Source organism: Festucalex cinctus, chromosome 1 (genome assembly GCF_051991245.1).
Source record: "Festucalex cinctus isolate MCC-2025b chromosome 1, RoL_Fcin_1.0, whole genome shotgun sequence".
NCBI classification, from domain to species: domain Eukaryota; kingdom Metazoa; phylum Chordata; class Actinopteri; order Syngnathiformes; family Syngnathidae; genus Festucalex; species Festucalex cinctus.
Genome location: NC_135411.1, coordinates 43,880,574 through 43,952,662, shown reverse-complemented (window position 1 = coordinate 43,952,662; position 72,089 = coordinate 43,880,574). Strand labels below are relative to the sequence as shown.

Genomic DNA, 72,089 nt, shown 5'->3' with positions numbered 1-72,089 from the left:
CAGCGAGCATCACATCTGTTCCATTTCCATCAAATCAAATAAACTTTATTCATACGTGACCCTCTGGCAAAAGGGTCCACATGTGCCAAAAATCTAAATTGAGATATTGATATATTCTAATTCTACACTTAAAATGATATAAAATGCATGGATGTACCTCAAAAATTGACAAAGTTAAAACAATTTTAATGTTGGAAGGTAGAAATCCCTAGTTTTGAGAAAAAGGGGTTTAGGTTTTGGTACTTGCATCTTTCAAATACCTTAGGAAAAAGATATGAATCAGAAATTTTCAGGAACTATTAAAATATCAATGGAAAGTCAATTCCAATATCAGGCAAGGCCATCATCCGAGATTTTAACCCTTTAAATGTTTTGGAAGTTTGACCTCTCATTCATTCATAATCATGCACATTCTGTTTAGCCACGCTGCTTTCATCATGTTGTGGTGGGGGCGGGGCACGCGAAACGCAAAGGCTTCTCCAGTTATTGAACGCAATCGACGACGCCGTTCCAAAATTAGAAACAGCGTCGCGTAACCTCCGTTGAATGAGTTGCCATTGACGCTCGCAAATATCTTGCATCCAATAATGCCGCAGATATACTGAGCAGTAATGCAGCACGTTGGAATTTCATGTTGTCCTCTATTTCCTGGTTTTGTTATGCGTTCAGCCATCGTCATTTTCATCCAAACGGGAGCACAGATAGTGACGCGGGTCGACGTGATTGCGCAATATAGTCCACTTGCAAAAAGCACAGTGTGAATATGAACCGCATCAAACGAAAAAAAATAAAGTCCGCTTTTGGTCTGGACCAAGCAAGCGGACTATCAGACTTTTCTGGTCTGAATACACCCTTTAAAAAAAAAAAAATCAATAGTCTCTGTGGACCTTATGCCCTCCGACATTGGTGAGGACCATAGTGGTCGAATACAGCCTCACTGTGTGTTTTGGTCGTCACCCTTTGGACCTCAGGATCCGCGAGAGTTGATACGATCAAAGCAGGTCAGATAAATAAATTGGCGCAAGACCATTAAGACATTTAAAGACTAATAAAAGCACGTTAAAATCAATCATGAAACACATAGGGGGGCCAGTGCAGCAATTTTAAAACTGGTGTAATGTGCTCCCACCCTCAGCTCCCCGTCAGCCCACGTGCGGCTGAAATCTGAAGTAGTTGTGAGCTTGACATATTATTTCTGGGAAGACCAGAGGGCAGGGCATTACAATATAATCTAAATGACAAGAAATAAAAGCATCCATAAGCACCTCTGTGTTGGCTTGCGAGAGAAACGGGCGGAGTCTGGAAATATTCTGAAGATGGTAAAAACTGAAATGTGTGACGACAGTCAGCACCAACGGAACACTGTAATTCATTTGTCCATGGTCTCTGAAACTGAATGAAATGAAAACAGTAGCATCTCCCATCTGGCTTTGAGTGAGATGCAGACAACACCCTCAGTTGATTCAATTGAAGAAGAATTGAGACCACGCCAGCTGTGTGGCCATTAGACTACTAATGGTCGCAGAAGTTTAGTATTGTGCTTTTTTTTGTTTGGTTGTTTTTCTTCTAAAATGCTACTCTATATACAGTACAGGGATTCACATAAGCGATGCACAGGTGCTCTTGCACACTAAAAATATGAAATTGGGTACCATATGCAAGTCTGTCACTGCACATTTCCGTACTAAGCATTTAGCTTTTTTCTTTTTCTTTTCAAGAGCACAGGAGTGTATAGAGTTCTAGGTGTTGCCTGGGTGGAAGAAAGAGGAAGCGACACACTTTTTAAATATATAGAGTCGCTTATGTTACAAACACAAACACATAACTGTTAACCTCGCCACCCCACCCTCATGAGCTGTGTCGCAGTTAACAGCGAGCGCTCCTTTGAGGGAGACCAAATTACCCAATGACAAGACATTATTTATCTGTGGTAGTGTGCAGGTTACTGACGGTATAATGCAATGGAATGCTATTTATATAGTGATTTTTTAGCTATAGTGTCCAAAGGGCTTTACAAAGCCTCACATTCGCAAACGAATGGTCTGCTGCTACCACATCCACTGGGAGAAAATCGGGGTTCAGTGTCTTGCTCAAGGACACTTTGACGTGGTCACCAGGGGTGAGGATCGAACCCACAACCTCACGGATGGGAGTTGATCACTCTACCATTGAGCCATGCCGCCCTTTCAATGAAGGCCAAATAAATCCATCAATCCATCCATGCGTTATCTGCCTGTTGTGTAAATCCATTTGAGTGTCATAAAAAAGTAGATTTTTAAAGTAGGAATTATTATATGATCCATTTGGCATGTGTGTGTTCCAACCAGAAACTGTTTTCTGATCATGTGTATTTTGTTAGGTCTATTTAATTCAGTAACATATGTATTACCTTATACAATGAGAATACAGCTAAAGAACATTTATCAAGCTATTGATATAGGTCACGTGATGTCTGTTAATAATTTACTAATTCATTATTAATTAACAATAAATCATAGAATTGCTCCTGCCAGTGAGGTGTGGGTCGGACAAAAATAAGCCCCAAGCAACAAGCTCTGGCGATACTTTGAGAATCAGACCAAAATTATTCCGTGCACCCCTGACTACATAAAACTGTGAAAGACAGGGATGCATAGCACCTGCAAAGCAATCATTGATTAGTAATTATTTGAATTTTAAATTGGAAGCTAAATTTTAAAATTATTATATAGGCTTTTTTTCATAAGTTTTTTTTTTTCTGTTCTCTCCACAATCTGTCTTCTCTGTTGTAGACTGAGGTCAGGTAAAGATTGTATACAAGTTCTTCCAGAACAAAACTCATTCAAGCATGTTTCGATTACCCTTGCTTTGTGCACTGGGGCACAATCATACTGGAACAGAAAAACACCATCCCCAAAATGTTACGACAAAGTCAAAGCACGCAAATGCACACAAAGTATTGGCAGAAATTATGAGTTTAGTCAAACTCCTGATTACCTGATTACCGCATTTTTTGCACTATAAGTCGGTCCAGAGTTTAATATGCACCTGTCACCACAGACATATAGATGAATGGACTTGAATACATTGATTTCTCTGCGGTGTTTTCACATTATTTTCTGTCTCCACATCAAAAATGCCACAGTATGTCGTGTATGTTTGTACCAATAAGTCAGGGACAAAAGCTACATGTACATTTCATTTCTAAGTATTATCTGAAGAGTGCCACTCAAAGACTCATCTGCATCATGTTTTCAGAGCCATCAACAATAAAATGAAAACAAAGACCATCAGGAAAAAAAATTGCTGCAGAATCTAAACCTAACCTCCGTGAGTCAAGATTCACCATACTAAGATAATGTAGTCTGAATGGTCGATGCACTCAGTGAAGTTCTCTCTTTGAGAGACTTTCACTACTCACGCTCATATTGGGAGGCGCCTAGCGTAAAACACGGACTGATAACAGTGTTGTCAGCAAAAAATATAACAGAAAATGTCAATAACAGTGGCAACGTAAGATGGCTGCCCTCTGGCTTCAGCCGCAAGGGGCCAATTGTCAGTCCATTTATATTCTGTATATGTCTGTGTATACGTCAGACATTAGTTGCCATTTGTCCTTTTTCTTCCTCCATTTCCTTTTCTACTTTTTTTTTGGGTGGCTGGCAAACACTTTTTTACTACACGATTAGCGAATAGCGATTTTGAGTACCAATCCATCTCAGTCCCACCCATCTAATCTGAGGATGTGCTGATTGTGATTATAAATATAATTTTAGTGCTCAAAGTTAAATATCCACACCCCCCTTGTGAAATGATACAAATATTAGGTATAAATGGTGTCCTGACACTTTGACACCATGACCTCAGAACAAACCCCTCATTCTTTTGGATCACTTTTTTTTTTTTTTGCATCCCTATGTCCAGCCTCCCAGCGCAACAAGTTGTCATTGTCTCAACTTCCAAAACACGCACACACACAATGGACAGCAGCCAGTTTGAGGGAATGCAGTAGTGTAAGCAGGGAACTGTAATCCATTGTTTCAGGGAAATGGCACAGTAGTGGAGACCAATTTTCCATTTTTTTTTCCACTCCACTAGTATTCTTCTGCTAAGAATGAATTAATTGCTCACAAACCATTTCATTATTCTAACATCTAAAGGATCTAGTCATGAATAGGCAGTTCCTAACCTTCACAACACTCTCAGTGTATTAGTCTCTAATAATTCAGTGGACCGTTGGAACAGTTTCATAATCTAAAATATTCAGTGGCCTGAATTTAGAGCTCTTTGTTGTCTCTCTTCCATTCTGCACAGGTTTGTCCAGTGCAATTAACATAGATTTTTTTACAAAACTACTGTGTATTTGTGTGCTAACATCTAGAAAGACCAGCTTGGACCAAAATGTGATAGGCAAGAAAGGTAAGGATTAGCATGCATGGTTGGTTTACATTTACATACCAATCCTACCTCAGTCATATGGGAGGCCAAAAGTGTCAAAATTGAATAAATAAAAAGGCCTTTTTGAAATAACTATCCTTTTGATAAATAACAGACAATTATGTAAAATGGACATTAAATTTTAAAATGAGGTGTTAGTATTATTATGAAAAATGTTATACTATTCTTTAATATTTAACAAATATTTTATTTTGATTAAATATTTCATAATGATTTTAACAACGTCATACTTTTTAAAAATAATGACATTTAATCTATTTTCAAGGTTTTATAAGATAAGAAAACGTTGTTTTACAAAGTCCGTTTTTATTTCACAATGTCTTTTTCCACAATGGTCTTCTTTTACATAGTGGTGTTTTACAGCCGAATGACTTGATCTGTCAATCAAAGTCAGTGGGTGGGACCACCCGTGTGAGCCGAGATCGCCGTGACGCCTACCCCGTAGCCTGACGCAGAAGTTTAACAAGGCCTTTACGTTATGATCCGATTCTAAACGATTTGCTACTTCCTGGAGTACTTCTGAAAGTGACTTATCTTCCGTATCCATGCTTTAGCAAGCCTGTGACCGCCGCGGCTCCTCATCAGGCGCTAAACTCTCCATGCGTGAATTGATACTGCAAGTGCTGCTGCTCATGTCTGTATAAGGGACTCAGCCAATCACGTAACTGGCTCCGCCTCATGTCATTTGATTGACAGGTCAAATCATTCGGCTGTAAAACGCCATTATGTAAAAGAAGACCATTTTGGAAAAAGACATTATGAAATAAAAACTGACTTTGTAAAACAACGTTTTCTTATCTTATAAAACCTTGAAAATAAATTAAATGTCATTATTTTTAAAAAGTATGACGTTGTTAAAATAATCATTATGAAATATTTAACCAAAATAAAATATTTGTTAAATATTAAAGAATAGCATAACACTTTTCATAATAATACTAACACCTCATTTTAAAATTTAATGGCCATATTACATAATTGCCTGTTATTTATCAAAAGGATAGTTATTTCAAAAAGGCCTTTTTATTTATTCAATTTTGACACTTTTGGCCTTCCATACAGTCAACGTGCGTCAGATAACCTTTGACATAAATTATATTGGGAAAAAAAATGGAGATCGACAATGTGAAATAATGTATCCATGCAGCTAGTTGGGCAATCCTATATTGTCTAACTTCAAAAATACTCTTAGCTTGGCAAATACGGTACTTGTGATGGGCTCAGTTTTCAAGTTAGGCTGCAGGCAGCAAATGAGTATTGATTCAATACAACAGTTTGTGGCCTGAAGAATAACGTCATCAGACTTCCCACTCGCTCCCTGACTACTGTTTATGAGCAACAGGTTTGTGGCATGACTGCCCGGATCCTGAAGGATGCCTCCCACTCTCTCCTCCAGGCAATCGAGAGGCTGCTATCCAGTTACAGGCTACACTTTCAGACCTGTAGGACCTGGAGGAGGAGATCCACATCTGTCCTCCTACTGAACTCCCACAACTTTGACCTCTAGGACCCCATACTTTATGTCCTTCTTTAGTTGTTAACTCACATATTTATGTTGTTGTTGTCGTTGTTGTTATAAACTTGTGTAAATAACTCATTCTATGCTTTAATAAAAAAAAAAGAAAAAAAAAGAATCAAAATCTGAATCTGAGCATGTTGTCAGCTATCACAGAGAGTATCCTTGTTCATCTATGCATAGTGCACAAGTAATATATCATAAAATACTAAATGCTTGTGGGACACATTAAATACATTAGATTAGGTTACTGTGCTATAAATATTTGACTATATCAAGCCTCTTTCAATAGAAGTTCTCTCTAGAGGGTGGTATTATGATGTAACTGGTGGCAAGCAAAAAGCTCTGCATGTCTAACGTGTATGTGTGCATGGTGAGAGAGAGAGAGAGAGAGAGAGAGAGAGAGAGAGAGAGAGAGAGAGAGAGAGAGAGAGAGAGAGAGAGAGAGAGAGAGCAAAAGAGAGAGATGATGATGATGAGGAGTTGTGAGACAGCTGTTGAGCTCTGAGATTAAAAACTATCTCGGTATTCACAATCCCTGGCTTCCAGCATCCGCCACCTCTCCCTCTCTGAACCCACCCGCCTGCTACATAATCATCTCATCCTCCAAAACCCCGTGAGCTCTCACGCAAACTACGCACATACACTCATAAACAAACACATGCATGCAGGCTTTGCAGGAGAACATTTTCTGCTGTGTTATTCAATATAGGGGAGAGGACTAATTTTCTCAATTGCATTCATTTGATTAATTCACAGGCAGCTGTTTGACATCCAATCAAACATTTATTTCAGTATCAAATGAATGAATGACGACCTGCTTCTGTTATGAGTCAAGTAAGTGACACTGTTCCTTGTTACAATTGTCCTCACAATGTCATCATACAGTCACATGGTCATTGTACAGTCAGTGTATTTTGATATGAAGCATATTTGGTCGCATCTTTTATTTAGGGTACACCTAAGTATCCTCAGAGGTCAAAGTCGAATGCGTCAGGCTTGGCACCACCTGTATGAAAGCAGTTACAGGCTAGCCACAGGTTAGTGGGGCTAAGTGATGAGTCATTGTACAACATCCGTGGTCTTAGCTAGTGACGTAACAGCAATGAAAGGAGAGGTTAGTGGCCTCGAGGAGGAACTCTTTCCTGCTTTCATAGGATTATATTTGCTGGAAAAGCAATTGTCACGTCACCAATACTGATTGATGATGGCCCATGTTAATTTGTGTTTAGTTTATGTTGGATAAATCAAGATACATTTTAGTATTCAGAAGATTCTGGAAGATAATATTCAGCCATCAGTTAGTGACCTCAAGCTGAAATGCATTTGGGTTCTACATCAATTCAACGATCCAAAACACACAAGCAAGTCACCACCTGAATGGCTTATGAATCAAAAACAAAATGAAAGTTTTGACCTTGAATCTGATTGAAATGCTGTGGTGTGACCTTAGAAAGGCAGTTAATGCTCCAAATCCTCCTGTGTTGCTGAATTAAAAAACTTCTGGAAGAGTCGGCCAATGTATCTCCCCCGAGATGTAATTGACTCATCGCGATTTAAAGTATTTAAAATAATAACAATAACAATAACAAATGTTTGATTTCAGCTGCTGCTGTTGCTGAGGGTGGCCCAACCAGTTATTACGTTTATGGTGCAATTAATTTTCCACAGAAGGTCAGGTAGTTTTGAATATTATTCTCCTTGATAAATAAAATCACTATTTTAAATCTTAATTGGGTTTTCTTGACCCTGTACTTTACATTTGTTTGACATCTTACAATAAACTTTAAAGTGGGGAAACTATGCAAAAATAAGAAATAAATAAGAACTTGAGATGACACTTTTCCACGGCACCATACTTGAATTTGTTGATTTAGTAGTAGTGTTTTGCTTGAGCCACTTAATTAGATGTTAGCATGAGCTAATGCTAATTTAGCATTGCGTAATGTTTTATGCAGGTTAAAACAGTAAAAGCCGAAAAAGAATTAAACAATTCATAAAGGCTAAAAAAAATTTTAAGCATTTTTTTCTGATCAAAGTATGACTATAGTGACAATAGAGTATGATTGATGTGACACATTATGTCAAAAAAATGTAGCTGTGACAGAAAAAATGGAGACAAACAAAGTTGTTTCTTGACTTCAATAGTGTTTGTTAAAGGTGTTCCTACCTATACAACTCTGCTTTCAGGAAAACACAACAAGTTAGGTGAGTGTCATTTTACTATTTATAATTCATTTATGAGCATGTTTAAGTGTACAATTATTTAAAACCTTTTATTCACAATAAATCATCTACATTATTAATTGGTTTTAGAGCTCAATGAAGAAAATATAGAAAAGTCACCAAATAAAATTGTTTAATTTAATAATACAGTAATTCCTGCTGAGATGTGGAATTATCATTTTATGATGAGTTGACATGTTCACTCCTCATACAATGATATAAAAAAAACTAGGGATGGGCGAGTACCGATACCAGGTATCGGTATCGGGCCGATACCAGCCTTTTTTCAAGTACTCGAGTACTCGTGACGCAGACGAGTACAAGCGACCGATGGCGGAGGGGGAAGACGTTAAGTGAGTCCTCCTTGCCTGTAACTGGCGCTAGCTTACAGCAGTTTATCACCAAAACTTCACCGGTTTGGAAATACTTCAAAATTGTGAATCTTAAACTAAAAAGAGCATTGTTGTGTTTTATTTTGAGCGTTAAGACTATTGAAGAGTACCTGTGTGTTATGTGCCGTGAGGCAAAGCAAGGCCAGGACCCAGGATGCAGAGTGAGAGACAAAGTCCACAGTTTATTGTTCACAAAAGTATCAACAGAAAATCACCTTGCTCAGGGAAAAAGTTCTAGAAAACAAAGTAGCAACCAAAAATCACCTTGTTCAGGGATGAAGAAACACTAAAGCGCAAAGTAGCAACATAAAACACTAGGGACCAAAGTAGCAACAGAAAGAGCCGTCTTAATAGACCGGTAGAACGAGAAACAAAAAACCACTACAAGCCGGAGACCAGGGACTAGAACACAACAAGGGTGTGGCAGGAGGAGACAAGCAAACGTAGCAGGTATGGCAAGGGAATGTTCCGGCACAGAACCAAAGGAGGGGCTGGTTAAATAGGTTGTTGGCTCATCAGGCTGATGAGCCTCAGGTGTGGGAGCAGGCCTCTGCCTGCGAGGTTGGCGCCGCCTCCTGCCACACTCTGGAACTGCTAGAGAGACAACAGAACCATCACAGTACCCCCCCCCTAAGGAACGCCACCCGGCGTTCGACCAGGCTTTTCAGGGTTACGGGCATAGAACTCACGCAGCAGTTGCGGGTCCAAAATGAGGGCACGTGAGATCCAGGAGCGGTCCTCCGGGCCGTACCCCTCCCAGTCGACGAGATACTGGAACCCCCTGCCCCGCCTGCGGACATCAAGGATGCGATTCACGGTGTATGCAGGGTGTCCATCAACGATCCGGGGAGGAGGTGGCGGTGGGGCGGGTGGCTGGAGGGGGCTATCCACGACCGGTTTCAGGAGAGACACGTGGAAAACGGGGTGGATCCTGAGGGATGACGGGAGCCGGAGTCGGACAGCATTCGGGTTGATGATCTTGTCAATGGGAAAAGGGCCAATGAAGCGTGGAGCCATTTTGCGGGAGTCCACTTGAAGGGGCAGGTCACGTGCGGAAAGCCAGACACGCTGTCCCACTTGGTAGTCGGGGGCTGGGGTTCTCCTCCGGTCAGCCAGGCGTCGGTTGCGCTCCGCTGTCCTGGACAGCGCTGCTCGAGCCTCCCTCCAGACTCGTCTGGCACGGCGGAAGTGGGCATGGATGGACGGGACGGCAACCTCGGACTCCTGGCTGGGAAACAGAGGGGGTTGGTAGCCCGAGGTCACCTTAAATGGGGACATGCCTGTGGCAGTGCTGATCAGCGTGTTATGCGCGTATTCCACCCATGGGAGGTGCGCGGACCAGGAGGCAGGAAGGCGTGAGGCTACGCAGCGCAGAGCTGTTTCCAGGTCTTGATTTGCACGCTCCGTCTGACCGTTGGTTTGGGGGTGGTAGCCGGAGGAGAGACTGGGAGAGATCCCCAGTGCCCGACAGAAAGCCTTCCAGACTTGAGAGGTGAATTGTGGACCCCTGTCCGACACGATGTCTGTGGGGATTCCGTGGAGCCTGAATACATGTTGGACCAATAGGTTAGCAGTCTCCAAGGCGGTGGGGAGTTTTGGGAGGGGGACATAATGAACTGACTTGGAGAATCTGTCGACGATGGTAAGGATTGTGTCATTGCCCTCGGATGGGGGAAGTCCCGTGACGAAATCCACCGCGATATGCGACCATGGCCGAGAGGGGATGGGCAAGGGGCGTAATAGGCCTGCCGGGGCTTGATGAGAAGGTTTATTGCGGGCGCAAACTGAGCATGACGCAACAAAAGCCCGAACATCGGCAGCCATGGTTGGCCACCAGAAGCGCTGTTGGATCAGGGAGAGTGTCCGGTGGATCCCAGGGTGGCAAGCGATTCTTGAGGTATGTCCCCAGAGGAGCACAGGAGTCCTGGCGGCAGGTGGCACGAACAGTTTCCCTGGAGGACATTCATTTGGAACTGGTTGGTTGTCAAGTGCCTCCTGAACTTTCTTCTCCACTCGCCACCGCATCGCCCCGACCACACACTCAGGGGAGAGGATCGTGCTTGAGTCCCTCTCTTCCTCTCCAGAGGCGAACTGCCGGGAGAGGGCGTCAGGTTTCAGGTTTCGGGAGCCGGGGCGGTAGGTGAGGGTGAAGTTGAAGCGTCCGAGGAAGAGAGCCCAACGAGCTTGACGAGAGTTCAGTCGTTTGGCGGTGCGGAGATAGGACAAGTTCTTGTGGTCCGTCCAAACAATGAAGGGATGAGTTGCACCCTCCAGCCAATGCCGCCATTCTTGGAGGGCTAGGACCACTGCCAGGAGTTCGCGGTTGCCCACATCATAGTTGCGCTCCGCCGGGGAAAGCCGGCGGGAGAAGTAAGCACAGGGGTGTAGTTTTTGGTCCGCAGGCAGGCGCTGAGAGAGGACGGCCCCCACTCCTGAATCTGACGCATCCACCTCTACCACAAACTGCTGCTCGGGATCTGGGTGGGCGAGAACAGGGGCATTAACAAAGAGTTCTTTCAGACGGTTAAAAGCACATTGAGCATCGGCAGACCACACGAAGCGAAGTTTGTTTGAGGTCAAACACGTGAGAGGAGCAGCTATACTGCTATAGTTTCGGATAAATCTCCTATAGAAGTTAGCGAATCCAAGGAAACGTTGCAGCTGCTTCCGATTGGTAGGCAGAGGCCAATTTTTAACCGCTTCGATTTTAGAGGGATCGGCCCTGAGCTGCCCCTTTTCTATCACATAGCCCAGGAAATTAACAGTGGAAACATGAAATTCACATTTCTCAACTTTAACATACAGTTTGTTTTCTAGTAACCTCCGCAGGACCTCTCTTACGTGCCCCACATGCTCTTCATGTGATCGAGAAAAGATGAGAATATCGTCTAGATATGCAAAAACATTCTTATCGAGCAGGTCTCTGAGTACATCATTCACAAATGACTGGAATGTTGCTGGAGCGTTTGTGAGCCCAAAGGGCATGACCAAATACTCAAAATGTCCCAAATGGGTATTGAAGGCAGTTTTCCACTCGTCGCCGTCGCGTATCCTTACCAGGTGGTAGGCGTTTCGGAGGTCCAATTTGGTGAACACCATTGCATTGTGGAGAGGGCTGAATGCAGCGTCCAGGAGCGGCAGAGGGTACTTGTTTTTAACTGTGATGGTGTTTAAGCCAGTGTAGTCAATGCAAGGACGCAGAGTTTTATCCTTCTTTTCCACAAAGAAAAACCCTGCGCCTAATGGAGATGAAGACGGTCTTATAAGTCCTGCAGCTAATGAGTCGGTGATGTATTTTTCCATTGCTTCCCGTTCGGGTTTGGTTAAGTTGTATAGTCTGTGTGTTGGGAGTGGAGCCCCAGGGAGCAGTTCTATAACACAGTCATAGGGTCTATGTGGGGGAAGGGAGCACGCCAAGTCCTTTCTGAAAACTGCCTTTAAATCGTGGTATTCACTGGGGACGTTACTTAGGTCAATATCTTTTGAGTAGTGGGGAGAGTTGGGACCCCTGGCAGGTAGGGCTGACTTTAGACAGTGGGCATGGCAATAGTTGCTCCAGTTCCGAATTGTGCCTGTGGACCAGTCTATGTGGGGGTTATGCAGCTTCAACCAGGGAATCCCTAGAATTGCGGTGTTGAGGGGGGAGGAAATCACATAGAACTCAATTACTTCATGATGGTTACTAGAGAGTGTCAGTTTAATGGGTGTGGTTCTGTGTGTAACCCTTTCTAGAAGCCTCCCGTCGACTGCAAGAACTTTCTTGGGGGAGGTCAGTGGAGTCAGGGAAAGATTGTTGTTTTTAACATAGTCAATGTCTATGAAGTTGTCATCGGCTCCGGAGTCTATCAGCACCTGGACAGGTAACGAGCAAAGTGTCGTGTGAATCATACCTGGTACCTGTATTTGGGAGGACGAGGGGGAAGATATTCGGCTCACCAGTGCCTCCCTTCCTACTGGTGAGCCCCAGCTTTTGGCAACTCGGGGCAGCTTGCCAAGAAGTGGCCCCCCTGGCCGCAGTACAGGCACAGTCGGCTCCTCATGCGTCGCTGTCGTTCGACAGGGGTGAGTCGAGCCCTGCCCAACTCCATGGGCTCGTCGCGAGGTGTCGCGCTGGAATGGAGTTCAGGAGCGGTGCTCGGAGATGAGGCGGTGGAGTTCCCCATGACGGTTGAGCTGGACGGTGAGAAAGTTGACGAGCGACAAGCCATGTCCATCTTCCTCTCCCGCCGTCTCTCCCTGAGCCGATTGTCCATCCGTGTTGCTAATGTAATAAGGTCATTTAGTGAGTTACATTCATCCCTTAAAGCCAACTCATCTTTTATCTCCCCAGCGAGCCCCTTTTGAAAAATAGTTTGTAGCTCAGAGTCCCCCCATCCGCTACTGGCTGCCAGAACCTGGAAAGTTAATGCATATTGAGAGACAGAGTGGCTACCTTGACGCAGATCCAGCAACTGGCCAACTGCTTCCTTGCCTCGCACCGGGTGATCAAAAATGCGTTTCATTTCTCCGGTAAACTGTTCATAATCATTTAGCACTGCCGATCCTTGTTCTGTGATTGCCAAGGCCCAAGCGGCCGCTTGTCCTGATAACAGACTCATAATGAAAGCGATTTTTGACTGGGCAGTAGCATAAGTACTGGGTTGCTGGTTAAACACTAATCTACATTGTAGCAAAAACTGAGCACATGTGCCTAAGTCTCCAGAATACCTAGCAGGAATCGGAATAAATGGCTCTCTGGGAGAAGACGGCTGGGAGGCTGGAGGGGTTGCCGCCGATGGAGAGGGCGAGCAACCAGAGGAGCTGGACGACGGCAGTTGGTGACTCATGGCTGCCATCTGCTTGTTCAGCTGGTCCACACTGGTGGTGAGTTGCTGTAGATGGTCCATCACTTGTTGCAGGGTTGATTGGTGTTGTCCCACAAGTGCTCCTTGTGCCGAAAGCGCACTCCTTAAGCGCTCTGACTCTGCTGGGTCCATTATGGCCGGAACATTCTGTTATGTGCCGTGAGGCAAAGCAAGGCCAGGACCCAGGATGCAGAGTGAGAGACAAAGTCCACAGTTTATTGTTCACAAAAGTATCAACAGAAAATCACCTTGCTCAGGGAAAAAGTTCTAGAAAACAAAGTAGCAACCAAAAATCACCTTGTTCAGGGATGAAGAAACACTAAAGCGCAAAGTAGCAACATAAAACACTAGGGACCAAAGTAGCAACAGAAAGAGCCGTCTTAATAGACCGGTAGAACGAGAAACAAAAAACCACTACAAGCCGGAGACCAGGGACTAGAACACAACAAGGGTGTGGCAGGAGGAGACAAGCAAACGTAGCAGGTATGGCAAGGGAATGTTCCGGCACAGAACCAAAGGAGGGGCTGGTTAAATAGGTTGTTGGCTCATCAGGCTGATGAGCCTCAGGTGTGGGAGCAGGCCTCTGCCTGCGAGGTTGGCGCCGCCTCCTGCCACACTCTGGAACTGCTAGAGAGACAACAGAACCATCACAACCTGTGCTGTTTTTTTGTTGTTTTTTTGTCAAAATTAAAGGAAATATATTTGTTTAAAAATATCTTTTAGGGATTTTTTTTATTTGTCAAAATGTACTACTTGTATCGGCAGTTGGTATCGGTGAGTACTGAGGGTCTGAGTATCGGTATCGGTACCGGTCTGAAAAAAAGTGGTATCGAACATCCCTTAAAAAAAACATATTCAATTTAAAAGTGGACTTAGAAGATAATGACCTTAAACTGCAAATGATTTTCTTCTTGCCTTTCTGTCTCCTTGAGTTGTTTGCTGTTGATTCCGATGACAAGTCCTTTTGATTCTGGCATTGAAAACAACAAATGGAAATACAAGGACAAAAGGGACACCACAACTTTTCCCCTTTCAAATTGAGTGCATGAAAAGTCTCATCAAAACCGTGCATGGCCGTCCAGGCAGTCAGTTACCAGAGTGACTCAGCACCTCGTCAATGTGTCCTTCTTGACAGGCACAAGCTCTGACACGCACACGCACACAAATGTCAAAACACACACGCGCACACACCCCCACGCACACACTGTACGCGCATCAAACTGTCAGGAAATTATGAGAATGCTGCAGATATTTCATTCAATCTGCCTGATGACGATTGATTCGGGGTTTTTTTCAAAGTTATGTCAGCAATATGTGTAATATGGATTTTACAATTACAATATGTTTGTTAGGGGTGTTCTAAAAAATCGACACGGCAATACATCGTTGCGGAGGTCATTACAATACACGTATCGATACGCAGGCATCAAATCAATAATGCTCATTAATTTAAATAGGAAGGAACAGCAGCCTCTGCTCACACTAGGCAGCAGGTGCGGGGGAGCAAAAGAGACGGGTTTTGCAGCTTGCATTGTACTTAACAAGCATATCTTTGAAGTTAATTGCCGCCAATCAGTCCGCATGTCACAGGAAGCAGGCGAAAGGGACAGGAGTGCCTTGGGTGTTTAGTTTGCACTGTAGCCTAACTGACATATGACTCTTATAATAAAATGCATGTAAATTAATGTAAAAATATTGGGATACGTTATCACGATACATATCATATCGTGACCCCTGTATCGTGATACGTATCGTATCGTGAGGTTGTTGGCAATACCCAGCTCAAGTGTTTGTAGTTGTACAGTGGGTATGTCAAACTCCTTAGCTGTCAGGATGACAAATTTTTGTAGCTTCCAGTTACAAAAATTTGTCATCCTTGAGTCGTGAATGGCAGTGAACGAGTGAATGGGCTAACAAAATTTCTTCCAGGATTCTGGTCAACTTTTGGTTTTGCTTGGATTTTTAAACATAGGAATTTAGCCTAGCTTGGTCAAACTGTCACCATTACAAACCAACTACTGTACTGACAAGTCCGAACATCTGGGCATTTCTGATATTTCCGAACGTTGGTTGACAATCTCACCATTATCCAAGCTTTTTTGCTCTGTGCTGAACCGACTGTGCCATTCACCTCACATCAGTCAAGCATTGTAACAATGGAACTATACCACGAGAAAGCTAAGCTTGTGTAGTCATCTACACCACTGATCTGAATATATGACTGGATAGCCAATAGGCCAAGACTCTTGAAGTCGCGAGGCTGCCATATTGCTCCTCAAAAGAAACGTTTCTCGGCATACGATCCTATACATTTACAGTATCGAAACTGGAGAACATTTGAGATGGTACTTATCCTGATTTATGGTGTTTTAAATTTGTTTAACGTAAACAAGAGGACTTCAAGAGGACATTTTACAACTTGCCTTAAATTATGTATAAATTATAAGCTTGATGTTTAGAGGAGGAAATTTGTATGTTTTTTTTAATTAAAGAATTGTAATTGTAATTCAACAAAAGATGCCTCTGCCAAATCTAATATTGGGATCTAAGGAACTAAGAAATAAAAGAAAAAGGGTGTATTCAAAGCAGAATACATACATACCGTCCACTTTTTTTTTTTTTTTAACTTGTTAAAAAATAGTGACCACCCCGCCACAAACCCACCGCCTTATACTAACTGCCTACGAGCTGTATATGTCTCATCTGTACATATACCATATAGTTTATACAGTAGTCTCTTGCGAGATGGGAGGAGTAAGATGGCTGTCATGTGACTTCAACGGGTTAACGGGTTGCACAGGCGTGTATGGGCTATCGGCTATCCAGTCATATATTCCGGTCAGTGGGCAAAACAGGACTAGGACTACTAGGACAACATTTCCCATAATTCTTAGATGTGAAAGCAGGAACTAGTTTTAGTTTCCATCAATGCCTTTTGCCTGCTACCGATTAGATGTGGATGCGAATGACAAAGCAATCATGAATTTGGAAGTAAATAAGAAGGAATTTAACAGCTAAATTGCCTTTTAATGGGTTTATGACATGAATCACTATGACAACTGTATGATTGCTATACACATTGCAAAAAATACGACGCCATGATGAGACCTGCGTAATATCAGGTCAAAACAATGAGGTTGGTGGAATCCGCCAGGACGTGGGACCCAAGGCTAAAAAAAACAGGACTCTCCAGGTCAAACCAGGACGTCTGTTTGCTGATATGCACAAAGTGGATTTAAGAAATAAAGACATTTGAGATTATATATACAGTATTTGAAAAAGGAAACCAATTGGTGATTCATACTAATTGTGAAATGTATCAAGTAAAAATATCGTTAACCCGAATGCATGATTATTCTCTAATTTTCAATAGGATATTTAAATAAGTAATTGAAATATTTAACAGCTGCGGCCCAACGTTCAACCTGCCAATACCTATATTGTTATATGTGTATATTTGTACTGTTTAATAAAACTCTTCTCCCTGAGATTACCCTGCAAAAAAATGCTCCTCAAAAATAAGTCATTGAATGGCAAAATTGCTCTTCAATTTTTCATTTTTTTAATATTTTGAACTTGTGTTCAAATGTTATGAAAGCAATGCTGTTATATTTTACATCAATTTCAAGAGAATTCATATAGTTCGTAGTTCAATTGCTTGTGACTCAGTGCAGTGTACATTTAACTTTTGTCGTCTGATAAAAACATGCATTACCTTTCATTTTTAAAAGTTGCTTTGATCCTATTAAATGGTAAATGGGATTTCACTTGTACAGTGCTTTTCCAAGCTAGCCAGAAATGGTTACCAGGTTACCAGTACACCTGTGGTTAAAAATAATACAAATTTTATTAGCAACATTTTCTAAAAAGAAGAAGCAATTTTCTCTTGTCAGGTGTCACCGCAGCAAGTCATTCACTATATTTGGCATAGTATTACAGCAGATGCCCTTCCTGATATAAACTTCCCCAGTCCAATCTTCAACCCATTATGGGTGAAAATACTGAACGCAACCTTGAGTAAAAGCATGGTAACCCATTCTGCTAAAAATTCAGCGCTAGGAAAAATATTAGGAAAACAATCCAGCATGTTTTAGTGTGTATTATATATTCACAAACTAATCAACACCCTTTATTTTTGTAGCTTGGTGATTTATTGTCCAGACAGCAGTCCTTCACATTGCCTGTCCCCGAAACCAGCTATAAAGAATATCTTAGACAGCCAATTATTCTGGTGCCAGGTACATACCCTGTCTCAAGGCTTTGGGGGGCAAGGATTGTGTCTGTAAACCTTGCTGGTTAACCTCGGTCTCTCATGGCAAAATGGAATTGATTAAGCAACCTTGAAGAAGGTTGCACCCTATCGAGTATGGATACTTTGAATTTTGAATATGGTGGGACAATCGAGACTCCCCTCCACCTATCTCATACCGCTGTGAGCTGTAATGGGCTATCAGTTCATTGTGATATAGTTCATTAAGGCACGACAGTCATTTCCACCAATGCTGAAGTAGACTTGACTAAAATTGTTTAATTCTGACTGTACGACAACTTTAGACTTTTGATGTGATTGCATTGTTGACTCACTAGAATCGAAAGATAAACACAGCTCAATGTAGCAAAAGTTGATACTGTATGTATACATTACTCATACTGGATGTATTCATTCACTATTCAAAATCAAAATTATTGAATTAAACTTGTAAACACATTGAATAACAGCAAGTTCAGCCCCTTACAATCACTGATCAGAAAATAAGATAAATGTATGCACATTACAGTAGAGTCAAACTATTTATTGCAGCAAAATGAGTTTTATACTTAAATTAAATAGCACATGTACAGTTGACTATTGCACCTTTCAAACTATTTTCATTTTATTTAATATAAATTTGTGACAATGTTTTATTCTGCTGCCTTGGTTATTTATAGTGCTGTAGCTGTGTGTTTATATTAGAGCTGTCAAACGATTACATTTTTTAATCAGATTAATCACATCTTAAAATTTTGATTAATCACGATTAATCGCTTAATTAAAAGGGCTTTTTATCAACATTTTTTGACCGCCAAATTTAAAATGCACCTCTTATGTGTTAATTTTTTCAGCATTTAATGTTAAATGGACGTCTCATCCTCCCCTTTTCTCTAATCAGTTAATTACTTGCATAATTTAAAGTGCAAAAAAATATGACCCCAATAGTTTGACATGGGCAAATATTTTGAATGTCACACACAAACATTTATGAAATGCTTCCCTTTAAAACATGTTACGTTTATTATTCAAACACAACCTGTGCTACCTTTAACGTAGCCATCCTGTGTCAAGCTAAAGGATCATCTGCGGTCAAAATTAATAGTGTGATTAATCTGCGTTAATACATGATTAATGCGATAATTTTTTTGTGATTAATTAATTAGTTAACGCGTTAACTTTGACAGCACTAGTTCATATATATATATATATATATATATATATATATATATATATATATATATATATATATATATATTAGGGGTGTGAATTTCCTAGTACCTGACGATACGATCCGTATCACGATTCATAGGTCACGATTCGATTCAATGCCAATTAATCCCGATAGGAATTTACAAGTCGATTGTTGCGATTTTTTTTTTTACTCAAATTTAGAAAATACCATTCAGTAAACTTATACATGTACACTGTAAGATTTGTATGAAAATTTATTATTTATTGATCTCAAACTTCAGTTTTATAACTGTGAGCCACTGTATTTAACAAACAGTTTGTAACCTTTTTTCATATTAGAACAGCATTGAATTAAAATGTTAAGGCTTAATGTTCCATTAATATAACATTCTTCCATGCTTAAGGTGTGAAAGTTAGACGTTTTGTTGAATATTTTTTCATCAAAAATGGATGTTAAAAAATCGATTCGGCTGCCTATTGAATCGATTCGAGAATTGCATGCTTTAGTATCGCGATATAGTGCCGAATCGATTTTTTTAACACCCCTAATGTATATATATATATATATATATATATATATATATATATATATATATATATATATATATATATATATATATATATATATATATACATATATATATATATATACATATATATATATATATATATATATATATATATATATATATATATATATATATATATGTATGTATATATAATAAATGATGAGGAATGACACATAATTGTGTTTAATTGTGATCTTCACAGTCCTCTCTCCTGGAGGAAGGTGCCGACTAATTCTAAGGAAAAATGTGAATGAGAATCATCAGGTTTCTCATACTATCACTGTCAGGGAGGACGCACTAAGCGATAATAACTGCACGTTCCGACGATGAGGTTGTACAATCTTGTGTTTTACCAACTGCGAATAGGGATTACAAATTGTCTTTTGAGGACAATACGGCTGTTTGATCTCATGCCAGTTGTATTGCCTGTCCCTGCCTGATACACGGCTGTACTGAATAAGAGGGCACATTTCCCGTATAAAGCAACCTACTAAAACAGACAAAGCTGCTTTTGTCTTGAAAGACTCAGAGATAGACCTACTACTGCCTTTTTATTCGCTTACCAAATACATGACTCAGACTCTATGGATGATGGGCAAAAAACGAGGGCTGTACCAGCTGTACTCTATAACCCCAAACCTAACTGCCTGCCCGCTTGACTGGTAATCTGAGAGGGATTGAATGTAATCTCACCAATCCCCGCAGAACAAATGATATATCATCATGTCAGAAGACATATATTTCAATATCTCTGATTATCTAACTAAGTCATATTAATAGCATGTCTTGTAGCCTTTCTGAAAAAAATAAATTAAAACTGAATCACACTTACTGTACATCCATCCATCCATCCATCCATTTTCTGAACTGCTTGCTCCTCACAATTGCTGACTGTAATTCTGTATTTTTCCACTTTCATCAAAGATCGTATCTCTCAGAACTGTTAACTCAACATTAGCTGTCAAATGACAGTTGGATCTGGACAAATGGACAAAGTTGGACAAATGGATCTCCCCATGCTGGAAACATTTTGAAATTGTATTTTCCTTACTTAAAATGTCCTTCCAGAATCATATAACGCAAAAAAAAAAAAAAAAAAAAACTTGAACTTAGAAATTGCAAAAGCTACTTACAATGTATTACAGTACATCAAGTTCTGTAATGATTTTATATTAACAAACAAACCGCATGTTTAACATAAAATATAGATGAATTGAATAGATAATGATGCTATTATGAATGGCAAATGACTAATTCAAATATTGCATGTGTTTTTGCCAACACTTTGTTTCCGTTGTACATGTAATATGGCGGCATTTAATCCTGAAATTTTACCCCCTGGTTTACCAAACGGTGGTGTGAACAGAATCCGAGAAGAAAGTAGTAAGAAGAAAGATGATCGAAGCACATTATGGATGGCTTGTTTTCACTGTGTTGCACTGTAAATAAAGTGAATGAAAAATGAACTACATGACTGCTTCTCGAAAACAGCACACCGAGCAAACCCAACTGTCTGAATCAGGTGGCCCAGCGAGTGAAACAACAAACTGCAATAACTCTTAGCAGTGGATCTCTCAATTCATCCATCGCGGAAGTACGCAGCTAGCTCCGAGAACTCGTGAATCGCAGGACACGTTGATAATTATCTACACTTCGAAAACACCTTGCAGTCCCGGCTCCACTACCTGCAGCTGCAGTAGCCACAGTCACTTTTGCCGCTTTGAGTCAGTGGGAGGGGGTTGGCAAAAAATGAAATCTTTCTAAGAAAGGGAACTAAAAAAACAAACTGATATTTGTGCACACACTGTTCAAACTAGGGATCATGGGGATCCATGCTAATTGGGAGTTAGCACACACCTGCTACAATTTAAAGTGCCTCTGATTAATCCCAAATAAAGTCCAGTTGATCTTGTCGGCTTTTCCTGACTTTTTTGTTTTTTTTTGCCCTCTATCAGAAGACTGAATGTTTTGTATCACTGATTGCTATTTCAAACTGTTAATAATTCCCGCTAGCCTGACAAAAGCCCCAGTTTCACTTGAAGAAAAACCAACACCATTATAAGTACTGTGCCATTTGGCAATTTAGTGGAATTGTGTTTGTGCTAAACATACCTTCTGTAATGACTGAGGTTCAACCTTGATAACGCTAGACACCTTTTCTACATGTGATTGGGAAATTTCATGTTTGTTTGTTTTTGCAAAATGTATCCAGCCTTGGGCCAGGCTATTCTTTGTTGGATAAGGCCTCTTCTGTCTTGTCACCCTATCAGAGACGTATGTAGAAGATCGGTGATTGTTGTCACATATGCTTAACAGTCAGTACTTGCCATAAATTTCTGCAGCTCCTTAAATATTGCTGTTTGCCTTTTAGCAACATTCCTAACCAGTTTTCTTCTCATCAATTTTATTCAATTTTGATGGGACATCAGTTCTTGGCGACGTCACTATTGTGCCACTTTATTCCTCACTTAACTGCATTCCATGGTATACTTAATGGCTTTGAATTTTCTATATTAAAGAAAAAAGAAGAATAAGCATTTCAAATGTCTCTAAATTCCTCCATAACAAATACATTTGCGGGGGAGAATTTTTTTTAGCTATTCTACTTTCCTTACTGCTTTTCTGATAATCGTTATATTCAGCTGTGCCATTTACATTGTGTTTTTAGGGTAAGTGCCAGGGCACCGTTCAAAACATCTCTTTAAATTGTGGCAGGTGTGGCCTGACTGTTTAGCATGAGTTTGAATGTGGCTGGCTATTTCTGAACACGGCCACATCACTAGTTATGAGGGTGTTCACACTTGTGCAGCCACGTTGTTTATTTCAGTCGTTTATTTCTACTTCCCCACGTGAAAATTGATCATGCATTTGAGAAAATTAAGAAGGAAATGTGACATTACTTTTGTAAATTTCTCCAGCATCAATCCTGTAAATGATGCTCACGCCACAAGATACACTTCCAGTCATTAGACAAGACTATGTCATCGACGGCAATGTCTGCAATCAGATCACTACCCTGTCAACTGGAGAACTGGCCCAATTCTGATATCAACTATAATGTCAGTCTAGAAAGAGAGATGGCTAGACAGACGTGGGCACAGACAGAATAATGTGTAGGCCTATAATCCTCACATAGAGGATACAGCATGTGAGTACATGCCTTTGTGTGTATTGAGGGGCATCCTTGTATAATAACAAGCTCTCGTCCTATGGAACATAGTCCAATTTTTACCGGATAGGCTGCATAGGTTTAAAAAAAAAAAAAATGTTTTATATGAGCAGATCTTTGAGCCTGCCTTTATTAGAAAGACACGTCATAGGAAAGTAGATAAAAATGCAGTTAAAGATCTCTCATTTCGAAATTTAATAGTCAACACATGCACATCACGTGTGCCATTTTATATTGTTTTCTGATAGCTGGTATCCACGTACATCAGAAAATCAGAAGCCTCGCGGCCTCGTCAATTTCAGAATGTGCGTGGATCATCGCGATTGCGGCATCACTGTAACAAAGAGGAACGAATTCACGGATCCCTGCAGGAGACAGACAATACCCCCACTACACGCCCACCATGCTCTTCCATTGTGGATGGGGAAACATCGTATACTACAATTACATATAGCTACTCCGCCATCCAGTGAGCTATAAATAGGCCACGTCCATACTGGTAAAGCACCAGACCTGCATACTGTGTTGCCGTCTATAACACCCGCATTTCATCACTCATTTCAGAGGATGGTGCAGACTCAGAAGCTCTGCATTAAAACGAGGTTTTGCACGCGATGACATACAGTAACAGGACGATATAAAATGAAGATAAAATCACTCACGGTGCAGGTGTGTCTTGTTTTCTCGTAGCGTGTGTGTGTGGCTGTCAGTCAGAGGGGGGTTAAAATATCTCTCCACCTTTCTCTGCTTACAAAAAAGAAAAAGAAAAAAAAACACTTGGAGGACTCAGAAGTCAGTTCCGCCCACAATAGCCCGTTTAACCAATCAGAAGCAGAGAAGAGAAAAGTCATTCGGCACAATCTGCAAACTCACCAGTGGATGCTGTTGCCTTCATTTACCATCGTACAAACGAGAACTTCCCCAAATGTATAGCATCCAGGGGCGCAGATGGGGTTTTTGAACTGGGAGGAGGGGAACCAGGCTTATAAAAATAATAAATAATATAAAATAATAAAACGATAGATGTTAAATAATAATAATAATAGCTTAATACATACATACATACATATACATATATATATATATATATATATATATATATATATATATATATATATATATATATATATATATATATATATATATATATATATATATAATTTACATGTGAGCTATCAGATGTTTGAGCCTTATATCGACCAATAAATGTCCTGGTTCAATTAGAGCTGGTGTTTAAACAGTCATCCTCATCATGCTATTCACATTTTGACATCATGAGACCAAGACGACACCTAACAATGGATCAACAGTATCTTGAGATTGTGGTGCTTCAAACAGGACGTTCTCAGACGAAAGTGGCCACTGAGTTTAGAGTGTCATCAGCAGGTTGCAACAGAGATACAGAGAGACTGGTAGAGTCACAGAAAGAAGCAGACAACCTGCAAGCATACCTGACCACACCACCAGGCACAAGCATCATTGTCTTGCATGGGCCAGGGAGCATTTACGCTGTACGAGGTACACTGTACCCAGTGTGCCTTAGTGCTGTTCTCTGTTGAAAGTCAATTCATGGTGAGCAGAAATGATGGTCGCCAACGAGCACTATGCGCTATGCACCAGCCACTTTCGTCACCAGGCAAGCTTTTGATGGTGGTGGTGTTACAGTGTGGGCAGGTTTGTCCAGTCGGTACAGAAATGGTAAAAATACAAGTTTGTAAACTATCAGACAAAAGTGTAATATAGCTCTTTATTGTAAGCATTTTTTTCTTGTAAATATCAGGGGGTTTTTTTATATTTACTAAACTCATTTTTCCTCTTGCCAGTACTGTAAATATATTACCCATTCAGTGGTCTAGTGGTCGAGTCCTCACACTTGGAGGTTGTGGGTTCAATCCCTAGCAGGGACATATCAAAGACAATGAGAAAATGAATACACATGTATCTTAAGAAAATAGTTCTATTTATTACAGTTTGAAAAAATTTAATATTACTTGATTTTAGTCTAAAAATACTATTTTCAAGACTGTGGTTATGGGCCCAGTATTATTTTCTTATTTTACAAAATCCTACAGGTAATTTTAAGATACTTGACTCATTAAACCATTTTCAGCAGTGAAAAGTTAATATTTTGTCCAGAATTAATTTGATAAATTCATTATTTTTAATGTACAATTAATACCTTTAAAAATTATTTTTTCCTTTTGCTGTCGACAGATGATGACATCACCTGTGCTGAGGAAGTAGTTAACGACCAATCATGGTTCACCTGTTTTCTGGGGTTGGTCAGCAAACTGAGCCATGATAGGTCATTATCTACTTCCTCAGCACAGGTGATGTAATCATCAGTCGACAGCAAGTAGAAAAATAAATTTTTAAAGGTATTAATTGTACATGAAAAATAATGACGTTACCATATTAATAATAGGCAAAATATTAACTTTTTACTGCTGAAAATGGCTAAATGAGTCAAGTATCCTTTTAAGCAAAATTTTCTTGTACTGTTGACAGAAAATTTTGCTTATTTGAAGTAATAATTTTCTTATTTTCCTGTATTTATTTTCTTAAATTTTCTTTCTACTATCCTTTTTGCAGTGTATGCATTAGGTGTGGCAGGCTTCATCTTCAGTGGGGGGCCCTCAAACCTTGGTGGCGGGGTTCCATGCGTTGTGACGTGACATTTGACAATGCGAAGTAACACTCCACTCATTCAAATTTTTGATCCACAGAGTAATCCAATTAAATACAAAACATCAACAGAACACAAGATATTCTGAGTGTGAATGTGTCTGGGCAAAACATTGAAAACTATTACATTCTAAATATTCATTTATCTATCAACCTTTTGCTAAAATTTGCCTTAACTGCGGCTGATAACAGAAGTAATATATTTTAACTGCGTGAGTAACAAAGCCTTTGGTGATCTTTTTTAGGGGTGAATCTTTCTATAGGATTATCTAGGATTACGGAGGTGACATTGTAATCTCTCACGTCACATTCTCTCAACAGGAGGCAACACATTCGCTGGGCAAATGGACACAATATTATTAGTCGTATAGTGTTCATAAAACATCTGCTATCATTCTGCTCATCTTCTGTTTTTGGTATCTCAATTTTCAAGTCATTCCAATTCCATCATGACATTCATCTACCGTATTCTTGCATGTTTCAGTAAAAATATTTGATCAATTTGACAGGGTGATTCAATTAAAATGTTGTTAAGTGTAATTAATTACCAATAACAGATTTTTTTTTACATTTATTCAGATCCTTCACAAATATGTCAAGTATGTCTGCTCAGTTCTGCAACAGTTCTTACTGTTGACGGCAGAGCACTCCCTCCCTCTGAGTGGCCGTTTCTAACCGATTCATCCTGTTGTTGAAAATGTTTGCAGCACATAATCTTTCTGCCGTGTTTCCCATACATTGTAAGTGCAACACCCACAACGGTGATGTCTGTGCCAATTTGATTAGTTGTGAACTTGCTGGCAGTGGAGTTTTTGCTTTGCCTGGAGCATTTGATGTTGTTCAGTGATAATCAACTTTCACTTTTTAAAAGCCGGTAGGATTCCTTTAAAGCTGCCCAGAGAGTAAGACTGGCTCAGCTTCAGACTGATGACGCTAATACTTGTACTTATTAAGGGTGTCACGATTTCGATTTTTTATCGAAATCGATCGAAATTACGTCACGATTTCGAGCATCGAAATAGAAGAGAGGACACTCGATTCGATTGCCCCCCCCCCCCCCCCCCCCCCCCGCCGGCGTGCCGCAAGCCTTCCGCAAGGATAGACCTATTTTCTATTTTTGCCGGACGCCGCAGCGGTAGGCCTCCGGCAAATGGCAAGCTAGCACAAAACACATCGAGCGGGACAGGAAGACAGAGGCAGTTTCAAAATAAATTTCCGGTTACCTTTCAGAAAAAAACACTCGCCAGCTCCTATTTCGCAAGCTTATCAGCAGAACGTGACGTGGGCGTCGCCGGGCCATGTGCTCATTCACGGTTTAGACACCAGCGAACATGGACGCGGAGAGGTTTAATAAATTGGAGGTGGAAAACCACAAAATAATATATGACACGGCACTTCCTTTTTATAAAGACTGTAATGTATTGTGAGTTTGATGTTCGCGATTGCTTGTTGTGCCCGTCTCGCTTGCCGTACTGAGCGGCAGCCGGACGCGGAAGACAGAAATAAAGAGTGGCGCTCGCCTTGAGCACGCACTGACCCGACTCTCGTTATTAATATACTTTACAAGGACAACCAAAAAAAAGATGCTGCATGGAATCTCATAGCAGAAGAAGCACAGACTTTCTGTATGTTTGTCGTTGTGAAATGCCACATGATCGCGCGCGCACGGTCCCGCGAGATACGTTGGGAAGTGGGCGGCGACGGAGCTGCCGGACCGCAGCTGTGCGGAGCCGGTGTGGATTGACAAAAAAATTGACCCGTCCGGAGCACGCAGTCAAGACGCACCGCACCGCAACCGCAGTCAGTGAAAACCCGGGGTTAGCTGACTTCTCCTGCAGTCATGATGGCAAGCGCGGACAGACACAGCAATGGTGCTTCAAGCCGCTCCCGCTTCTCTCGTCACCAGTTTGGAAACATTTTGCGTTCCCGGTGAGTTATGTCGACAACGTTCACGTTGTCGATAAAAAGACCACAGTTTGCAAGATATGCTATGTGCGCGTACTGTACTCGGCCACAGGAAACACGACAAACATGACGGGACATTTACGCAGGCATCACAAAGATTTAGATTTATCAAATTCAACTAGAAGTGGGAAAACAACGGTCCAACCAACTATTTCATCCTCATTTACAGTGAAACTTCCACACACTTCAGCTCGCGCGAAAGCTATAACTAACGCCATAGGTCTATTTATAGCAGCAGACCTGCAGCCTTGGAAAACGCTGGATTCAAACATTTAATTAGTGTACTTGAACCACGCTACAGTATGCCCAGCAACTGTAAATGTTGGGATATAGTTTGTTCAGGCTGTATTTGTTCCATGACTTTGGATACAATATATTTTTTGTTGTTGTTGCACATTATTTTAAGAGGAACGCACAGCACACTGTTGTAACCAAAAACAGTCAATAGATGGCAGGCACCCACTGTGACTTTTTGTTTTTGTTTTTTTATTTTTTATTTTACACTTCAGTAAGAACAAGACGGTTAACTTTATATTGTAAATAAATTCTTTGAATTTGATCATTCCTGCCTAATGTCAATTATCATATATTACATAAATTTACACAAAAATAATATGGAAATTGCATCACCTATATGTAGCCGATCTTTTGAAATAAGATTTACTGTACAATGAATAGAACCAATGATCATAGACTAGCCTTAGCCTACAGAAGCATATGCCTCTGTGTTATAAAGTGGGGGAGCGGAGAAAAAAAAAAAAAAAAAATCGAAAAAAAAATCGAATCGTGACCCCAAAATCGAAATTTAAATCGAATCGTGGAGTTGGCGAATCGTGACACCCCTAGTACTTATGGAACAAAAAGCATGTTTTTGACTCAAAAAGCCAAGGAGGGCCAGCTCTTTTTGAAAGTGGGTGTCTTTATGTACAGCTGGGGTACAAGGCCTCTTGTGATGAGGCCTTGAAGTTTGATTGAAGGTGTCTACGGTCACAATACCATGTCATGGAGGATTGCTTCAAGGGCTTATGATATAGCAGCTTGAATCGGTTGCGTGTAACAATTTTGCATCATTTGCCCTCAGCATTATTGCAAACTGGATCTGCATACATTTACGTTTTTTCCCAACCATTTGCCCGGTTGCTCTCGTTCCTCAGGTACTGTTTTCCCAAATTATGCCCTTCCAAATGCGGAACACTGATTCGTCAAGATTCTACAGCAGCAGAAGGGAATTCCCCTCCAGTGACATAAAAGGCACTTTTGGGGCATATTCACTAAAGGTTTGCGTCGCCTTTGCACGCCGCTAACCAGTAAAAATGGAGCGATCCGGGAGCGCCTAATTCACTAAACACGCGCAGATGGGGAAATCCGTCACTAAGTGCGCTGACAACCAGATTGTGCCACGGTGAGCCGGTGTTATTTGCGCGCATGTAAATTAGGTAATTTGCATACATTTGACGCAAAATATGCCCACCCCAATGCAAATGGAAAGCATGTATAAACCTGCCGCAACCTCGATCCCGGGCTCATGACAGCAGTGCATGCCATTTGCGGCACAGCATGCATGAGAGAGAGAGACAGAGAGAGAGAGAGGGAGAGACAGAGAGAGAGAGAGAGAGAGAGAGAGGGTAGTGGACATTTCTCAGTGTTGGTTTAGGACACATAATATAACCCGGGCTGATCGGCAATGGCGGGGAGGCATTTTACGATCATTTTTACGTACCAGATGCATACTGTACGTCCACGCCAACCTCTGAAAATATATTTTTACAAAACGATCGCACCAATAATTTGTACTTTATGAATGAATGACGTCGTTGTCGTCCTCTCTGCTCTGTACAGCTTAATGGCACACTAAACGCTTCCTCTCGGTCCAACCTCGCTTTCTGATAATGTCATCTTACTATAACAACCATGTTGTTGGCGCACATCCGTTGCCATGTGTGGTAAATCAGGTGCAAATTTGCTCCAAGCTGTCAGTTTTGTGGGCGTGTTTGCGCCGGTATATGATTAGAGCAATATCCTTAGTGAATAGGTGGGTAACTGGGCGCAGACTGCGGGTGCAGTTGTGGTGCAATATTTCGTGCTATTATGGGACGCAGCGCATTCTTCGTGAATATACCCCTTTGTTTCTTTCCATCCCCAACGTTTCCCCTTACTGGTAACGTCTCCATTTTGCCTTTCACTTCAGTGTGATTTCCTTCTGCCTCTCCCTCACTGTTTACCAGGAATGTATTGCAAGCATGGATGCTGGGCATTCTGCTATTCCTGTCATAATAAAGACAAATACAAGTACCGGTAAGTGTTTTAAAAGAATGCAGTCAAGGCTTTCACAGATTGTTAGTCCACCAAGTTCTTTGAAAAATCTTTTATTGCCCTTGGTGACAAATCAGATTCAAGCCCTGATTGACGATATCAGACAGCCGGGCTTCACTCACCCTTCCAACGAAATTTCTATTAGACAGATATGAGATTACTGACATCAGTGGGCTACACTGTTTCAGATGGCTGATACAGGACATTGTGATTGACTGTATTTAACGTTTAGCTGAGGGCAAGGAGAAGTCAAGGAATACCGCCCAGAATCAACAGAAAGAAGAGGGTCTTCAGAGGCCCCAAACACTTGTTTGTTGTCTTAATTACAAGTCTGGAAAATGTGATTGCTATTTAATTAAGAGTTGAGTTCAATAGAGTTAATGTTAGATGCTAAAAATAGTTATATAGAGCTTTATAAAATGCAATGCTCAGAGCGCTTTACAAATCCTCACAATCACCCGTTTGTTCATTCGTTCGTTCGTTCGTTCGTTCGTTCGTTCGTTCGTTCGTTCGTTCGTTCATTCACCCGGTGCCTTGCCCAAGGTCATTTCTACTGAGGACAGACAGAGCCGCCGGGATTTGAATCAGCACACCACATTACCAACTGAGATTCAAGGTAACATGGAAATGGGTCTAAGATTGCATAAAACAGGATTCTGCATGAGGGGCAATGTGGAAAGTGGACACCAAACCCAACATTTCTGTCATAAAAACAAGACGCCACCCAGATTGAAATTCTGAGTAGCATCTTGCTTTGTGGTCTGCCTCCGCGTTACCAAACTTTACAGTGAGTTGTAAAGCATGCATAATGTGTTCGTTTGTTCAGCAGTCTGGCTGTGACTTTGCATTTGGCAGTGAACAGTGAAGTGTTTACATAACATTGCTTTGGCCACAGTTGGCAGCAACTATCAATTAGCCAGGGAGACAAATACCGTATCTTTCAAATCCAGACTAAAAAACAGTGCAGCACTCAAAACCATTGTCAAAAAATAGTCATCTTTGACACCTTTACGAGGAGAGTGTTTTGGGGCTTATAATGTGTTTACATACACAGGTTCATAATTTCTGACACTCTTGACATTTGACAGCATTCAAGAGCATGACTCACAATAAAATTATGTCATAATTACTTGCATAACTATACACTAATTGCATGTGTGTAGTTCCATAATGTACTTGCATGGTGGCATGGTACACCATACAGTACATTATAAAATAGGCCACACAGGACTCAACGCAACTCAACTCAAGACAGATGTTGGAGATCTATGGACCAATCCAGAGGACTTGCCAGTGGACCTCATCCATGTGATGATGACCTAAATAAGGAATGAACCCCTGCAGTGCTGGAGCTTAGTTTAGAGATTGACACAGTAATATGGAGCATGTATCATTTAAAAAAAACAAGTCCCGAACCTCAAAGCATGCATTCTATTGGGAATTGTATTGGAATGCAAATGTCCAAACAGATCATAGAGACAAGAGAATTGGCATGACATTTCTAAGAAATGAAATAATATCGGCATTAATAAAGAGAGTTATTTATGGGGGGATTTTCTGTCAGTCAGTGATGTTGGCTGTCCACCAACCCAGGGGGTGCGGCTGAATGAAAGATTTTTTGGAGGGGAGAGTGGGTAAATTTGTAAGGGGATTTGGAGTTGGGCTGTGCAGGGGGTGTCTGGGTTAGATTGGCGGATGAGACCGGAGTCGGGAATTTGGAATGTTGGAAGAGATTATTTGATCTCATAAAATAGACTGAGGGGATAGATAGGGTAACAGTTTAGTGATCCATGAGCACTAATGCCTTCTGTCTCTCTTAATAATTTCTCAGTTCTGCTTTTAAAGACTAGTTGAAAAATTAGGAAACTAGAAAATCAACTTAACGATTCTATAGAGCCAATGGTGACTTTGCATACGCAGCATTAATTTTCAGTCTGAATTTAAAGAGGGATGAAATAGTACAACAAAGCCAATGGCAAGCATGCAGATGTGCTCTGAGTCTTGTTAGCTGCACAATTAATTAGCAAACAGTGCCAGCTTTAGATAAGCGGGACAACTTGATCGGTGAAGTGGTCGCCTCCAAATTTGGAGGCAAATTTGTGCTTGACTTGATGTGTCCGTTTATGTCTCATATACAGTATGCTAGGTCCACACAGTAATTGACACACACAATTTGGCAGTTTAGTGTAACCTACATGAAGGAAAATTGAATGAATATTGATGGTGTTTTGTGTGTGGGGGGGTTCAGCGTTCTACATTCAGCCACCCCTAACTCTGCCCCTTGTCGTCATGGTAATGAAATCCAAACTCACGCCCACGAGTGTGTGGCAGGGTCCTTTTAAAGAGGAAAATTTCACAAGTTGAGTGTGTAAACATGTAATAATCCCTGATCTTGGGGTATTTTGACAAAAGACTGTCACTGTCAAATGTGAAAGTGTCCTATATGTCTCCTTTGAATCTACTTGATTCATGAAACTTGACACGATACAAATCAAAATCCAATTCTGTGCCACCTTTGTTCAAGATACTGTAGTTGTTAATGTTCTAAAATGCATAATAAATTACATAAGAAAGTCACGTCGCAATTCACAAAAAAATCTCTCTCATCTGGAATATTTTTTTTTAAACGTGAAGACGTTGAATTTATCGGTTTGTGGTCCACTAAAACAACAGTACCTCAAAACAATGCACCCTAAAATAACATGGATAAACACTACCCTCTTCTGGACAAAAAGGGTTTGTGCAACTTTGATTCATGAAGGAAATTCATTGGATTTCATTACCATTTGTACCATCTCACATTGAAAAAAAAGTAATTTGCCAAATTTACAAAATTGATTATTGCACTTCAATAAATTATTGCAAGACTGAAATGATGATGATGATGATGACGATGATGATGATGATGATGATGATGATGATGATGAGGATGAGGATGATGATGATGATGAAGGACATATTGTATAATTTTTCAGGAGTAGAAAATGCAATCCAGACAACCTTACGAATTACTGAGAAACCAAAACATTATGAAAATACTGTTTTCCACTGCTGTCATTACAAGAGAGTAAAACTATGCATTGAAAATCATATTGTATGATTGTGCAAAATTCTTCAAACCCAGTTGAGGCATGGGCCAAGGAAGAAACCATTAAAATTAGGTGATGCCCAAGATAAAATCTAAAGATGGTCTAGGATTTTTGTATAGTAGCAACTATAAATAATAAATACAACCACATAAAAAATACAATTGAAAGTGTTATATAACCAAAAAGCATTTACAAAGATAAAAATGTAAACAACTTATTCTTAAATAAATGTATCCTCGGACACTAATGGGCTTGACCACGGGTTAGAGGAAATTGTAGATTCCTTCCACTATAGCCTCCTACGCTCCATCTGCCATCACTCCATTCATTCTGGTGTCCTGTCGCCAACCATGTTTGCATGACGAAGCCCATGAGTGATACATTGCTTTCAACGCTTTAGATGAACTGAGGCAAGTACTGTAGTGACCAAAGGAGACATAACCCACCTCCTTAAAGGCACATGCCTTAAAACATATAGAGCGACAGGACAAATGTAAAACTGCTAAATGGGCCAGGCCATGCGTGAGTAGATCTGCACTTATCTGAGTGGCGTCACTGCACCCTTAACACAAATGGAGCATTACCAACAGCTTCAAAGAAGTACACAGAAACCAGACAGGACAATAGTTTTAATGGGCTTCGATGTCGTGACTGGTGCATATACACTGTAAAAAGGACTGCAATCAGCACTTTATTGAAAGGACTGTAATAATATTTTCCATTCAAAACAGAATCAAATTATTGATTTGACTGTGAAAAACATTTATTTGAGAGACATCAATTTTGATAAATATACGCCAAAAGACCCCAAATAAAGTTTTTCATTTCTTTCCAATATTTTTTTTTCTTCATGTCCTCCAGTTAGTATATTTAGTTTGAGTCAAATGGACTTGCACATGCACGTTGAAAACGACAGCCCATCAGTACCACCATGGCATTGTACTGTAGCTGTAGCCATTTAAGGCTATGCTATATCGTTGGGCTTTGAGTGAGTGTTTTGAATTTGGTATTTTCAGGGTCAACTTGCAAAAAGCAGTCTTTCATTTGATATTGTTTAATTACAGCTCAGATTGTGTAGGCCTGTTACCACGTGTGTTTGTCGTGGCTCATTTGCATTGGGTTGCGGGTTCAATCCTCAGCCGGGTCATATCAAAAGACAATAAAAATGGGACCCATTTGCCTCCCTTCTTGACACTCAGCATTATGGATTGGAATTGAGGTGTTAGATCACCACGTGATCCCTGAGTGCAATCCCCTGCTACTGCTCCCTCTGTGGATAGGTCAAATACGTAAATTGAGTTTCACCCCACTTAGATGGACGTTGCAATCAGTGTTCCTTGAACTTTGTAAAATGCAAAAAATATTATTTGGTTATACATAAATTAATTAATTGGTTTTAAAGTGAATATATTAATTCAGTTAAAGTAAATAAATCAGTTTAGTTCAGTAACTAAAATGGTAAGAAAATAATTTGAATCAAGGGTGGTCGAGTGGTTAGCACGTCCGCCTCCCAGTTCTGAGGACTCCGGTTTGAGTCCAGGCTCCGGCCTTCCTGGGTGGAGTATGCATGTTCTCCCTGTGCCTGTGTGGGTCTTCTCCGGGTACTCCGGTCTCCTCCCACATTCCAAAGTCATGCATGGCAGGTTAATTGGGCGCTCCGAATTGTCCCAAAGTGTGCTTTTGTGTGAGTGTGGATGGTTGTTCGTCTCTGTGTGCCCTCCGATTGGCTGGCAACCAGTCCAGGGTGTCCTCCCCCTACTTCCCAGAGCCAGCTGAGATAGGTTCCAGCACCCCCTGCGACCCTTGTGAGGAGTAAGCGGTCAAGAAAATGGATGGATGGATAATTTGAATCAAGGCAAACGAAGTTGGTTCAAGAGAAGAATTATTGATTACATCAACATGGAATGATCAGTCACTCAATTTAGTTTCTGTGAAGTCAAATATTTTAGATGTGATAACTGGACATCATTTGTTTTAGTTTAAGCGGGCACTTGGTAGAACATCCTCAGAAAGAGACAGGATGGTAACATTCATTTTCAATCCATTTGACTTACATTCCGTGAATAATTATAAAAAAAAAAAAAAGAATATATATATATATATATATATATATATATATATATAAATGCAGTATTTGGATGTACTGTATAATCTTTGTCCAGCTGCTTATGTTTTAGTTAAGAAATTATCTTAAATTTCCCTTCTAATATATTTAGACGCTAATGGTCAAAACACAGTCCTTCAATTATTTCCTTCTAAACAACACACTTTTGAAAGAAACTCGTATAACCACGGGTGAGCTATTGCACCTGACTTTACGCAAGTGGGAGAACACACCCTGGGACAAGGTGTTCACCGGACAAGTTGGTCAGATGCATTGTTTCCCAAGAAACACAGAAAGACAATGCCCGTGGAAGTTAAACCCGATATTAATCAAATGCTAATTGATTTTAAAGTATGAGTACAGTATGAGTCTCAACTGTGTTCCTGTCATGCCAGAACCTACTGGCCCATTGTTTGCATAACACCCATCCCGCGGAACGGACATTTACATCCATTACCCCTCTGTGTTTATCTCCACAGTTTCTCAGAATAACCTGTCACTCTGCAGCCACTGTTCACCCGTTTCCTCCAATAGCGTGACTCTGCTATATCAGGGGGCGGGAACTCAATTAAAACAGGATAGAAGGAGGAAAACAAGATGTGACTGTGAAGTGGGTTTCACAAAGAACAGGAAACTTAGGGACATGTCAGGGAGAAGTGGGAGAGAGATGGAGAAGCGATAGAAACAGGAGGACCGAGGGGGCGGAAAGAATTGAAGTGAGGTAAGTAAATGTGTTTGAAGAGAGACGAGAACAAAACCAGCAAGAAGCACTACAAATAGGAAGGAAAGTCCAGGCATAAAGGGAGGAAAAAAAGAACATGAAAACATCCCAAAATATTTCTCCTTTGAAATTCATTTATAGACGTGCTTATCATATCATTGGGCAAGCAATTGTCTTGCTGTATGCGTGCACAGATTAAGTGGCGAAAGCTTCGTAATAACAACAAAGCTCAAAGCTATTGGTCTTTTTTGTTACTTGAGTGGACTGACAGACTTTGATCAGTGACATTGAATCAAGCCCTCATACTACATGGCATCCTGGATCTGATCTCCCAGAGAGCTCCATGATTCACGGAACTGTTAAGGCGGCCTATGCTATGTTTTCCATGGACTTTTTTTGTGTTTTTTTTTGTTTTTGTTTTGTTTGTTTTTTTTAAATGTTTGTTTATTTTGTAATATGATATAGGTATTTAATGGAACGTAAGCACTTGACTTGAAGTTTTGCTAATCAGCACAGATTTCTACACCATTACATTACATGGTGTTAGGGGTGTAAAAAAAAATAGATTCGGCAATATATCGCGATACTACAGCACGCAATTCTCGAATCGATTCAATAGGCAGCCGAATCGATATTTTAACATCCATTTTTGATGAAAAAATATTCAACAAAATGTCTAACTTTCACACCTTAAGCATGGAAGAATGTTATATTCATGGAACATTAAGCCTTACTATTTTATTTCAATGCATTACAACCTGTTTGTTAAATACAGTGGATCACTGACTGAAGTTTCAGATCAATAAATAATACATTTTCATACAAATCTTACAGTGTACATTGTACAAGTTTACTGAATGGTATTTTCTAAATTGAGTAAAAAAAATTGTAACAATCGACTTGCAAATTCATATCAGGATTAATCGGTATCGAATCGAATCGTGACCTATGAATCGTGATACGGATCGAATCGTCAGGTACTAGGCAATTCACACCCCTACATGGTGTTATGATCTTGATGTTGACAGTTGCTATGCAGTTGCTATGTCCATTGTGATGATGTTTGTAGTTGCTATACAGCAGGGGTGTCAAACTCACGTTAGCTTAGGGGCCGCATGGAGGAAAATATATTATCAAGTGGGCCGCATCGGAAAAATAACGGTATATAACTTAAAAACAATTGCTGTCATTTATACGCAGATTTTCGTGGACCAGACCTAAATTACGGAGCTCAATTGTAATCATATTGTTCTGAAAAATAACACAAATGCAAATAGAACACAGCAACACTTTGCCGGTATACATTCTGGACGTGTGAAATCGACCTGTTTTGCATATATATTGTTCCCAGAATGCACTGCATGGCGCAGTTAATGATGTTATAAGGACGTTTATCCTTGTCATATCTATTTGTGTTACCAGTAATTGAATTTGTGTCGTATTTAACACATTTATGTTGGTGTAAAATAAAATAATAATTAAACAAACTGTAGTTAAAGTTGTGTGTAAAATAATGACATCCCGGACGACGATTCCCTGGACAAGTTGCATTGGTCATCTGAGGACTGCTTGTGAAATTACAAAGTTATATGTTTTGATTGTGGCTGGCTGATTAATTAGTAGGACATTACAAATCTTTATTTGTATTTTTATTTATTTATTTATTTATTTTTTTACTTTACAAAATTATCTCACGGGCCGGATTAAACCCATTTGCGGGCCTGATCCGGCCCGCGGGCCGTATGTTTGACACCCCTGCTATACAGTCACTATGCCTCCGATGATGATGATAATGATGATGATGATGATGATTATAATGATGATGTATTTGTCCGTCTTATTTCATAGTTGCAATGCAGTTGTTATGTTCCTGATGATGATGATGTCAGTTGCTAGCAGTAGATGGTCCTGTACTACCAACTCTAAGTTTGCCATATAGGCATTTATTTTGTCATATAGAATTGTGCATTGCCCTTGCAAGAGTTACTGAATGACACTTTTGTCAGTAGGTTACTCTCGACACATTGAGTTCTGTCATGCAAGCTGTATTCCATGTGGTCTGCATTCAGCCCGCTTCACATCTTAGTCAAGGATCCATCAAGAGTTTTCTTCGAGGCCATCTGAGTCCAGCCATGCTCTATATTGCTACTTTGAATGTTTTATTTAAAAACACTTTGTTTCCCAACTACTGTGCATTTTTGTGCATTCTCCACACCTCACGTGACAATAAAGAGGTTAATAGTTAGTGTGACATGTTTACACTTTTATAACTACTGTTACACTCAAACACACACACAAACTCACAGCATGACATGACCAAGCCACAAAACAACTACTGTTCTAAACCAAAACAACTCAATGTTTGTGAGATGTTGTTTTTGGTTGAAGAGGGGAAGCCAAACCCATTGGCTGACAGTCATCTCACACAAGCCTCAACATCATGAGTGATAAACATGTGAACTCTTGCATTCATAAGGAATGAAACTGGCCTTTGACATATATATATATGTATATATATATGTATGTATATATATATGTATGTCAAAGGCCAGTTGTTCCACATTTCTACCTTAAAATTTTATTGAAAATAATTCACCCATTGACCTATTTTGCATATTTTTAGAATGTGGGACAATAGAAAACAGAAGGGCTGAGTCGAAATACAAACCCAGGACTTATGGACTCACAATTATGCCACCATGCTTCATACATTAAAACATTATTTTTACTTTGATTTAGTGTATGATGTCATTTTACCTGGTAAATGAATCTTGGGTAGAAACGGGGCAGATACAATAAGACTTATCTTCTTTCTGCTCCGTTTCATTCAATAATGAAGAACATTGTTTTACATTGTCTTGTTCTTTTATAAATGAATGACAATAATGAAATGAAATGAAAATTTTCACTTGACAGCAAGTGGCTACCCCCAGAGATGGGTAAAAACGGATTGCAGCTTAATTGCAATATTATTGAGGAAGTTAAACTAAAGCAGTGCTTTTTTTTTACTATTATGTCCATGTATTTGATTTGAATATTGAGATTATGTAGCCTACTGTGTGCCTATGTTATCCAATACTTACTTCCTAGGGGCAATGTGACTGAATTCTGACCTTTAGTGAATAAAAACATAAGCACAAAATAAGGTCGGTCTAAATAAAAACATAGAAGCTGCACAGGCAGGCTAAATGCTTACCTGCAGAACACCTAAAGAACTCTGAAATGGATTGGCTACTTAAACTCATATGTGACAAAGCTACACATACAGTACTCAGAAGAGAATTATTTTGCACCTTTGTGAAATTGCATGAGACGTAGTAGTATGTATGAGGTTCATCATGCTGTAGCAGGCGGGCCTAATATCTGAGTGGGAGGTGCTGCTTTTTTTTTTTTTTTTCATAATGAAGTTCAACTGACAGAACCAAATTAAAACAAACTGCCGAAAGAAGTTTGAAGAAGAAATACGAAATAAGAACATGGCGAAATGGGAAATTGAAGTTGTCTGACACTTTTGTGGTGGAAATGTTCAACTCTGTCTCCAACAGCGTGGTAAGTTCCCAACTCATAAGGCCTGACATATACGAAACTAATTAGTGATTGTATTTAATAATAATAATAATAATAATAATAATAATAATAATAATAATTATTATTATTATTATTATTATTATTATTATTATTATTATTATTGTAGTTAAGTGCAGAATTAAAAAAAAATCAATGCGAATTTAATTTAATTATTGAGCTAAAGATTTTGTTTCTTATTCATGGCACGTTCTTAAGTTATGTCCATTTATATACTGCATGTATACAGTAGATATTTGTCTAAATTCGGGCCAGAGAATAGGAAACAACACGTGAAAATATAGGCTACTTTGTGGCTTTCTCCCGTGTTATTGGTGTTTTATTGAACCCGGTTCTGTGTATAAAACAAATAACATAACTCGTCTTAATACCAACTTGTGCAAAGCGTATTTATTTATTTATTTATTTAAGAATATATGTTATAATTTAAAATGATTGCACCCATAAATTTGACTTCGTTTCTTAAAGTGATCAAACCATTGGTGATTATGTGTGCGCCTCAGCCGCTTTATCAATCATGTGCACCTGTGAAGCCAATTACACACAAACTGCGTCCAGCTGTGCATACGTCAGCAGGACAGTGTTTAGGGTGAGAACGCGGCACTCTCTGAAGTGTTTCATCTGTAGTTTGGCCCCGATTTTTGGTAATGCATGTGACGAAAAGTGCGGCACATGTCAGTGTCAAAAATTTTTTTACCAGAATAATATTGTGATGATTAAAGTTTTATTTCATCATTGGTTGTAATGCAATGAAATCGGTTGTCATGGAATATGAACCTCGCTTCCTGATTTGGTTATATAGCAACTGACAGTCGGTCAGTTTGGGCAGATCGAGGCATGTCGGAGACACAACTCGGACCTACGGACGCTTTTGTCCATCTAGAAAATTGTTTAGTGGACACAGTAAGTTTTTCTTCTTAATTAAAAATACAATATTTAGGTTCAGTTCGGGGTTTATGTGGTAAAACGGTGTAAAACGACCTTGAGTGAGTGAGTGCGCACATCAAAGTGCCGCCGCCTATCAAATAAAAGTCAACAGTTTATGATCCTAGCAAAGCAGGTAGTGTATTGATTTTGAGCTTTTTCTGTCACATTTTATACACTTAAATCGACTTAAATGCAAAACTAAACGGTCAATTTTTTTTTTTTAAGGGTATAGTATAGTTTGTAAAGAGTTATTTAAGTTACATATACGACTGCGTCTTCTGACATGACAGGGTTCCTCTAGCTCTGATGACCTTTTTGAGGACTCCTTTACAACTTGCTCCCTGTCCCGCTCCTCTTCCAACCCCAGTGTGACTTCTCAGCAAGGAAAAGTCATCTGCTCCTCTTGCTGCCAGGAGATAGTGGACAGATATCTCCTTAAGGTAGGGCCTAGTAAATACAGTGTCAGTGCAGGGACTAACTTATTGGGAGCAGAAATGACCAAATCCCCCATAGAGGGCTAAAATACAAGTGAGATTCAACCTGTATGGTAATTTACAGAAATCACTTATTGCTATTTGAACATGTAAACAAAGAGCCAGGCTTGTCATGATTAGGTCTGAACTCAATGTCAGATAGACATGCTACAGCTCTCCAATATATGATGGCAATATGCTGCATTAGGGTTGTATGGAAACATGAAATGTTTTAAACTTATTCTCCTTTCAGGTGAACAATTTGTGCTGGCATGTCCGCTGCCTGTCATGCTGTGTGTGCAAGATATCACTCGGAAGACATGTGAGCTGCTACATCAAAGAGAGACAAATATTTTGTAAACTGGACTACTTCAGGTATGTCACTATCAGTATTGTGAGGTTTTAGATCACAAAATGGGTTGTGTTGTGGAAATTTTTTATTCCAAAATCATTTATATACTACAAGTTTACAGATGAATTGTTTAACCTAATTACTCTTTTTAGTGGTTTAATTCAAACGAACGCATTGTGACTGAAAATTGGAGTAATAACAAAGCTAAATCTCCAGTAGCTCATTTGAATAGTTATTTTTATTTTTATTTTTTATTTTTTGGCATTTTGTAAGAGATACATGTTGTAAATGAATTGAAATCAATTAGGCGTTGATTGAAAGTGTGAAAACAGTTGGCATGGCCTCATTGCGCAGAGTACCCACAACTTTGCAGAATATTATAACACTTTTCATCTATATGTGTATATAAATGTCATCTGAATAATGCACCGTTTTTTTTGTTTTTTGTTTTTTATTCAAATTTAATCTCTAGGGCAGTGGTGTCCAGACTACGGCCCGGGGGCCATTTGCGGCCGCCATATATTTTTCAATGCTGTTGAAAAAAAAAAAAGAGGGTGGATTAAACATTTCTAGCTATGCAAAGACACAAATTTGCAGCTAATAATTCCGTTTCAGAAATAAAAATAGTTTCATCCACTTGTTGCTTAGTGTCAAGGTCCAATTTGTGAAAACATCATATTAGATTAATGGTTCTTAAGTGTGGTCAGTGGACGACTGATTGTTCTTGTGGTTCAGAATGTCAAATTGGGATTCAGCTACTGCTCAGTGGAGAGGCGCATCTATTATAGTGGCACACAGGGGTCACTGTTTGCCTTGTGACTGTTAGCAGTTTTCAATAAGTAACTGTACATTATATCAACAATTTTTATAATTGTTTCACTGATTTTTACCATGTTTAACTCATTCACTGCCATTGACGGAAAAAGACGTCAAATGATGCATTTTTTGCTGTCTGGGAATGAATGTGTTAATAAATAACAAAAATTTTTTTACAAAAAATCAAAGTGGCCCTTGCAGCTTTGTATTTTTCTGTATGTGGCCCTCAGAGGATAAAGTTTGGACACCCCTGCTTTTGGGTCTACTATGACTGATCAAGGGCATGTGATACCAGTCCTTATTCCACCGTTTCTGTATTCTTTATCAGGAAGTATGGGACCCGTTGCACACGTTGTGGCCGTAACATCCAAACCAGTGAGTGGGTGCGGCAGGCAAGAGGCAACACCTTCCACATGGCTTGTTTCTCCTGCGCCACCTGTAAGCGTCAGCTGACCACTGGGGAGGAATGTGGACTATTGGACAACAGAGTCTTCTGCCGGCCCCACTATGATGTTATGATGGAGAATATCAGTCGTTCTAAACAAAATGGTGAGCATCAGGAGCGCATAATGATCAAATAATTGTGGATCTATTTTAGGGTTGTTACTGAAGACATTAACAATTGCAACACTTAAGAAGTCAAATGTCATTTGGACAAGAAAATTGCATAAAGATGAGATAAGAAATGTTATGTGTTGTCTCTGAAGACCAATCCAAAACAGATGAAGCACAGGCAGCAACTGATAGCTCCAGCACAGTGACCAGACCTGCTAAAAGGGCCAGGACCAGTTTTAATGCTGACCAGTTACAGGTACTGCGTACTGTTTTACGATGTCAAGCCCTCCACCAAACTGTTTATTTGACTTGATGTTTTCTTGTCATGGTTGTTCAGAGCGCTGGTTATGTGAGTCTCATGCCCTCAACTCTATCTTCAGGTCATGCAAACTCAATTTGCTCAGGACAACAACCCAGATGCTCAGACTCTCCAGAAATTGTCAGAGAGGACTGGTCTAAGCCGCCGGGTTATTCAGGTGAGTCAAAATGATGACAAGTAGGGCTGCAGCTAACTATTAGTTTAATATTGATTTTTATCTTTTTTAATGAATCAGATTTTGAAAAAAAAAAGCTTTTTTTTTTTTTTTTTTTTTTTTTTTTTAAATAATTCCATCCCCTAATTAAAAACAACAACAAAACTTCAAGTTGGTAGTACACAAAGCTTGGTGCATCAACATACCACAGCTCTTGAAGTAATAAATTATGATTTAAAAAAAAAAAAAAAAAAAAAAGTAATATCAAGCAACAAAAATATCACGAGAAAGTTGCTAGATGTGTATTTCACCTGTAAAGAAATCCACTCTGGTGACATTCAACAAGACATGGGCTGTTTTTTTTGTTTTTTTTCCTTTCCCCCTCTTTCTTAAAAATACATAATTTGTGCTCAAGTAGAAACATTTAGAGGGCAGTCAGGCTGAAATTGCACAAGTTTTTGTACAAGCAAACGCCACAGACTTCAATTCAATAGGTACGGTGACAACGTGGAATCTTCAATGCCCTTTCTAAGGGATGCCTGTTTCTGCTGTACTGTACTTTGATTTTCAGACAAGCAGCACATTTTGCAAAAAAAATATTTCCAAGGTCAAGAAAGTGCTTGCAAGTATTGTTGCAGCTACCACTTTTATCTTTTTTTTTTTTTTTTTTTTTTTTAAATTGGAGTCAAATTCAGATAACTCTCAATTTACCATACAAGAGAATATACACTTTAGAACATTTTGTCCAAAATGTAGGATAAAAATATAATCCTGAACAAATACATTTTGAAACCATACTTTACCTATAAAAACATACTTCATCAGTGTATACTGTCAAAGAGAGTGCTGTTTAACACTGCATTTCCCTCTTATACCTATTGGATTTGACAATATTCTAGCATAGCGCCAGGATTTTTTTCCCCCCACCACTCCTGAGGCGAAAGGGGTGCTTGACCAATACACAGGGGCGCTGAAAAAATAATTGATATGTCTTAGAGTATCAACTATACTGATGGAAAGGCGATTTTCCATTATCAATCTTTCAGTTTTGTTTTTTTATTTATTTAAGGGGCTATAGCACCTCCAGCCCCAATATAGTGGCATCCGTGAAGTTAATTACGTGCAATCAAAAATAACTGAATATTATCAGTTGTAATGCTTATTGTACTGAGAGCAAGTTTGTTTGGCTAGATTGAGCATAAAAATGTACTTTTGATCAAACTTACCTTTTGTATACAGCGTAGCCTTGCTGTCGCTCTTCAGCCTTACATGCCGACATAGACACATTGCTCACATTGAAAGTATCAGGACTTGATTGTGATTGCTTAATCAGTAGGGCTGGGAATCTTTGACTGTCTCACGATTCGATTCGATTACGATTTTTTTGGTCTACAATTCGATTCAGAATCGATTCTCGATTCAAACGATTTTTGATTCAAAGTTATTTGATTGACAAATGATTTCTGCTTCAATTTACAGATATGCACAACATTGTCATGATCTACTCCAGTCTGCTTTGCAAGACAAAATGACAAATAGAGACTTAAAGTGTTTTTTTTTGTTTTTTTTTTAATAAACATTTATTAATTTTGTATTGAAAGTGCCTTTTTCCACAAAAACAGCATGTGGGCGACAACTGCCTTTTCCCCTTCTTTTTTTTATTTCTAATTTAAATACAATTGATTTTTGGATATTAAATATCAATTCGATTTGATTAATAAATGAGAATCTTGATTCTTTTATGATTCGTTTTTTTTTTTTTTTTTTTGGCACACCCCTATTAATCAGTTTATTATTATTATTATTAGTCATTAACCACCATTGCTTGCATCATCCAAATTTAGCATATTGATTAGTTTTGAGTCGCAAATAAGAGCAGGCTCTGGCTCCTCTAGCGTCTGCTTCTCTGCACTACATAGCAATGGAGCGGGAGACTGGCACGTGACACAGCAAATCACTAATGAAAAGTGTTGCCAATACTTTCAATTATTCATGTGTGGTTGCAGCACTAATGACAAGTCTCGTGGTACTAATTTCAACACAGATTGCATACTGCATAATATAATATCTGGGGATTTCTACCTTAATTTCCTGGCAATTTCTCTCAATTGCAGGTCTGGTTCCAGAACTGCAGAGCCCGTCAAAAGAAAAACATCACCACAAATCCTGCCTCCAAATCAATGACTTCACTTACTACTGGCCAACTGACACCATCACTGATGGATGACTTGCAATACACAACCTTTATTACACCAGATGTTCCTCTTCTCACCACATTGACCTATGTGGATGGTAAAGAACCCTCACTACATGTCTCAACAAAAATTCCCAAGGAATATGTTGATTCCTTACTATAGTTCGCACTATGACAGCTTCTTGCTTAAAGGATCGTTTGGATTTTTTAACACGAATCTCAATTTGATCCTCACCTCCCGTGTGTGCGATCAGCACTGACTTACCCCTGACAGCGTTCGGTGACTGATACTTCCGCCGAAAAGGCAAACAACTTCAGGCGGAAGGATCAGCTAGCTGGCTGCAGTGCGTCGGTTAGCACTCTACAGGGCGCCGCGCAGTGATACGAACGAACAGAAAAGTAGTGGCTGGCGGTAATGGCGTCTGACTTTATTCAGGAAAGAGTATTGTGATGGAAATGTATCACGCTTTTGAAAACAAATAGTTTTTAGAAGAAAAACGTTTTATTTCCGAGACCCCAGCCAGCTTACTGGACTATTTTCCTCTCGTCCAACGCCGGACCAGAACTGGTGTTACCGAACGCTGTCAGGGGTAAGTCAGTGCTGATCGCACACACGGGAGGTGAGGATGAAATTGAGATTCATGTTAAAAAAGCCGAACGATCCCTTTAACCAAACTGAAATTTCCCTCAATACACAGAATACACTTTTTTTTTTTTTTTAAGTTATCAAATTATGACAAAATGGTTACAAGTTGTATTGTTTTTCATTATCACTATTATAATTTCCATTTCCAGTACAAACTCCAGACCCGCTTCTACTTCAGCCTCTCATATCCCACCCACTGGCGCAGTTGCCCTTCAGCCACGCTTAGGATGCGGACTACTACTGGAGAGGCCAAGTTCACCAGCCACCCTGGACTGGTCGCCAGCCGTTTGCATGGGTGATCACAAATTGCAACTGTTACTGTAAAGTTCACATTTGTCAATGTGGTCTCATGCACTTAAAAAAACCTTCAGGCACACAAGAAGTTAGAGAAGGTGCTTATATTTCTTTAGAGGTATTTTATGTTAAAAAAAAAAGTATACTATACATTTAATTTATTTGCAAAGTATGATGAAATAAGGCACCAAGAAGTAAAATATTTAATTTAAGATGGAATTTCAGTCTCCACTTTTATATTTATAGAATGTAAAATGTTTTGTTTAATACTAATACAAAATTCACAGTCACTAGTTCAACTGCATATTAATACTGGAAACAGTACTTCGCTTTTCCTTTGCCACCATTTTGTTGACTGGTGCGACTCATGCAATGATTGTTTAGCAAACTAAGTGACTGATTTCTATGTTCAATTCTTCATGTACTGTATTCAATTCTCATGTATTTTCACTGGGATGTCAAACAGCAAAAATACATTGTCATTTGTCTGTGAATGCTGGAATTAATTGCACTCTTGTAGAACAACATATAAATATAAGATGATATGAGGGATTAAAGTTGGTAGCAGTATTCTGTACTAGACTTTATTTTGCAATGTGTCTTTGACTCTATCAAAGCTGTTTATCTCACCTGACATTTCTCGTAATGATGTACATTCACTTGGGCTGCTTACCAAAGTGTCGTCAATTAACTTGTGAATCTTGTCTCTTGATACTTTAGTCGACTACACAGCTGTATACAAAAACTACATTGCATAGGCTGTACCTTGGCAAGGTCAGCAATTCTTTCCATAGTGGAAACTTTGTGATACAGCAGGTGTGATTACACATTTAATAGCCTGTCTAGGCCAAGATACAATTTTAAGTGCTAAGCGCTATTTGTTTTTACGTACTATGCAGAATGCTAAAACAATGAACAGAATTAGAGTATTTTGGGTGGTCCACTGACAGAAGCTAAAAGATAACTTATTTATGGTACTTGTGCAGTATTTAATCCTACTTTGTCATCAGCTGAGACCGACAGCCCAGTAAAGCAGTGCTTCTCCACTGCTTTTAGCTTGTGTACCCACAAAACTTTGTCAGTTGATACCCATCATTTTTGTTGATTCTTCAAAAGTACAGCACTTGGTCTCAATTTTTATTCATATTATTCATATACAAATATATTGCCTGTAAAATAAGTGACCTTAAAAAATAGGAATTGAAAATAAAAAGAAAAATCCCTTGCCTTTATTTTACAGTATGTGACTTAACATTCCTGCGATTGGCTGGCAGCCAGTCCAGGGTGTCCCCCGCCTACTGCCCAGAGCTAGCTGAGGTAGGCGCCAGCACCCCCCGCGACCCTTGTGAGGAATAAGCGGTCAAGAAAATGGATGGATGGATGGACTTACCATTTACCAAGTCTCCATTAAACAGGCAATCAAACTTTAAATAGGTTATCAGGGACAAAACACTTCAGAATACTATTCTGACCCACTACAGCAGTTGTCCATTCTTTTCAGTAGTCCTTTGAGCAGTATGAGACAATTGAGCTGATGAGTGACTATTGTGACTTTGGTCACGTTTTTTCCATCAGGGTTCATTCAAGGCCAAAAAACGTTTTCCAGATTTTCTCCAACAGTTTTAGTGTTTGCAAACAGTATTTCTTGTCGCCAACAAAATGTTTATACATTATATATACACACACATATATATATATATATATATATATATATATATATATATATATATATATATATATATATATATATCAAAAATGATCAAAACTTCCTTTGCTTGTTTTGTTCTCTGGCATGCATTGCCACTTTGTGGGAACTTATGTAGTGTAGACCAGTGGTTCTCAACCGCGGACCTCGAGTACCCCTATCCAGCCTGTTTTCCATGTCTCCCACAAGCAACATAGGTGTTTCAAACAATCAGCTAATCAGCAAGCGCTGCATGAAGCCTGATAACGACCCTCAGATGTGTTGGCTGCGGGAGACATGGAAAACAGGCTGGATGGGGTACTCAAGGACCAGGGTTGAGAATCAGTGGTGACAAATCATGTCCAATCAGTTGAATTACCACAGGTGGCCTGCAGGAACCTCTCAAGGTTGATTAGTTGAAAGTGGAAACGTGATACATTTGAGTTAAATTTTGAGCTTCGTGAAAGGCAGTAAGTACATGTGATTTCTCAGCGCTTTTAATAATAATAATAATAATAATAATAATAATAATAATAATAATAATAATTATTATTATTATTAATATTATTATTATTATTATTTATTCATACATTATTTAAATGTATGTAAACATTTCCAAAATACGTTTTTCATTAGGGGATGTTTTATGTAGAATTTTTGAGGAACACAAATATTAGTTTTTTATTTTAATTCATTTTTTTCAATTATGTTTTTTATTTTAAAGTCAACATTCATTTTTTTTCGTTCATATTTAAGTCAACATAAGCATAACATACACAACAAAAATAAACGTGAACTGGTCTGGCGCGTTTAACGCGATGACGTAATAATGTCTCTTATTTTGAAAGCGCATTGCCCGGAAGCGATACATATCGGACATGCGCACACCAGCGATGAAGAAAGGCTGCGTAGACCATTAAACTTGTAAATATTAGCGACCCGAGATGCCTGTGGTTTTCTTCGTGTGATTTGGGCATGTAAATATAAGGTAACCGTACTCTTAAACAAATACACTTTTTTTTCCCCCCCAGCTATACAGTCATCGTTTTTAGTAAAAACTCTGGTCATTTCGTTTTAGCTGTTAATGTATGTAGTTCATGTTAGCATGGCATTCTCCATTCTGATGATAGCAATTTTCGGTAATGCTATAAATTCTCAGTTTCTCTCCATGAAAAATTGTACTCGTGTTAATACGTTATATTATTCTTATGTTGAATCACGTTTCTTGTTTGTTTTTTTTCTTTTGATAGTCTGTGACTCCTGTCACTTGGCTACTGATAGCATGCAAGTTAATTTACTACTTGTTCGCAAAGCATTCCAACTCCTTCGTTGTATTTTGGATTTAACATTAAGTTAAGACTAGTTGGGATTGTTTAGGAATTTGACTGGTCTATAACATCGTTCTGATACAAAATGCCCTGCTCGGAGACTTCATCTGTCATTTGGGATGTGTTTATTTGCCGAAACTACAATCTGCTAACAGGAAAACGACACGACTCGCCTTTTCTGACAGTTTGATTTATAGAGAGTTTAAGTTATTTTTAAAACGTACTATCTGCAAAGTATTACAAATGAAAAGTAATTTCTAGTAGCCGGCGGCCTCGGGTCTTAAATCAGTCGCACCGCAATAAAGTAAATTAAGGGGAAATCTAAGTGCTGTTGTCAATAAAGCTGCCGCACAAACTTGATCAGCTATCGGCATTTATTCACCTTTACCAGTTTAAAAAAAAAAAAAAAATATATATATATATATATATATATATATATATATATATATATATATATATATATATATATATATATATATATATATATATATGTATGTGTATATGTGTTTTTTGTTTAAATTGGATAAGGTAATACAGAAGGTTGATATATGCATAAATCTTCAAAAGTGTTGCCAACCTTTTGTTTTGTGTCAGCCACTTATTATTTGTTCAATGAGCTTAATATTTCTTTCTTTCTTTCTTTCTTTCTTTCTTTCTTTCTTTCTTTCTTTCTTTCTTTTTCTTTCACTCACACCCAGACTCCCTCTGATACAATGGAGTAGTCAGGATACATTTGAAGATTTGACCCAAACTTTGAGGAAACAAACATGACCCATGATTTTACTGTTTGTTTCTATTGGGTCCTGTATTTGAGGTCATTATTTGTGCTCTGCTTTATAGTAGGAGCAGAAATTGAGAAGCCTTCCTGTGAAAACAGTACCACCTTTTGGCATGATATTTATCATAGTTTGACTCTTTCTATTCAGTGTTGCTTTGCTAGAGATGCCCAGAACTTGTAAAGAGGCAGGGGGAGCACACAATCCTGTAGTCTGATATAGTTTCATTGTGTGTGTTTGCAGGCTTTTAAGGTGTGGTACCAAACACTGTTCTACCTTGCATGGACCCAAAGCTGATGCGCAGGTATGTCTGAAAATAATATACATTTGGGATGCCAGGCTGGTACCTGGGCTGTATCAATTATTTTAATAATCAATTAATCTGTTGTTGTTGTTGTTGTTTTTCAATTAATTGATTAATCAGATAAAAAGAACATTTTTTAATATCTATCCCTTTATTAAATACAAGGACATAATTCCAAGTTAGCAGTGCAGAAAAGGCACAAACATGAATTGACCCAGTTATTGAATTGGTCTTTAACATCCGTCAGAAAAGATGAAGGCAAAATTGATGATCATCGATTTCTAAAGTAAAATTAGATGTTTGCAAATGTCTTATTTTGATTGAACAAAGATAATCTGTCTGCTTTCATGGAGCACTACAGAAATCTATCAATATTACCGTCGAGAGACTGAAATTCTTAGGATTTGGACAATTTTCAACTCTATAGCAACATTCAAACAAATGAAAGATTTCAGCTAATGTGACACTAACAAGAGGAAACAATGCACCGCGATGAAAACATATAGTCACTCAGTTGACTGTGTGAATCATCTCTAGGGCCACCGGCGCACGTCAAGACACCACTGGAATGGACATCACCAGCCGCTGTACTCTGGGGGACCCTAACAAGCTTCCTGAAGGCGTCCCTCAGCCTGCGCGCATGCCATATGTCTCGGACAAACACCCGCGGCAGACCCTGGAGGTGATAAACCTGTTGAGGAAGCACCGTGAGCTGTGTGATGTGGTACTTGTGGTGGGTGCCAAGAAAATTTATGCCCATCGCGTCATCCTTTCTGCTTGCAGCCCCTACTTCAGGTAAAAGGGTGATTTGGTTGGAGACTTTAGGGTTAATAAATTCAATTTTCTGAAATTGAATGTTTATCATTTAGTTGACTACCTCCCTGGTGTGCATTATGGTGGTCAATCAATTAGATGCCAAGTAAAATGTTATTTGCTCTTGTTTTCAGGGCTATGTTTACCGGGGAGCTTGCTGAAAGTAGGCAAACTGAAGTGGTTATTCGAGACATTGATGAGAGGGCAATGGAACTGTTGATCGACTTTGCTTACACTTCGCAGGTAATAATGTTTGAGTGACTGGTGTTTTTATGTTATTGGCTGTAAACTACTTTCAGCTTATATATGTACACCAGTGGCCAAAAAATCCATCAGTTAAATTAGATGCGCTCCCTCCACTTGTAGGTGACTGTAGAGGAGGGGAATGTTCAGACTCTGCTTCCCGCGGCCTGTCTGCTCCAGCTTGCTGAGATCCAGGAGGCCTGCTGCGAGTTCCTCAAGAGGCAGTTGGATCCTTCCAACTGTCTGGGTATCAGGGCATTTGCAGACACTCACTCCTGCCGCGAGCTGCTTCGCATTGCAGACAAGTTCACTCAACACAATTTTCAAGAGGTGAGAAGATACTCATGGTGAACATTTTTCAATCCAATGCATTTCCATGCACTCATTAAGAATCAGGGTATTCAGAGAATGCAGACGTCACTCAGTGATCTAGCAGTTGTCACGTGCACATTTAGACCAGTGCCTGAATTTTTGCACATCTAATAGGTTGAAAATTGCAGATATTTACATTATACCTCTTTTAGCTACTTGCATCCCACATTGATTAACAACCATATGTGATGATATTTAAAAGTGAATCATATGAACATTTTTGACAGGGCCCGACTGATTAATCAACCGGCCGTTTAAATCAGCTGGTTATGGCCCGTCATACATCAGCCAAAATTTGGCCAATGTGTGCTGATTTATTTATTCATTTATTTTTTACCTTCATTTACTCAAACCATTTACAATAATTATACGCAAGTAACACTGGTCTCATTATTTATTACAGAGAAATCAGGACCATAACATTATATCCATAATGAAATTTGTTGATATTGATGAGGTGGACCTGTCATTCAAAACAAAGTAAATCTTAAGTATTTTAATTAGTGTCTTTATCATATTTTTAATTAATACAAATACAACAACTTTTGAATGTGTTATTTCATTGTTTTACTGATGTTTATTTTTTGCCCGAGTTTTGGGGTATTTTATGCAGGTATGGAAGTAAACATTTTGATATCGTGATAACACGGATGAAGTTCATATTATCCACTGGTCTTTAGATGTATGGTTAGATATTGAAATATTTAAACAGGATTTATTTTTGTTCGGCATTCTTGCATGTTCTCAACTGGTTGTCTGTTATGCTGGACAAATATGGGCAGTGTGTGTGGTTGGAGTCTGATATATTTGGAATTTATGGCAAACACATATTACTTAATCAGTTGTCATTTTCTCAAGATATTCAGAGTTGGATGAGTCTTTTCCTTGTTAGTGTTGGAATGGACTGTTATTGACATACAGATGTTGAATACTATTACTGCAAAAGTTGTGGACCCACCTGTATTAGGCAGTATAATATCATGCTACTTTAACCCATTAAGGCCTAAAGCGCCTGGCAAAACATGCCTAACCTATGGGTGACTTTAAGAGTCACCCCCCGAAAACCTGAAGTTTTCCTGAAATTTCAACAATATTGTAATGCCTACTAAATAATTGATATCTAAGCTCCTGAAGCAGATAGAAACATAATTCCAAAAACATTTCAGAGCTTACACCTGTGCTGTTCACACAAACCTAAGTTTATTATTATAAACCTTCAATAAAAAAAAAAAAAAAAAAAAAAAAAAAACGGTCACATCTGCGGCTATATTTCTGATGCATTTCATCAGCTTAGAATCCAAGAATTGGTCAAAACAAAACAAAAAATGACGTCTCTGCTCACCCAGCTTTAAGGGGAGATGTGCGCTGGAGCGCTCCCGGCTGTAACAGCAGAAGTGCGGTCACACGCTCCCGAGCTTAATGGGTTCAAAACCAAACAAAACATTTTTGTGCTCTTTTTTTGTTGTTGTTGTTGTTGTTGTTGTTGTTGTCTTCTCAGGTTATGGAAAGTGAGGAGTTCATGCTGCTACCTGCCAACCAGTTGATTGATATCATTTCCAGCGATGAACTTAATGTGCGAAGTGAGGAGCAGGTTTTTAATGCTGTGATGGCTTGGGTGAAGTATAGCATTCAGGAACGCCGACCGCAACTACCCCAGGTTTGTTTCGGGTTGGAAAAGCATGTTAACTGATGGTAGTCCTACCAGTGTAGTTGAATGAATGGACACTGATGGATTTTGTTTCCGTTTTAGGTTTTGCAACATGTCCGGCTACCGCTCCTCAGCCCCAAGTTCCTGGTGGGCACTGTGGGGTCAGACCCTCTGATCAAGAGTGACGAAGAGTGCAGGTAATCTTTAGAATGTCTCCAACATGTTGCTCATGTAAACTTTGCACTTGGGCCCTTCTCATTCCTCACTCTTTCACATGTCTCACAATATTGATTCCATTTTGAATTGGTTTGTACTGTGTGTGAAATTAACTCTGTTCTGTGGCTGTTAGAGACTTGGTCGATGAAGCGAAGAACTACCTGCTGCTGCCACAAGAAAGGCCATTAATGCAGGGCCCAAGAACCCGGCCAAGAAAACCCATACGCTGTGGTGAAGTCCTTTTTGCAGGTAATTTATTTATTTATTTATTTATTTATTTTTTGAAAGTGTTATAATAGAAACACACCATCTTTAGATATCAATATTGACCTTTTTTTACAGATTGAACACAAACAATCTTAAATCAGAAATACAGCAAAGCAATGTCTGAACTGTATGCCTATATATTTGTTTTATCAATCTTCAACCTGCCTTGACAGTCTAAGCTTTCCATAGGTTCAGATCCTAGAATTGTCCCTGTTCCCGAAGATAGATAATGATTTGTCTTTTATTTTCTCATAGTTGGCGGTTGGTGCAGTGGGGATGCCATATCCAGTGTGGAACGTTACGATCCTCAGACCAATGAGTGGCGGATGGTTGCATCAATGAGTAAACGGCGTTGTGGAGTGGGTGTCAGTGTCCTGGACGATTTGCTCTATGCTGTAGGAGGGCATGATGGCTCCTCCTACCTCAACTCAGTAGAAAGGTGTGCAAAAATACGGTGTTTATTTGCTTAGAGAGAGCAACGGTTCCCAAAGTTTACTGGAATAGCCAGCCATTGACATCACATGCCTCACCTGTTACCCACCTGTTTTCTGGGTTTGGTCATATGACGCTCGCAAGCTGATCACCTAGGCTCTGTGGTGTCATTTTCAGTCAATGGCAAAAGGCAGAACGGCCACACCCTGAGATGAATAAAAACGGGTGGATTTTGCAACTTAATCAGAAAATCGTGTTTAGACTAGCAGGCGACATAAAACACATTGCGTAAAGTGTGTTAGAAACGGTGTCAGAAGCACTTGCAAAGTTTTTACGTCTCAATTTTTATCTCACTGGATTTTATTTCCATCCATCCATCCATCCATCCATTTTCTTGACCGCTTATTCCTCACAAGGGTCGCGGGGGGTGCTGGAGCCTATCTCAGCTGGCTCTGGGCAGTAGGCGGGGGACACCCTGGACTGTTTGCCAGCCAATCGCAGGGCACACAGAGACGAACAACCATCCACACTCACAAACACACCTTGGGACAATTCAGAGCGCCCAATTAACCTGCCATGCATGTCTTTGGAATGTGGGAGGAGACCGGAGTACCCGGAGAAGACCCACGCGGGCACAGGGAGAACATGCAAACTCCACCCAGGAAGGCCGGAGCCTGGACTCGAACCGGAGTCCTCAGAACTGCGAGGCAGGCGTGTTAACCAGTCATTCACCGTGCCGCCGGATTTTATTTCCATTGGTTGATATTTTCCTTATTCAAATATGTTTAATTTCATTTCTTAAAATTTATATGATAAGCAGTTCAGAAATTGGATTTTATTTTTTTACAATTTTCCAAAATTCAGTGATTACCATAGTTTGACAATCGCTGTAGGAACCCCTCATTTCATTTCAATAGGCAATTAAATAAAAATAATAGCTACATTTGAAGTAACTATTTCTTTTAGGGAATAGTGACTGCAGTAAATATAACAGTGCTCGCAATGTAATGTAATCTTGGCCATTGGCCAGCATGCTCACCCTTGCTTTAGAGGGAAAATAGAAGAAAGCTGGTCCAATATTGCCAATTGATTTATTTTTTTTTGTCTGCTTGTTTTCAACAGTTTTCTGTGTGGCTTTTCTGTTTATTTTGGTTGTTGCAGATATGATCCAAAGACCAACCAGTGGAGCAGTGATGTGGCACCCACTAGCACCTGTCGGACTAGTGTAGGCGTAGCTGTTCTTGGTGGTTATTTGTATGCTGTGGGAGGACAGGATGGTGTTTCCTGTCTCAACATTGTTGAAAGGTACCAATTGAAACCTCATGTGATTGGCAATTGAAATGCTTATTCAAATAATTGAGTCACTTTCAACCCGCTTGCTTTGCAGGTATGACCCAAAGGAGAACAAATGGACTCGTGTGGCCTCCATGAGCACCAGGCGACTGGGTGTCGCTGTGGCTGTGTTAGGGGGGTTTCTGTATGCTGTGGGAGGGTCTGATGGGACATCTCCATTAAATACAGGTACTAAATAAACAATGTGATGTCAACCTTTCCAACTAAAGCTGTGTAATTTTAGAAAATGCACAGTAATGATTATCCCAGACTGTTAGATCCACTAGACAAAAGTAATGTTACCTCAGTGTGACGCACATTTAAAAACAACTCACTCAACATGCAACTTTTGTAAGCCTACTGTAAGTATTCATAGAACTATCAAAGAAGCATAATGCAAAATGAGACAATTTGTTGTTGTGTTGTATGAGTTGGGAACTGTTTTGTTTCTGCCGAGTATATAGGAAATGTTTTTTGTTTTTGTTTTTTAACTGTCTGTCTTTCTTCCTCGTTCTCCTCCTCAGTGGAGCGTTACAATCCTCAGGAGAACCGATGGCACACAGTATCGCCAATGGGCACCCGGCGAAAGCACCTTGGCTGTGCAGTCTACCAAGACATGATTTATTCAGTTGGAGGCCGTGATGACACAACAGAGCTGAGCAGTGCGGAACGTTACAATCCCAGGACCAACCAGTGGTCTCCTGTAGTTGCTATGACGTCCAGACGGAGTGGGGTATGTATTGCAGTGACAGTCATCGTTATTATAGTGGACCCCCAGGGATTTGCCGGGGACAGGGACGGGGCTGGCCTGCAAAAATCTGCATATAATTGACAGACACTCACTGAAATGCATTGGAAAGAATAAAAAAGTTCATCCAAATAATTCTTCAAAAAACACTGATGAACATTCAATATGCGTTCTGCATGAAAAACAGAGGGGAAATGAGCAAACACCCCCAAATATATTGGTGGGGAAAAAACTCTGTGACTGCCCATTCACAAGTATTTGGGGGTCCACTGTGCTTTAGTCAACTGTAGAGATGGGTACCACTACCAAAGACGGTACTTTTTGTGGTAAGGACCCTTTTGGGTCAGTACTACTGAGCACCGATTCACGTAAAATCAAACGGTTCCATGTTTCGGTTCTGAAGCACATCGTTTTAAGTTGGGACTGTGCAGGAGTATAGGAGTTGATGATTTTCCACGGTGCACTTGACGTCGGTATCCCCGCCAACCAACCCCCCCACCCCCCGCACCCCCCCACCCCACCCCCCCTGTCCAATCAACCTGGTCCAGGCTGCGGCCGGCGTGGGGAAGCTTAAATTTATGGGTTTGGATGGAAACGAGCAAAGTTTTTGCGCCGCCTAGCCAAACAAATACAGTTTATGAAGTATGCCGGACGCTGGCAATGTCGCCAGGTTCCCCGCAATCAGCACACAGTTGTGAGGGAGGTGTCGCCACCTAAACAGAGAGGTCGGTCTTACCCCACTAAATCGAATCATGCTGGAAGAAACACGGCTTTATGCATCGTTACAGTAAATATACTTTACATTGTAATTTGGATATACTGCTGGTGACCATTTAAAATAAAGTTTGTGGCCAAAATGTAGCGAGCATTACAGACCACGTCGGGTATATTCAAATGATTGATTTGAACCAAACTGTCTTTGTTCACATCATGTCCTCAAACTGTTGTTGTTTTTTTCTGTAGTTGAGTTCAACGTGGGTTCAAAAGATAACATCAATTTTAATTTATATATTATTTACTGTTGAACTTTGTTTCGTGTGTTGTTCATTGCACAGAACTTTGCTTCACACATTGTTTTTTTGCAATATTAATTGATGTGTCTTAATTATACTTCAGAAATTTTAAAATGTTATACCTTTATTTTTTACTATTCCTCTCTGGCTCATTTTTTTGTTTTAATTTTGAAATGGCTTGGTCTGAACCATCAAAAAGCGCAATATGGGTCACAATACTGCCTACGGCTACATTTGATATTTGTGGTATTTCTCTAGTTTTATATATTGAAAAATAATTGTTAAATTGATTAAAAAATTATTTTACTGTTAAATATAAAATGATGAACATTTATTACCACCCAAATAAATAAATAAATACAATTTTGAAAAAAAAAAAAAAAAGTACAAAAGTACCAAAAATTTGCTACCGTTGAGTACTGATCTCGAGTCCCAGGTACCGAAAATTGGTACCGGTTCAAATGTCAAAGGTACCCATCCCTAATCAACTGCCATATAACATGTCACGCATGGATCACTTGTGTATTGGTTTTGATGATTTCTTCTTTGTGTTTAGGTGGGCCTAGCTGTGGTCAATGGTCAATTGATGGCAGTAGGAGGATTTGATGGGACGACATATTTGAAAACTATAGAAGTTTATGACCCTGATGCCAACACATGGAGGTAAGGCGCCTCTTACGGCACTATGAATATTACAAACAGTCAGACTTACAGACTAGTTAAAATTTCATTCGCAACACTTCCCCAAATCGGCATTTTAAGATGGCCGCCTTCTGTGTAGTACAAGCATTTGCGGCAGCTCATGCCAGGCAACATTGAAGTTTGCTAACCCAAATCCGAACAAAATTAGTATTCTGTCTGACTCCTTTCGTTACAATTCATTTGCCATATTTCTCAATTGCTGCCATGTATAATGTATCATTTTATTTCAACAACAAACAAACAATTAAATACTATAATACCTCTCTCCTATTGATATAAATGACAACTTTTGCCAGCTGCCAGTTTTGATCATAAATCTCATAGATTAAAGGGGCTCTCTGCCGGATTCACTCAGGAAAATGCACTTTTTAAATACAGGATGTACACACTTTAACTTTCTGTCAGTCTACACATCTGTGTTTTTGTTCATCTTTTGTGGTAATTTCGTCCTAAACCCCCACCTCCCCAGCCTGTATTTTGCCATTTTGTGTTTGTTTTGTAAACAGCGGGACGTTTCTGTGGAGAGACTGAGTGAATCCAGCAGACAGCCCCTTGAACATTGATTTTGAAAGTGAATGAAGCAAAGGCTCAACAGTTTCAAAAATTAATTGTGATTCCCTCCGCCACCGCCCCTTACTTTTGAGATTTCATATATATATATATATATATATATATATATATATATATATATATATATATATATATATATATATATATATATATATATATTTTTTTTTTTCTCTTAGGGTCCCCATGTAATCTTTTTTTTCTTCACAAATACAAGCCCTTAAACTGTCAGATTTTTGTATAAGTAAATGTTTTGGTTTTATAGGTTAAGGTTGGACTAAAATGAAGGCAAATGAACTATGAAATAATATGAATGACAGTTTATCTACTTCAATTAGAGTTTTTAACTTAGTAGACACTGACTTACAACACTAATGCAAACGAACCCGTGTCTTTATCAGTTGATCTTTTTACTCTTTATAAAGCAATGACATGTAAACATGTGGACTGTGCTTCTTAAAGCTGCTCTCTGTAACAATTTGGCCAAAAATATCTTTGCAGTAGCATTTTTATTTGACCATTTATGACTGAAACCTCTTCTAATTAGGAGATTAACACCTTAGCTGTTCACAATGGGCACTCCTACAAGCCTCTAGCCAATAGTTTTCAGACTGCATTTGGGTTCCAATTTCCCGCCCTCTGTTCTACGGCTGTGATGTGTGCACATTGTGTATGGTGAGGAAGGTTTTGTGCAGTTTCATTTTTCATCAACAAGTGGCAGTAGCGATTCAAAATTGAATTTTCTGGTCAGCACCTTTAATCATGGAACTTATTTAGACACTATATAAATACATACACATACATATTAAAAAGTTAAACTTACCAACAATTTGAATTTCATGAGTTGCTCAGCCCTAATTGTACTTGAAGTTCTGTAGTACTTCTGTCCAATTAATGCATTGTAGTTTCATCGCACCCATCACATATCATGCATCCCCACATCCCCACTGCACTTAATCTAGTTTTGTTGGAAACTACCACACTTTTTTTTTTTTTTTTTATAAAGTGTTTCTGTTGACTCATTCGATACCATGATTCAAAGCTGTAAAAAAGGACTCATAATTTTAAAATAATACATGCTGCATCCATATTGCTCTCATCTATTAACTTTTAACTTGATTTGACCTCTTCACAGGTTGTATGGAGGAATGAATTACCGACGACTGGGTGGTGGAGTGGGTGTCATTAAAATGACTCACTGTGAATCCCACATCTGGTAACGTTACCCTCCCTCATAGACACATGTACACTTTGAAGTGGATGCCACAAGCACTCGCATCTCCATAAAAGACTGTTACTTATGTGAGGATGAGAGAAATGTTTGGGCGAAGGACACTGAAAGCAGAAGGCATTTCCTCCTCTTCATCCATCCCTCCTTCAAGGTCATTCATTTTTAAAACTGTTGTCTTCGGTGATTGAACGTTATCACCTTGTTGTGCGTTGTGCACGGAGAGCACACATCTACCGAGCATCATTGAACCTCCAGATTGGAGATTGAAGCAGTTATAAAGTCCCTCCTCTGTGAAGTGACCTCATCTAGCTTTTACCTTCCAAGCTTTTAGCTCCTAAACAGATTTGCAAACAGGTTAGGCGTGTGTAACTGAGGGGTGTGGCCAGTCACTGTTTCTAAACCTTAGTGATGACGTTTAAAGTTCACCAGAGGGAAAATAAAACGCCGTACAACATCGAGCAAACATGCAATCATTTTGTACACCTTCTTTGAGGCAGATGACAACGAATGCTAACTCAATACAGTCTACTCACGTTTCTACATCGATTTTGGCTGCAAGGCAACCCGCTTAATACTCATGTTTATTTTAAACAACAGAAAGTAATCCAACTCAAATGGAGACTAGGTGGAAAAAGTCAGTTCATCATCCCGACGCTTGCCAAGAGAAGGATGAGGACGTCACTTCCTGTTAAATAGGCTGCAGAATGCACGTCTAACATTGCGTTTTATAACCTGCAGTGTTTGAAATGCTTTGTTTAGGCCCCTTCATCACTACTGCCATAAATAAACATTTAGACTCCAAAATCAACAGTTTTTGACACTTGCTTGATACTTGGCTCTTGTTCTGAAACATCTGTTTGCTTTAAGGGTACTGAGGTTTTTTATTTTTATTTTTTTAATGCAGACCCATTAGTTTAAACATGGTATTGTGATCGATATTGTGTTGTGGAAATCTGCCAATATTGGTCAAAATACAGTGTTTAGTGCGAACACAGAACACATTATTTTAGAGAGAAATTTGGGCTTCCCCTCTAAGCTGAAATTGTCAGTTTGTATAGAGTAGACATGTGTTGCACTCTGTTGCCTCCAGTTTGACTCAGCTGAAAGTCCAATCTCTTCACTTTTAATATTTTAACTATCAAACATGGTGGCAGACCCCTTGAGTTCTTTTACTAACAAGAGGAAAGAAACCCTTCCCTTCCCTAGCTTTACTTGATGAGTAGTAATAATGACTTTGCCATTGATTTCACTTAAGGATCCTTTAAAGATTTTACAGTACTGGCTAATGTTCTGAAAACTGAAAAAAAAAAGATATTTGCACACACAGAGTATCTGAGATTTTCTTTTTAAGGGACCGCACAGGCCCTAAAGTAGAGTTAATATATTGGTTATGGATCATTTTCAGAAGCAAATTAACATTCATTTCATCAAATGAGCATTGCAAGCTGCACATGGGGAATGTTTCGATTTAAAATCAACCACAAAGTCAGATGGTAAAAATAAATAACATACCATTGACTTCTTAATTGGCTTGCTGACAGTTAAACCTAAAGTAATCTGAAGATCAGTTTTCATCCCTTTCCTTTAGCAAGTTGTGCTTTGGGTCGCATTACTTCAGGGGGTTATTGTGTGCAGCAATGTGGTGCAATAGTGCCATCTGCTGGATACCGTGGAATAGTGCAGCTGTTCCTAGTAGTTGACCTTGTGTGAAAACTTTTTTGTTGTTGTTTTGTTACAGAAGTTTGGATACTCAGAATGTATTGCAGTACAGCTGGAAGTGCGTGCTAGATTTTAACATTTATTTAATTTAATTATGTTATGTTGAACTTTCCCAAACTGTGCATAAAAATATCCCAAAGTACTCAGCGGTTGTTTTGGAAGCAGACATTTCGACTGTTTAATGCAATGAATGGTGCTCTACAAAAGTGGGCTTGTTTTTACGTGCAACACTTTGACTGGCTTTCTCTTGTTGTGCAGTATGAGTGTGTGTGCTGCACCAATCACTGCAATCACAGAGCTCATAACGGTTTGTAAATGTTGAAGGCAGCTGAGCTCTGATTTCATAATTTCATAAAGGAACAGATGCGCTCTAGGATTAATGTTCAAGGAAAGTTTTTTTTTTTTTCCTCTCTCTCTCTTCAATCTGTCATGTATAGCAAGACTTAATGCATCTTTCACAAAATTCAACCATTTCATTTTTTTTCAACTAACATGGCTAATCAAGCCCAGATTTAGTAAATAGAAGTGAAATCTTCTTACTGTAGAAAATGTTTTCTCTGCCTGATTCAGTTATGCACTCAGAATTTTGCTTTTCACTGCCATTATGTAATGTACTGCACAACCCCTTTTTTATGACGATGCATTTCTATTTTTTTATGTTGCAAAAAAAAGTAAGAAAACTATAAATGATTTAAGTATCATCACTGTTACTTTAATGTTGTTCTGGGGGCACTCCCTGAGAAAGCATCAAGTTGAACATTTTCTTCACCAGTTTGGCATCTTTTAAACTGACAAACTGGGCAGTCTGTACTAATAATGTGCTCTTGTAATGATCATTTGGAACTTGCTTGTCTTCTTTGGAAGTGATCTATGTAAAGTGTGATCGAAACAGATACAGATTGATTTTTAAGCTATAGTCTGAACATCAAAAAGGTTCTATGAAAGGAATAAAATGTGTTTTGGCGAAAAAAGGTGTGCATCTTCTTGTATGTTTTATTACATTATGTTAAATTGTGTGTCTAACCAATGTCCTATTTTGTTCAGTTTTTAAACTTCACTGTTCGCATGGCTTCTACGTTGTTATAATGAACGGAATTATTTTTCTGAACTGCAAAAACCTTTGATATGCCGAGAATTGCAGTTCTAAGGATGAACGTGATTGTACCGTGAAGTTATTTACCCGCTTCTCACATTCTAGTTTGTAGTTTCCCCACTGTAATGTTTGAGATCATCAAACCAATCTAAGTACAAGAATAACCCAAATAAACATAAAATGCAATATTTACATTCTGATTTTTAATATGGGAGAACTATTTAAAAGCTACCTGCTATCTTTTACTCAAGCATGAAATTATTTTACAGTATTTGCATATACCCACAAGGTGTCTTGTCAGAAACGCTGATGTCCAATGAATTGCCTTTGCTCAACTTATTTTAATTTCCTTTTGATGTTTAACTCCAAGTTAATTGTAATAATTTGTTTGCATAAAATTATATAAAAGCTCAATTTCCACCTGATCATTGGTTCCCTGAGAGTCAATGGCACCCTTAGCATCTGTCTAAATTTCCCAATGTGTACGACAAAGGGGTCAGAAAATGTATTAAAGTTGAGCACATCAAGCATTTTTCATTTTCTTAATTTCCCTATGTGAGTGATTATAAATAAATCAATTCAAAGCCTTTTAAGCAGATGAGAAATGTAAGGCCAAAGTGACGGTGTCAAAGGCCTCTGCAGTTCCAGACATCTACAAACTCATAACTGGCTGATTGATTGATGGAGGCACGTCATCTTATTGTGTTGTTTGAGGCGTTCCTTCAAATTGTGCTGAAACAGATTTGGAACTATGGTGCTTCAGTGAAAGCAACATTTGGAACATCTGGTGGACGAGTGAAGTCAAAGCAATATATTTAACAAAAAAAACAACAAAACACTGGCAGTGAGTAGTGACTTTTTTTTTTCTTTTTTTTTTTTTTAATCAAAAATGAAAACAAATACAGGTCAATGTATAATTTGAAGAAGACTGTTAATTTAAATGGACAAAGTTGTCATATAATATGTTGGTCATTTGTTCATCTTTATTACTTTTGACCAGAAACAAAATGACAGGGATGTACAGTATTTAAGTTTTTATTATTAAAAAAAAAAAAACCTTCACCAGAGAACTCAACTTTATTTATAAAGCACATTAAAACAAGCATTGCTGTAGAGAAAATTATATGAAACAGAAATTGTTCATGCACTAAAGAATAAAATAGAAAAACAAGAAGACAAGTATTTTGCAATTAAGCCACTTCCCACCAGGATGGGTACAGCATCCTGCTAGTGGCTCAGTACTTTAAAGCAGTGTTTCTCAACCTTGGTCCTCAGGGCCCACTATCCAGCCTGTTTTCCATGTCTCCCTGTTCCCAACACAGCTGATTCCATTGACAGCTAATCAGCAAGCTCTGGAGAAGCCTGATAATGATCTTCACCTGCAGTGGAACCGGGAGACATGGAAAACAGGTGTTCGTGATGCGCAGCTTTTTGAAGCTTTCCGATCAAATTGGTTAACAAAAAGTTCTGCTCGTGAGGCTTCATGTGCACACAAACCCTCCTGGTGGCCGAAATTAAAACTGTCATTTGAACTTTTGATTTTGCAAGTTTTGGTTTAGGAACAATTACACATGCTTTATTTTGCCAGTTTCGCTGGGTGGCGAAGTGGTACCGTCACTTTCCTTCGATGCAGGGGGCATGCTCCCCGGCCCCCAATTTATTTATCAATAATTGAGTAATGTTTTTTTGTGTGTGTGTGTATTACTTTGAGTATTATTAGTTTTTTAACATGCTGAACTTGCTGAACTGTACGTTTGTTAAAAAAAGAGTAACATAACATGCAGCTAATCCTCCATCCATTTTCTTAACTGCTTACTCCTCACTTGGGTTGCTTCGGGCAGTAGGCGGGGTACACCCTGAACTGGCAAGGTTGCCAGCCATTCGCAGATGCAGTTAATCAGTCCATTAATATTGTGTGGGTGATGTCATTTATGAAATTAGTAATCCTGTAAAAAATATAATAGCAAATATTGAGGCATTGATTGCATAAAAGCTTAATGGAGACTGTGCTTATGGATACAGAAGTGATGGGAATTAATGTGTTTATAAGTACTGATAGTTGTTATGACAGATGAAATGGTTAACAAACCTGATTGTTGGTGTACACCATTAGCGCACGACAAGCACTTCACCTTGCAATGCAAATGACGTGAATTTTCAAATTAACGTGTCATTCCATTAGTTTTGCCAAACCGGGTATAATGTGCTTATTATTATTATTATTATTATTATTATTATTATTATTATTGTTGTTGTTGTTGTTGTTGTTGTTATGACGCGTCATCAACCCGGAAGCAGCCATCTTGGAGATAATCCGTTCTCCGCACCACAACAGATAACTTCGTTGAAGACAATGGCGAACCTTTGTCCATCAGTTGTTGATTTTGATTAAAGTGTATTCCATATTCACTTTGGAAATAAAATACCATTAATCATTAATAGATGACTGTTTTTTTGTTTAGTCACTAAAACATTATATAAAAAAGTACCGATGGAATACAAAATGCATCAAGCTTGATTAGGGTGTTTCTGTATTAATTGCAACTATCCGGTCAATACGTAGTGAGCTGTTCTCAGTAAAGGCTATGACAAAATTAAGTTTGTTACAATTCAACAATCAGATTGAAAGGATCATAGTAATACAATAGCGGTCTCTAGTGGTAAGAACATCCATTCATTTTGTTGCATATACTTGCCTGGACTGCAAATATGTAGCCTAAAGATACTTCTAAAAGATTTGCTGTTTATAGTAATCATTGTTACTGTATTGTTATGGAAGACAACATGTCACTCAGAAGCACACACATTTATTCAAAGCCATCCATCTCAACCTTATTATAAATACAACATAAGGTAACCAGTGTAACGAGTGTATTATAAACTATTATAAATGATCAATTATGTTATGGCATAACAAACGTTTTTTCGACCTTTGGAAAAAATAAATATATACATAAATGAATTCAACATAATTTCAAACCACAAGTAAACTGTCTGAAGTGCAAAAGTGCAGTTCACTGCAATACTTGTAATTATTTAGAGGTTTCTTTCCGTTTTTTGATCCAGACTGTGGTACAGTGATGACTTAGTAATGTGTCTCCCACACCCATCCACACACCATTTGGTAGTAAGCCTCCAAACCTGGGCAATCCCAGTCCTCGAGGTCTGGGCCGGAGTCCTGCATGTTTTTGACACCTCCAACACAGCTGATTCAAATGATCAGCAAACTCTGCAGAAACCTGATAACCATCCTGATCATTTGAATCAGGCAAGGATGAATACAAAAACGGAAAACTAAAATCAGTTTCATGCTGAAGCGTAAACAAAAACACACACATGCAGGTGGACGGGCAAAGCACAATGAAAGTCAGACACTGAATAAGATAAGCAACAACAAAAGTGTTTTCAATACAATAACAGTCGTACAGCCATAAAGGGAGTAGACAAGATGTGCAAAGGAATAGGCCAAACTACAAAGGAGGTGGATGAGAAATGTAGAGGAACAAAAGAAAAGGATAAACTAAAGTGCAATTTCTAATGTACGCAAGTTTAGATAACAGAAAAAGCAGCACAAGAAGAATCTAATCTAAACAAGAGACAGTATCAAGTAGATACAATATCATCCACAGTAAGTTTAACAAAAGTCACGTGTAAGGGCACATCCAATCCAGAAGCAGATCACACATTTACAGATCAATGTACACATTTGCAAATTTATTTCACAGATTTATGAATCTATTTACATATATTTGTGACTCTGGTTATGTATTTGCTCATAGTTTATCTACAATACAGGGCCCACACTGGAAAATCTTATACGGCTTGATTTGATGTCCTTGGTCGGGAACAGGCAAAATGAGCCAGTTTTTGGGGTCCAAGATTCGGTTCGCCATCTAAACAGCTTCTGGTTGACGACCATCACCAACACCATGAATGAGTTTCTTTACTTCGCCACGTTGTATTTAATTTAGAACTCGTCCTGTTTTCGTTAAGTCACCGCAAGTGCTGGAGCTGGTTACAAAAATATGAACCCAAAATAAAATTAGCCTATATTTCAATGATGACCTTAAAGATGTTTTTCTCTCTAATGACGACCCCATTACATAGGTGTTTTAACATTTTCATTTTGTATTTGTTATACAGTAGAGGATGCAAAGGTTTCTTTTAGCTTTGCATTTTTCATCTTAGCGTTTCCTCCTTTGCTATTGCCTAATCGGCATTTTATATGTGTTTAGGCACTCTTAGTATCGTACAAGTCTCTGAAATGGTAAAGATGTAATCTACTGTAATGGTCATTGATGGGCCATCATATCACAGTGTAGACACTACAGCCACACGAATCGAGCGTAGACGATTGACGTTCATCAGAAAGACTTCACAATGGTCCCGCAGTGCTGCAAGTTGAATCAAGTGCTTTGTAAACTCCATCAGACAAAAATAAGTTAGAGGCATCTCCGCGAGCGAAAGTAACTTCAGTAAGGTAGAGCACAAGTTGAAAATAACTCAGTGGGAATAACAGGGGATGAAAGTGAGACTTGCAAGTCAGGTTTTCAGCAGGAGCGTGTCAGGTGCTTTAGAGCACGCGCAGCTGCACACAGCTGCATCTGTCAAAGTTCAGAGAATGTTTAGAGACCGTCGCGCTCCTGAGAAACATTGATGTTAACTTGGAAGGCCTCCGCAGCAGGAGTCCCTGAAAGTGAACAATACAAAGCGCTGTGGACATATAAGCACATATAGCAAATACTGTGTTAAAGAAATGCTGGTGAAGACAGAAAAATGGAAGTGAAATATTTTATATTTAGTACGACTGCTTTAAAATGATATTTCAGGAGGCTGTCTGAGCCTAATGGCCGAGGCTTTTACCACCTCGCTGTCAAGCTCGCTTTGTCATGATCAACTTGGGCCTTTTATTTCTCGATGAAAGCTCGCGCTGAATTAACAAGTGCATGGCAAGACAAGTGCCCTTTGATGAAGGCACATCTGAAGACTCAAATGGGCCATTGGACCTCTGCGACAATGCAGTCTTCTTTGACGTTATACGTAAAATTCATTTTGATGGTACAATGGCTTGCAATGAGCTGAGTACTGTCATTGTCATGGTGAAAATGGATCACCGCCATGCACCATTATAGATGCCCATTACACGACCCACAATGCATCACCAGTATATGATTTGCACAGTCATTGGGGATCATTTTTTGATATCAGCCATTACCTGGCTGATATTAAAGTGATTGTAAAAATAAATGAATAATAATAATAAAATTAGGGATGTTTGATACCACTTTTTTTCAGACCGATACCGATACTCAGACCTTCAGTACTCACCGATACCGAAACCAACTGTCGATACCAGTAGTACATTTTGACAAACAAACAAAAAATCACTAAAAGATATTTTTAAACAAATATATTTCCTTTAATTTTGACAACAACAAAAAACAGCACAGTCACTCTTCAATAGTCTTAATGCTCAAAATAAAACACAAAAATGCTCTTTTAGTTTAAGATTCACAATTTTGAAGTATTTCCAAACCGGTGAAGTTTTGGTGAAAACCTGCTGCAAGCTAGGGCCAGTTACAGGCAAGGAGGACTCAGTTAACGTCTTCCCCATCTGCCATCGGTCGCTTGTACTCGTCTGCGTCACGAGTACTCGAGTACTTGAAAAAAAGGCTGGTATCGGTCCGATACCGATACCTGGTATCGGTACTCGCCCATCCCTAATAATAATAATAATAATAATAATAATAATAATAATAATAATAATAATAATAATAATAATAATAATAATAATAAAAATAAATAAATAAAGTAGGAGTTATGTGGAGTTAAGGCATTTAAAAAAAATGACTGGAAAGCTTGCAATCAAGATGCATGTTTTGTTAATGAATAACAATGACATTAATCTCTAACCACTAACCCAAAAGGATTCGTTTTCAGTAGCTTTTTGCCACATGTTATGAATGCCTAACTGAAGTCACTTGGCCAAAGTTTTCTAATACTAGTGTACAGTATATTTTAAGGGTGGGAATCTCTGACATGAAGCCGATTCGATATGTATCTCGATACACAGGTTGCGATTCGATTGAAAAACGATTATCTTTCAGAACAGAACGGTCCGATACGGTTCGATTAAGTTTGGAAACGATACGATTTTCGATTCGATACGATTCATTTCAATATTCAAAACTTAGTGACATTTGTTGCTTGTAAACATTAATCTTAAAACACCACAAATTTTTACAGTATCTACAAATGTGTTAAAACAACAACAACATAAATGTCTTCTATATTTTTATATATTGAATCAATTATTTAAATAGGCCGCAACAAAGGGCTGGGCGATATGACTGAAAAATGTATCAGTTTAAATATGTATTAGTCTATTGCCAGTTATAATTGGTTTTTGTTGGGGTTTTTTTTAATTCAAAATAAGGATCAGGAAAACAAAAGGCTGATAATTCAATTTGAAATATAAATATTTAACCTTTAAAAAGACACCAACACAATTAAACAGAACATGTGCACAGTGTGAAGTATTTCAGAAACGTAAATTTAAGACATGAAATAAAACTACCGTCCAGCCAAAGGAAATATGAAGCCACCTTATGGAACAATAAATATATCAAACACATTTTAACCACGTAATAGATCCAAAAATATTTCCAAAAGTGCCCTTCCCTTTTTATCAACAACTTTTGTTTTTAACAATTTTTGTTTTTCTTTTGCCATCACATTAATTTTTGGTTAATGTATGACATTTTTTTTTCCTTTTTTTTAATCTGAGACACGATGCTGACCACGGAATCACAACTATTCATGTTTTTGTTGTTGTTTTTTTGGGCTGTCGTTCATTTTGAGTTTGATGACGTAATCGCGGGCACGTCTCAGTTCTCCGATCTGCTGCTCATGCTAGTTGTAGACATTGACAGGGAGCCACAAACTGAGAAATGAGATACTTACAGTGTGCTTTTAGCTTAGCTGGTGTGTTGGCTGTGGGACATACCTGTTTCGTTTGAATCCATGCATTGGATCGTCACGGGAGTTATTCTTTTTGGCTCGCGCGCAGTACCAACGCCGGCCCGGGACATACAAGTGCACCGAGAGGACTCGATAGCCATGGGAAATACCGAGATGTACGGCACCGGCTTCTGCTAACTGTCTCCATTTGCATGTTGTCACTCGTGCGCGACTGCGCGCGAGCGCGCGTGCCGTGTCGCGACCACGCCGTTGACGGTAGGCGGAAAAAAAAGGTGCGTAACGTCTTTGCATTATGTTTACAACATCCGGGGAATGAAGCGTCTCTGAGCGCTACTTTGCTAGCTCTCTGTCAACACGGAAGTAGCTTGAATAGTGCTGCTCCTGAAACGTAAACAAAACAAGTCGACGGTGCAGAACTCTTGCTATTGTTATGAAAACCATAAACCCTCACTCGCAACAGATTCACAGCAACGCGATATCCGGTCCACAGCTTTACAAGCAATGTATCTAAGGATTCCCGGCGGATTTTGTATCGGTTGACAAGTCTGCTACCGATACGGTCGTTTAGCTCCCCTTGACGAACGATGGTTCGGTCGAATCGTTTTTTTGTCCCACCCCTAGTATATTTACAATGACCAAGTTACAATGCACCACTGCAGGAAGAAAACAATATATTTCTTATTTGAGCTAGAAAGAATATAAGACATCAGTCATTACATTATGGTATGCAAACCCCTCGAAAACAACAACCAAAAACAAACAAACCACACACACACACATAGGTATACAGTATGTTTATCTTTTGACTCCGCATGCAAAAATGGAATAACACTTATTGCCACACATCAGAGAAGTATCTGAATTGTCTGCCACCTATAGTATATTCATTTGTGGCTGAGTGTATAGAAATGTATTACATTGATAAACACTAACCCTGGCAAAGAAATGAAAAGGATCCATCAGTAAGAGGCTCGCATTCACAACACACAGGATATTAGACAACTTTGATCGTCTGTCACCCATGGACGCTGCTCTCTGAATTATAATGACATTGACTTTCACACGTCCATTGTTCATATTGCTCAGCTTGAATGGGGGCTGAGGGTGAGAGGCAGGGCAAACACTGAGCAAATCACCAGTCAATCGCAAGGTACGTAGAGACAGACATGCAGACTCACGTTCCCATCTATGCGTCATTTCGAGTCTTCAGTTAAGGTCAAATACATGCTGTTGGAAAGTGGGAGGAATACTTGGCTTGCAATAAAAGCTTTAGCTGACCAGTGCAGGCCTATCTTAAAACGGGGAAGTCAACCCCATAATTTTCTTTAGAATAATAGGTTGTCAGTGCCCCCACTAGTCAGCATTGTGATTAATATTTATTCGTGGAATATGAATTCAGCAGCAAATTCCACCCGTTTTTATCCAACTCAGGGGGCAGCCATTTTGTTTACTTGTGTCGTCCATCTGTGATGTTTGTTGTGATGTTGCACTTCCATTCTTATCATTACCATTTAGCACCCTTATAGTTCTTTTTGGCATCTAGCTCATGTCATTCTTCACCGATCCGCCTTAGTTTATCGGTATTTAGTTTTCACATCTATGTTTTGTTGTCATAGTTGTTTTTTTTTTTTTTTTTTTGTCCTTGATACTCTTCTTGCTCGCGTTGTTATGGCCCCTTGTTTGAATACAATTGTTTGGCCTCTCTGCTTTGGGTTTAAATATTCTGGTGCATGGTTGTAATGCAACCTTCTTCACCCCCAACAACAGCCCAATCCAACCCCACAGCACAGTCTACGCCTTTCTAACCTTCAATCTGTCCCTTTCCCATTCATTAACGTTTTTTTTTTTTTTTTTTTTTTCATGCTCAAATTCAAATTCATCCTGTGGGTCAGTTTTGGCTTATAGGCCATATTTTTGGCACCAGTCCATTATATAGTATGTCATGTCCATAGAATAAATGGATATTCGTCTTCCTCTGCTATCTTATGACATCGTCATGAAATGAAAATAGGCTCAGAAAAACAGGGAAGCCTTCAGTAACCCTTTCACATAAATTATAAGATGCTCATAAGAATTTAAGAGACCCCTGAGAAATGCCTAAAATGTTATCAGGTACACTCAACTTGCTGAGGTGCCACTTGATAAATTATTTAAATGCTTGACTCAATGCAACAAGGCAAATAAAATTGTGTATGGTGAATCACAAAAGTGGGCTGGACTATTTATGATGTTACTTTAAGAGTTGACAAGAAAAGAGGCTGGTGCATTGCGCTTTTGAATGTAAAACACTAATGATGCCTGGCTGTAATGTTGCAGAAATATAATGGTAAGAACGAGGTCTGAAAATTGATTAAAACATTAGAATAACAATTTTAGTATCTCTCTCTCTCTCTCTCTCTCTCTCTCTCTCTCTCTCTCTCTCTCTCTCTCTCATATTTGTAACATTAAATCAAAGACAGCCTGAGGAAAGCGTCTCTTATATATGAGGTGAAAGTGGAGGTGAAGTGGACGTGGAATGCTAATGTTAAAAATAACCCCACCTACAAAGTGCCGTACCTCCCTTATCAGCTGTGCCTCGACGTGAATAGTCAATGAAACAGATGAGCAAATGAACAAATGCCAGGTTTTGGACCAGGAGGTGGTCAAGCAAAGCATTTTTCTTGCTGTATACACAGAGAGGAATCAGGAGGTCACTAACTGCAACAACACAATAACTCACAATACTATCTCCCACTACGACTAAAGTAGCATAAATAGCTAACGTACAAAACCAGCATGGTACTCTGATTATATGCGATAAGGGAGCAACAAGAACAGGCTATTCATAACAAA

General features: G+C 39.2%; 3 protein-coding genes across 6 annotated transcripts in view; 2 read left to right on the top strand and 1 right to left on the bottom strand.

Annotated features, from left to right (window-relative positions):
* Nucleotides 1-23,437, bottom strand: part of LOC144030407 (uncharacterized) — a 107,274-nt gene extending 83,837 nt beyond the window's left edge. The window contains exon 1 of the mRNA XM_077536717.1: nucleotides 23,259-23,437. The gene's annotated coding sequence lies outside the window, so the exon portion shown is untranslated. The remainder of the gene's footprint in view (nucleotides 1-23,258) is intronic.
* Nucleotides 23,438-38,897: 15,460 nt separating this feature from the next.
* Nucleotides 38,898-46,375, top strand: LOC144030137 (LIM/homeobox protein Lhx8-like). 4 transcript variants are annotated; one of them, XM_077536257.1, is made up of 8 exons: nucleotides 38,898-39,022; nucleotides 40,276-40,425; nucleotides 40,712-40,833; nucleotides 41,955-42,175; nucleotides 42,334-42,437; nucleotides 42,562-42,657; nucleotides 44,769-44,946; nucleotides 45,644-46,375. In XM_077536257.1, the coding sequence occupies exons 1-8, from the start codon at nucleotides 38,996-38,998 to the stop codon at nucleotides 45,718-45,720; spliced, it is 975 nt and encodes a 324-aa protein (XP_077392383.1). In that variant the 5' UTR covers nucleotides 38,898-38,995; the 3' UTR covers nucleotides 45,721-46,375. The 4 variants fall into 4 exon arrangements, with proteins under 4 accessions (XP_077392383.1, XP_077392552.1, XP_077392298.1 ...); XM_077536172.1 differs by lacking the exon at nucleotides 38,898-39,022 and adding an exon at nucleotides 39,698-39,961; XM_077536340.1 differs by lacking the exon at nucleotides 38,898-39,022 and adding an exon at nucleotides 39,999-40,118.
* A 1,959-nt stretch (nucleotides 46,376-48,334) lies between these two features.
* Nucleotides 48,335-61,325, top strand: klhl20 (kelch-like family member 20). The gene is made up of 14 exons (XM_077536669.1): nucleotides 48,335-48,460; nucleotides 49,820-49,880; nucleotides 50,418-50,675; nucleotides 50,828-50,936; nucleotides 51,060-51,266; nucleotides 52,807-52,965; nucleotides 53,059-53,153; nucleotides 53,306-53,421; nucleotides 53,695-53,878; nucleotides 55,033-55,176; nucleotides 55,259-55,392; nucleotides 55,728-55,936; nucleotides 57,521-57,627; nucleotides 59,369-61,325. The coding sequence occupies exons 2-14, from the start codon at nucleotides 49,858-49,860 to the stop codon at nucleotides 59,451-59,453; spliced, it is 1,830 nt and encodes a 609-aa protein (XP_077392795.1). The 5' UTR covers nucleotides 48,335-48,460; nucleotides 49,820-49,857; the 3' UTR covers nucleotides 59,454-61,325.
* The last annotated feature ends 10,764 nt before the right edge of the window (nucleotides 61,326-72,089 follow it).

Excerpts from the sequence above, each read along its gene's own strand:
- LOC144030137 (XM_077536172.1), top strand. The coding sequence starts at position 39,896 with ATGTCGGAGACACAACTCGGACCTACGGACGCTTTTGTCCATCTAGAA. Across the intron at positions 42,176-42,333 it reads CAGTCGTTCTAAACAAAATG|ACCAATCCAAAACAGATGAA; the intron begins GTGAGCATCAGG and ends TTGTCTCTGAAG. Across the intron at positions 44,947-45,643 it reads CACATTGACCTATGTGGATG|TACAAACTCCAGACCCGCTT; the intron begins GTAAAGAACCCT and ends TTCCATTTCCAG.
- klhl20 (XM_077536669.1), top strand. The coding sequence starts at position 49,858 with ATGGACCCAAAGCTGATGCGCAG. Across the intron at positions 53,154-53,305 it reads AAGAGTGACGAAGAGTGCAG|AGACTTGGTCGATGAAGCGA; the intron begins GTAATCTTTAGA and ends TGTGGCTGTTAG. Across the intron at positions 57,628-59,368 it reads CCTGATGCCAACACATGGAG|GTTGTATGGAGGAATGAATT; the intron begins GTAAGGCGCCTC and ends ACCTCTTCACAG.